Source organism: Coffea arabica, chromosome 3e, assembly GCF_036785885.1.
Source record: "Coffea arabica cultivar ET-39 chromosome 3e, Coffea Arabica ET-39 HiFi, whole genome shotgun sequence".
Lineage (NCBI taxonomy): Eukaryota > Viridiplantae > Streptophyta > Magnoliopsida > Gentianales > Rubiaceae > Coffea > Coffea arabica.
In genome coordinates this window covers 43,553,610-43,625,698 of record NC_092315.1, presented here as the reverse complement: position 1 = coordinate 43,625,698, position 72,089 = coordinate 43,553,610, and the positions used below count along the sequence as shown (strand labels likewise).

The 72,089-nt window shown below is 37.5% G+C and overlaps 4 protein-coding genes and 1 non-coding gene across 5 annotated transcripts; 3 read left to right on the top strand and 2 right to left on the bottom strand.

The window, feature by feature from the left end:
- The first annotated feature begins 3,280 nt into the window (after positions 1-3,280).
- On the top strand, positions 3,281-3,387 carry LOC140004631 (small nucleolar RNA R71). Its single transcript, XR_011812689.1, has one exon. It is a non-coding gene; the product is annotated as a small nucleolar RNA R71 (small nucleolar RNA).
- A 25,058-nt stretch (positions 3,388-28,445) lies between these two features.
- LOC140038547 (uncharacterized) lies at positions 28,446-29,155 on the bottom strand. The gene is made up of 2 exons (XM_072083929.1): positions 28,986-29,155; positions 28,446-28,890 (listed from the first exon to the last, which is right to left on the bottom strand). Exons 1-2 carry the CDS (start codon positions 29,153-29,155, stop codon positions 28,446-28,448), a joined length of 615 nt encoding a protein of 204 aa, XP_071940030.1.
- Positions 29,156-36,763: 7,608 nt separating this feature from the next.
- LOC140038546 (zinc finger BED domain-containing protein RICESLEEPER 2-like) lies at positions 36,764-39,251 on the top strand. Its single transcript, XM_072083928.1, has 4 exons — positions 36,764-38,014; positions 38,133-38,483; positions 38,602-38,920; positions 39,100-39,251. The coding sequence occupies exons 1-4, from the start codon at positions 36,764-36,766 to the stop codon at positions 39,249-39,251; spliced, it is 2,073 nt and encodes a 690-aa protein (XP_071940029.1).
- A 5,120-nt stretch (positions 39,252-44,371) lies between these two features.
- Positions 44,372-46,765, bottom strand: LOC140038545 (disease resistance protein At4g27190-like). The gene has a single exon (XM_072083927.1). The coding sequence runs from the start codon at positions 46,763-46,765 to the stop codon at positions 44,372-44,374; it is 2,394 nt and encodes a 797-aa protein (XP_071940028.1).
- Positions 46,766-52,355: 5,590 nt separating this feature from the next.
- On the top strand, positions 52,356-54,130 carry LOC140038544 (uncharacterized). Its single transcript, XM_072083926.1, has 4 exons — positions 52,356-52,625; positions 52,971-53,153; positions 53,376-53,480; positions 53,540-54,130. The coding sequence occupies exons 1-4, from the start codon at positions 52,356-52,358 to the stop codon at positions 54,128-54,130; spliced, it is 1,149 nt and encodes a 382-aa protein (XP_071940027.1).
- Positions 54,131-72,089: the final 17,959 nt, after the last annotated feature.

Genomic DNA, 72,089 nt, shown 5'->3' with positions numbered 1-72,089 from the left:
CACATCAAATTCCTGCAATAAAAGAATCCACCGAATTAGTCTTGGTTTTGCATCTTTTTTATGTAACAAATATTTAAGAGCCGCATGGTCCGTATATATAATAACTTTAGATCCTACTAGATAAGATCTAAATTTATCCAAAGCAAATATCACTGCCAATAGCTCTTTTTCTGTGGTTGCATAATTGAGTTGTGCTTCATTTAGCAACTTGCTAGCATAGTAAATGACGTGCAACCGTCCTTCTTTCTTTTGTCCCAATACTGCTCCAACCGCATAATCACTTGCATCACACATCAATTCAAATGGTAGTGACCAATCAGGCGAAGTTATAATTGGGGCAGAAATCAATTCCTTCTTCAACCTTTCAAATGCAACCAAACAATTGTCATCAAATTGAAAAGGAGAATCTTTACATAATAAATCACATAATGGCTTTACTATTTTAGAAAAATCTTTAATAAAACGTCTATAAAAGCCAGCATGTCCTAAAAAACTCCTTATCCCTTTGACATTGCTTGGGGGTGGCAATTTTTCGATGACTTCTATTTTGGCTTGATCCACCTCAATTCCCTTGGAGGAAATCTTGTGTCCTAAGACAATTCCTTCTTTTACCATAAAATGACATTTCTCCCAATTCAGTACAAGATTTGTTTCCTCGCATCTCTGCAAAATCAATTCCAAATTATGAAGACACTGATCAAAAGATGAACCATACACAGAAAAATCATCCATAAATATCTCCATAATTTTCTCAATATAATCAGAAAAAATCGCCATCATGCATCGTTGAAAAGTTGCGGGAGCATTGCATAACCCAAATGGCATTCTTCTAAAGGCAAAAGTGCCATAAGGACATGTAAATGTGGTCTTCTCTTGATCCTCTGGAGCTATAGCTATTTGATTATATCCTGAAAAACCATCAAGAAAACAGTAAAATTCATATCCAGCTATTCGCTCCAATAATTGATCAAGAAATGGTAAGGGAAAATGATCTTTTCTTGTTACCGTATTTAACTTACGATAATCAATACACACTCTCCACCCTACCACAAGTCTAGATGGAATTAATTCATCATTTTTACCCACGATTGTAGTCATTCCACCTTTCTTTGGTACCACATGAATTGGACTAATCCAAACACTATCTGAGATAGGAAAAACTATACCTGCGTCAAGCCACTTAAGAATTTCATTTCTTACCACCTCTTTCATATTTGGATTGAGTCTTCTTTGTGTTTCCACCACTGGTTTGCAATCATTCTCCAATAAAATTCGATGCATGCATATAGAAGGACTTATACCTTTAATGTCTGAAATTGTCCATCCAATTGCCTTCTTATGCCTTCTTAGAACTCTTAACAACTTTGCACATTGTTCATCATCAAGGTCAGCACTAACAATTACAGGTAAAGTTTTATTTTCTCCAAGAAATTTATACCTTAGATGAGTCGGAAGTGGCTTGAGCTCTAACTTTGGAGGTTCAATTTCTGAAGATTGTGAAAACCCTTTTCCTTTGCCAAGACTTTCATACAAATTACCCCTTTTATAAGGTGCTTGAAAATCCAAGTACTTGGCCAATTCTTCAATTTCTTCACAAACATTTTCTTGCTTACCTAAACTCATTAAACAATACTCAAGAGGATCTAAGTCAAAGTTGGCTTGACTCATCTCTTGGGTTAGTTTATCAATTGTGCCAATAGAATAAGCATGATCGGTAAAAGACGGGTATTTTTCCATTTCATTCAAATTAAATTCTACCTCTTCTTCACCTACTTGAAACTTAAGCTTGCCATTTTTGACATCAATAATAGTACCTGCAGTAGCTAGAAATGGTCTACCTAGAATAATTGGCATAGATATATCTTCTTCCATATCTAATACCACAAAATCTACTGGAATGATAAATTTTTGAACTTTTATCAATACATTCTCCAACACTCCCAATGGATATCTAATAGACCGATCCGCTAGTTGCAAAGTAATATTAGTGCGTTTAAGCTCATGCAAACCCAATTGTCTAGCCACCGTTAAAGGTATTAATGATACACTAGCACCAAAATCACACAATGCCTTAGAAAAATCAACGTTACCTATGGTGCAAGGTATAGAAAAACTCCCCGGATCCTTCAACTTCGGTGGTAGCTTATTTTGAATAATTGCACTACATTCCTCCGTTAATGCTATTGTTTCGCAGTCTTCCAACTTTCTTTTTCTAGTCATGATTTCCTTGAGAAATTTAGCATAAGATGGAATCTGCAAAATAGCATCGGCAAAAGGAATGTTAATGTGCAATTGTTTGAAAAGTTTAACAAATTTTTCAAAATCTTTATCAAACTTATTTTGCTTTAATCTTTGTGGAAATGGAACCGCAGGGGGTATTGGAATGGTAGTGGAAGATGATGGTTGCTTTTCTCTTGGATTCTCCCGACTATTTTCCTCCACAATCGCCTCTTGGTTCCTCTGCTTTTCTTCTTGTTTTTCATTCACATCTTTCTCAACTTCCTTCACTGGAGGATCTTCTAATTGTCTACCACTACAAAGAGTAATGGCTTTCACATGCTCCTTAGGATTGACCTCTGTTTTGCTAGGTAATTCTCCTTGATTTCGATTATTCAAAGAACTAGCAATTTGACCAATTTGGACCTCTACATTCCTGTACATTGTAGTGAGTTGGTCCAACCTTCCTTCTACTCGCTCAAATCTGTCCGAGGTAACTTTTGCAAGCTTTTCCACTGCCATCTCCCAACCAGGTTTAGTTTCAACTTGTTGTTGCCTTGATTGAAATTCCGGTGGATTGATTGGCCTTGGTTGATTTCCTTGATCCTTCCATCCGAAGTTTGGATGATTTCTCCACCCCGGATTGTAAGTATTCGAGTAGGGGTTATTTTGAGCATTACGATTGTAATTATTGACGAATTGTACCTGTTCAGAATCAACACACTCATTACTATCATGTTCACCTCCACATATAGAACAACACGCTACATGTGCATTAGATGAACTTGGACCAACTCCACCTTGTCTATTTAGCAACTTCATCACATTATTCATTTGAGCACTCAGCATATTGAGAGTGTCCATTTCTATCATACCTGCGTGACGTCTTGTATTACCTCTTTCATTGGCCCATTGGTAGTTATTTGCGGCCATTTCTTCTATCAAATTCTGAGCTTCTTGGGGTGATTTACCCATTAAAGCTCCACCTGCAGCTGCATCGATCATAGTTTTAGTAGAAAAAACTAAACCATTATAGAAGGTTTGTATGATTAACCATTCCGGCAGTCCATGATGTGGACATTTCCGAAGCAAATCTCTAAACCTTTCCCATGCTTCATATAATGATTCTCCTTCCATTTGACTAAAACCAGTGATATCCATTCTAAACTTAGCAGTCTTACCTGGTGGAAAATACTTATTTAAGAATGCTCTTGATAGTTCATCCCATCCAGTGAAAGTATTAGGAGCATGAGAGTGTAGCCAAAGTTTGGCCTTATCTCTCAATGAAAATGGGAACAACCTTAGTCTTATAGCATCATCACTAACTCCATTCATTTTAATTGTATCACAAATTTCCAAGAATGTAGCTAAGTGTGTATTAGGATCTTCTACTGCATTACCTCCAAATTGAGATTGTTGAACCATTTGGATAAGTGATGGTTTAATCTCAAAATTGTTAGCATTTACCGTAGGCCTTACTATGCTTGTTTGAGATCCTTGTGTTCCCGGTAGAGTATAATCTCGTAGAACTCGCCTATTTTGGTCATTTTCCGCCATTTCTTCTTCAAATGGTAGTTCTATCAAAATGTCCTCTATCGGTTGCCAAATCTCTTGTTCCTCTTGCTGTTGTGTGTGCCTCCTTTGTCTACGTAGTGTCCTCTCAATTTCTGGATCGAAAGGTGTAACTTCCCGGGACGCCCGGTGCACACACTACAAACAGAAATAAGAGATATTATGCAATTTCAATTGTCAAAAACTGATTACAATATAAGATTAAATATAATCAGCTCAACTAATAAAAATAAATCTGTCTAAATTAATAGAGTTGATTAGGCTCTAATATTGCCGCTCCCCGGCAACGGCGCCAAAAACTTGACGGGAATTTTTTTATCAATGCAAGTTTAATTCCGATTTTACACCCGTTGGACTGCAAGTATACAGGTCGCAATTGTAGTACAAGATGTGTATCGGGTCGATCCCACGAGGAGCAATTAAAACAATTATTAGATACTAATTTACTCTATTATTTAGACTTACAATTAATTTGAGCAGAAACTTCAGATTTTAATTCAACTACAAAAATTCTTAAATAGATAAATGCAATTTCACAATAGGAGTAGAATTCACTAAATATTAAGATCTAGGGATGTAGATTCCACTTATGACTCAAAAGATCTAAAATGAATTAATTCAACACTTGTTACTGCTCTTGTTTAACCAAGGATTCATTTCCAGAAATACCAAATTCACATTCTCATGATAATAATGGGTTAAAACAGATTAGTTTTTCCTAATCTCTTGGTAAATACTAAATCTGTTCTTATTTACACATGAAATGCAGATTTCATCCACTTGAATGTATTTCTATTCTCATGAATATACAACTCAAGTTCTACTTGTGTCATTCCATTATTTTTACCATTTCTCAATGAGTAAAAACAACTATAAACCTGCTATTGGTGATCAAGCAACAACAAGTAATCCAACATACACAAGTAGATAAGTTAATACAAGACATAACAAGCATAAATCACAATCACTTCATATCATTTGGCCATAAGCTTCATCTACTCCCTAGATAAAGGAAATTAGCTACTCATGAATGATGAAACACTCATAACTTCATTAATGTAAATCATCATGAATTACAAATACAAGAGGAATAAAGAAAGTCTTAGCCAAGATATGGTAAAGCCTTCCAAAAATCTCCTTTGTCTTGAACTTGGATGATTACAAGATGAAACCTCAATTGTCCCTTGCAAGTACCTAGCTAGAGAGAATATGTTTTTCTGTAAGAAGCTAAGCTACGAATGGTTGTCCAGACCTCTCCCTCTATCTCTGCATAAAAACTACTCAAAAGCTCCATTTTTCCAAGTCAAATTCTATCCTTTGATTCCCAAATCTCCACTTTGTTAGCATAGTCAAAAACCAATATTTTTGACTTGAAAATAAGCCACTTTTCTTGCCCTTTTGTCTTCTGAAGCATGTGCACCGAATTCCCTTGCATCTTATAGCTGGAAAGTGGTATGAACACAAGAGAATTGGCTGAGTCAAATTGCAGAATTTCGGCTATAAAACGCGCCTACACAAAACGCGGTTACAAGTCACGTTTTGTGTACTCGCGTATTCACTTTGGCCTTACTTCATCTGCGATTTTCTCTATCATAAAGGCCGAACTAGCTTTTGTGCAAAACACAAAAGTTGTAGCCCTTTGAGTTAGCTTTCCAATGCTTCAAGAATCATCCAAATCGGAGCTTTGTAGCCTGAGATATGATCGAAATACTGTCACCTGTTCAAACCTCTGTTTTAACTTCCGACCACGGGGTGCAGCTTCTGTATTCCAACGTTTTGCCCATGAAGATGGCAGAAATGGATTTCGATGTCTTCATACGAATTGTAGGTCTCTTTCTTAGCTTTAAAATGGTATAAAAATCACCTCAATCCGATAAGTGTAGCTCCAGATATGGTCAAAATACTGAAAAGTGTCAAAACTGACTTGTATTGCATTTCCTCACTTGAACGTTTTTCACTTCATTCTTCTTGTTGCCACTTAAATTCATCACCAAATCTCTATTTTTCACCTCAATTGACCTCCTTTGGTGATTGATTCATTATTCCTGCATAAAAATGAAGTTTTTACTATTAAAATCAATAGAAATGCAATATTATCCACTTTTACCAAAAATATATAATTTTACCAAAAACCTCTTTATTTTAATTATAAAACTAAATAATCAACTCAAAATTAACTAATAAAATGCACTTAAAAATACGTAAAATAAACTCTTATCAAATACAACTATGAATCTCATGGAGAGTTTGATCCTGGCTGAGGATGAAACATTGGCGGCATGTTTAACACATGCAAGTCGAACGGGAAGTGGTGTTTTCAGTGGCCGTCAGGTGAGTAACGCGTAAGAACCTGCTCTTAGGAGGGGAACAATAGCAGGAAGTGGCTATATATATATATATATATATATATATATATATATATATATATATATATATATATATATAAATACACACACACACACACATACACATATATATATAACGACAAGATATCAAATCGAATGCATAATGTTTGTAAGCATTTCATTTTAAAATCAAATAAAGCATGTGATTACATTCATTTCTATCCATATATCATTCATTTTCTAATATAAATTTTTATTATTATTTCAAGATCCATCTTCAGCAAAAATGCAATTCTTGAATGATGTACACATTTTATCATACTTTGAACCATTGGTAGACAAATCTTATATTTTAATTATGTTCGTACATGTTTTTTTACTTTTTTTTTATTTCAACTTCTCTTTTAATTTCTTTCAATAATGTCAACACCGCGCGTAGCATAGGTATTCACACTAGTTGAGAGTGTAAAATTAAGATTTACTAAATAAGTTTAAAAATAGAATATGAAAAAATACATATTACTCAATAAAAAATCATACTGGTAGTGGATAATTATCAAAGATAGATAGATTTTCATTTATGCCAAAAGTTCTCTCATCATGGGTAGTTTAGGAAGTATATAAAGTGAAAGATTTTTTTTACCCCCAACCCACTCCTCTCCCTTTATATATAGTATAAATAATTATAATTTATAGATATTATTATATATATTATACATATATAATTATACTTATATATAGGCCGGGTTTTAATCGGACTTAAGCCTATTATGACCCAAACTCGGCTCACATTTAATTCAGTTCTAATATTTAGGCCCAAACTCTATTCGATCCAATTAAAATTTAGGCTCAGTGACCTTTTTCAGGTCGAACGGGCCAAGCATTATAACCATTGTTTAACCATTTAACTTATCGCAGCTAAATCAATTTTAACCATTTTACTCCTTGATTAATAAAGATTGATTTGCCAAAATTGAGGAATAATGTGATTAGTTCCATTTTTTAATCATTTACATAGTAACATTTTTAGCCCTTTCCTTCCGGTATATACATAGATTTGTCAAACATTCAGATGACACATCAAATTATAACCATTTTTTAACCATTTTACCTATTGCAACTAAATCAATTTGTTTTAGCCTTAAACTTATCCTATTAAACGATTAATTCAACTAGTGAAATAAACATGACATACAACGTCATCTAGATAACTTTTTACATGCGTAAAACTTCATTTGGATAATTTGGATAATTTTTCATATAACACGTATATCAAAAAATTCACATAAAACAATATTTTTATATGAATTTTAAATTAATAAAAGGGGCATTTATATGGTTTTTTTGAAGTTTTTATCAAAAAATTTAAAACAAATATTAGTTTAAACAATTATCTTGGGTAGTCATCATAAAAAAATAGTAGTATTTCACCAAAATTCTACCCAATTAGTTTCCTTGATGACAATAAGTCTAACTTTTTATTTGAAAAAAAAACACATGAAAAGTGAGGTAACGAATCCTAAATAATAAAAGGGAATAGAAAGATAGGAATATAGAGTTGGAAAGGGTAAAAGTGAGGTAACGAATCCTAAATAGTAAAAGGAATATAAAGATAGAAATATAGGGTAGGGGAGGGTAAAGTCAAGAGAGTTGTAGTTGTGGGTAAAGTCATTGAATACTAGTGTCTGCCCTCTCCCCCAAGTTTTGAAAATTTTAATTCGTAGTGTGTAAATATATGTGTAAAACAAAGTTGGCCCCCCAAATTTTTATAATTTTAGTTTATATTATGAGAGTTTATATATATATATATATATATATATATATATATATATATATATATATATGAATTAACCACCTTTGAATTGATTTTTTTCTTCAAAAAAGTTATTTATTTTTTACATACCTTTATAATTAAATTTAATATTTGATGTTTTTAGATGTCATATATTTAAATAGATGAAAATTATTTTGAACATAACATATTAAAATAATTTTATTAGGAAAAATTTTGGCCCTCCCTCCCAGAAAAAAATCCTAGTTCCGTCACTTATTTGAAATGTTTGTGGGTGGGATTCATCCATGGTGAAAGTATGATAGATAGTCTTTTTTTTTCTCACTATATTTGATTTGTGTGGATAACAAATGAAAATGGATTAGTGATCATTAGTTTTGTGAATAATTATGAGAATAAAATACATTATGACAATAAGATATGTAAAATTGTGGGAATTGTAATTAAAACGGGTTTTAAATTTTTGATATGTGATTTTCATAATGGTGAGTTTCTTAAATTATCAATTAGTTATTACTATCAGTCGTTTGGTAAGTGTCAGTAGTAAATGTCAAACATGATTTGGGATTTACAGATGTGATTTTGTACGGGTGGTTATTATCCATTAGTTAAAATTTTAGAGTTTTGATTTTGTGGGTTAGCGAACCAAGTAAGTTGAAAAGTGGGAAGGGATAAGGAGAAGCGATAAGAATTATTGAATTAAAATAAATCTAAAATTATAATAAAAAGGGATTCAGATTTCTGACACTTGTGGAGGCTCCTTATCAAAAATCTGTCCTTTAATACATATAGATATAGATTTTTTTTTTTTTTTTTTTGCCATACCTTGGTTCATGTAAGAGCATCTCATTGTGAAAGTAAAGAAAATCACACCTGACATATTTTGAGTTTATCTTAAATGAAAGAGATCCCTAGCCATTGATTATTCATCCATCCTTCCCAGCTCTTTTCCTTTTTTTTTTTTCTTTTTTGCTTTTGTTTCTATTTATCTTCATCGTTGATCTTTCTTCTTCCTCCTTTTTTTGAATTTCTGACATAGTCATCACCTCAATGCAACATGTTAATAGCTTCACAAATACAATTTTAAATTCAAAATTAAATAGCTTAAATGAGCTCGTGGTAGTAACTTATGAAAAACATAAATTAGTTATTTCACTGTGTTCCTTAAATCTCAGAAAATTGAAGAATATATAAACTGGGAACATAATGTTGCTTTGTCTTTTAACAATATTGACAGCAGTGTTGTCCTCAATTGTCAATCCAAAGTATTCAGTGCCACATAATTTATTTTAGAAACTGAGCGCTTTTTTTTTCCGGTAGAAAAGGACAAATTACAAGAAAATTTACAAGTTATCTAAAGCCATTACAATTTGCCCACAAATTCAAAACATAAAATCAAAGATGCTTTTTTAAGATAACTTGACAAAAAAAGAAATCTTCTGAGCTTTCATGCATATTTTTCTTCAGTAGAAGGAGGAGATTTTCTACACATCCTGCCCACATCCGTCCTCGCCTTAGGCACGCTCCAATCATCTTTAGGCTAAAATAATTACTTGCATTTGTTTCAAGTTATTGTTGATTAGCATGTAATTGTTGATTGTAAGCAAAAAACAAAGCTAATTCCTTGCATAAGTCCATTATGCAGTGGCAGACCCAAGATTATAATTTTTTTCTAAATGAGCCCATAAGTGATATATACTTCACCATAACATGTAGTAGTATTATTTTCAATAACTGGTGTACAAAAAACAAACCTTCAGAAATTGACCTTTTTCTGTATATGCGGTGAAAGGATCATTTTTAGATTTTACATTGACATTGCAAAAGATTTTAAGAAGGATACAAGTTAGTGATTGTCATAATTAATATTTAAATCTTTTTGTTATTCCCCTTGATATACACTATATATATACATATATATATATATATTAAAATCATAAATTTTTGGAAAAAGGGATATTAAGAATGAAATATCTTACAAAATTTGTCCTGTCACTCCCTTCTTTTTAAAAGAAAAAGATATTGGAGAAAAGAGTTTTATGTTTCCAAGTGGTAAAATCATTCTTTTAGTGGGTAAAGAAAAAGGTAGTAGTGATTAAGTTATTGATCAGTCAAGGACTAACCTAAATGACGAATTTATGAAACCAATACAGTTCACCTTTATTTTAATGTGTATTTATTTAGTCTATAGTGAAATAAATTAAATTGTTCTTCATCAAATGAAACAAAATGATGATGGGTACACCAGTATGTGGGTTTTCAAGTTGGACCCACACTACATGGGTCTTGAACAAATATAAAGGTCCAACGTCTATTTACGTCTTTAGGTTGATAAAACAATTCATAACACGCCTTTTTGGGAAGCCCATTTACTAGAGTGGCTTTTTGGGTACCAAGCAACCCAAGTTCCATGGATACTTGCAAGGTTTTGTTTAAGCCCATAGAATCGAAACCCTTCGTGCGGGATTGCCCATGGTTTGTGTGTAATTAGTGTTTTTTTTTTCTCCCTGCATTTGCTTTAGGCTAATAAGTGTGAAGTGCAGAAATGAGTTAAATAATATTAAAGCTTACCAAAATCAATCAGCAACAAAATAAAATGAGCGAGTCTATGAAAAGTTTAAGTGCTAATGAAAGTTTATGTTTAAAAAAATAGAAACACCACCATCATCAATAAATGCACGCAAGGAAAAAAATATGAAAAATACAAATATCAAATATTTCGACACCCTATTTTTATATAAAGTTAGATAGGTATATATGGATACAAAGCATCTATTTCATGGATGGGCTTAATCATAGGATCAAATTCAAACTCAAATCTTAGCCTAAACTAAAGCCGACCTGTTTCTACAAAAGTAAACAGATAAATAAGATAATAAATAAATAGAAAAGTAAATGAATTAAATGATATGGGACTGCTATATCATTTCCTTGGCATGGAGATTTATCAATATGATGATGGAGTCTTTATTTGTCAAAAAAAATGCTAAAAAATTCTTGTGAAGTTTCGCATGGTTGATTGTAAATATTTGGTTACACTACTTGTTGCGAGTGAAAAACTTATCAAAGAAGATGGTGAAAAGAAAGTTGATTCTACTTTGTACAGAAGTTTGGTGGGAAATTTGCTTTATCTCACAGCTACAAGGCCGGGTATCATGTTTGCTTCAAGCTTATAGTCAAGATTTATGCCAACCCAGTCAATTACATCTTGAAGCAGTTAAGAGAGTATTAAGATACATCAAAAGGACACCCAACTACAGAATCAAATTCAGCAAAGGCGCTACTTTAAATTTGCATGGTTATTGTAATAGTGATTGGTGCAGATGCCTTGATGATATAAAGAATGCCTCAGGCTATTAGTTTTTGCTTGGTTCTAGAGTATTTTCTTGAATATCAAAGAAGCAACAAAGCATGGTACAATCATTCACTAAAACTGAATATATGTATGCAAATTTGGCAACATCACAAGTAATTTAGCTTAGGAGAATTTTTGAAGATATTGGTGAGAAGCAAAAAGAAGCAACGGTAATGTTCTGTGACAGCAAATCAGCAATTGACATTGCCAAAAATCCATTTTATCATAGCAAAACTCGCCATATTGCTATCAAGCACCATTTATTCGAGATGTAATTGAAGATGGTGAAATTGAGCTGAAATTTTGCAAGCGTGAAGACCAAATTGCAGACATCTTTAACAAGACACTTTCAAAAGACAAGTTCAACTATTTTCAAGAGATGCTTGGAGTTCAAAAACAGCACATTAAGGGAGGAATATGTTGAATAATGTGCTGAATCAATTAGTTAGTTGGGAACTTTGATTAATTATTGTGTTAGCAATTCAAATTAAGGAGATAGTTTGCAAGAGAAATTAAGAATGTTGTTGGTAAATGTGGCTGGAAATTTTCTCTATACATCTAGAATGATCATTTACAACTATAAATTGACCTTGTAAGCTCCAAAACAATATACAAGTGAAAGAAACAATTGAAACTAGCCTTGTCTCCAAATATTCTTCTCAATTCTTGGCCTAATACCCAATACTACCGAACACTGAAATAGATAATATCATATTAACTTAATCTTAGATGCAATTGCAAATGTTCCTTACTCGAAATCACGCAGTTGTGTACGGCAAGAATGCATTTCCACCAATGTAATTGGACATCAGGGCCTTTCCTGACAAGTTGTCGATACCTGTGCAATAATAAAATTAAACCTAATTGTCAGTTAAAGTAACCAAAATCCGATTCCAAGTACTGGAGCAGGGACTCTAAGTATGCAATGGTCCCGAAGAGTTTGCTTGATCTGATATACCCGAATGGGATAGCTTTTTTCACAAATAATTATGAATTTGTAGACAGGGCAAGTAGGGTCGTATCCTCAGGGATTGAGGATATTTGTTTCTTTAGAAATCCAAAGTAACATAGGGGGTGTTTTTGTATAAAAGGTGACAAGTAAAATAATTCAACTAAGAATAAAATAGCCAACTAAAAATTAAATGATAATTCACTAAAATCAAGGTAATAATAATTAAAGGCCCAACCAAGAAATAACTTCAGCAATGGTTCACTTAATTGATCATCGATGCACAAGCAATTTTAATTATTTATTAATAAATAGGTTATAACTACCAAACAAGCGATGACAGTCAACCCCTCCTTACTGTGTCGGTGATTAAAGTACGCCCGTTAATCACTGCTCTAATTGAGAAATAATTCTAGGTACGCCCATAAGATTTAATTTTTCAATTGCCTTACGTATTAGAGGAGCCCTATTCTAACCAAATAACGCATTATCAGGGTTATTTCAGATTAGCCCGCGTATCCCCCTGATACAAAGTTAATCGTGCCAGTTGTCACTATTTCAAGGCAATTAAATAATTACAGATTCAAATGCCCTAATTGACAATAGATTACCAAATTAACTAATTATCCGGATCCAAGACAATCAATTAATTAAATAATCATAAGTACTGCAATCAAGGAATGCGCGAATACCAATAAATAAAGGAAAAGATTAAATTAAATCGATCTCACAATTTTTAGGTGAACCAAAGCCTCTGTTGTTCCTTGACTAGACAAAGGGATTTAGGTCATTGTTAATGAGGAAAACCCATGCAAAATTGAAGCGATAGTTGCGGCCATTATCTGCGTTTGGGAAATTTCAATTTGCTTCAAACGATCCAAGGAAACGAAAACTGCATAGAATGTTTAAATCTCTCAATTGTTCCAAGCATACGTGGCAGGAGGAATCCACTACAGACCACAGGGAAAAATCCAACGAAAAGCTACAGGGAAATGATTCAATTCTTCAATTGCTCCTGACATCCGAGAAGACAAAAACTACCAAAAAGCCAAGGAAGGAAAAGTCAAAAGCTACTCTAAAGTAGTGCTCATCCTCTGCTATATCCAATTCCTCACTAAGTCCTACTCTAATGCGTTCCTAAGTCTCCAACTGTGCGGCGACTTTTTGCCCTCCAAGGAATAATGAAGACTCTGCCGTCTGTTGTCTTTGCAGCAATTACCAAAATGGGCATAAGTTTTGCTTTTCCAAAAAATGCCCCTGGGATAATCTCTGTTACTTGGGCTCCTTTCCTGTCAAATTAGCACTTGTTATCATATTTCCGTTCTACTCCCTGAAATAAATGTAAAATACCAAAAGTGAGTAGAATTTAACAATTAATCCACATCGGGTCAGGTAATAGGGGAAATTAATAATAAAATAAATGATAAAATTGCAACCTATCAATTCCCCTTACACCTAAACCAAGCTTGTTCTCAAGCATAAGAACAGTAAACAAACACCAATGTTTGACAATGGCTATTGCTCTATCTACCATATTACCAAGATACCAAGAAAAATCATATATCAAGCATTAGTGATCAAAATCTGAGAAACATCACCCCAGTTAGCTTCTAAACCACAAACTCCTTCAATTCCAAATTAACTAATCTAAAAAAAAGGAATGGCGCCCAACATTCATCAGCAAATGGTCCAAATATTAACCAAAATCTCCACATTGAATCCATAAATCGGCAATCTGACTTCTATCACACATTAACACAACCTACATTTTTTTTTCACTTTTTCTATTATTTATTTTTTTTCCTTTTGTTTTTCTTTTTTTTTGTTTTATTTACTTTTTTTTTTGAAGATAGCACAAAAGACTTAGTCTCTAGCCATTGGAATTTTTTGACGCGAACTCCGACATTTTCCAGATGAAGGAGTCCGGTTACTCAGCTCCTATCGCTATATGACTACGTACTCATAGAAATTATTACTTTTTGATGCGAGAATCGACACTTTTGGTGAACATCCCCGGTTACTCAGTAGTAACAAATAGCGGAGTACAGTCCACCTTATTCACAGTCAAATAGCACAATAAAGCAAAATAACACTGCTAAAAACAAAAGTAGGAGCAGCTAGCCTCATTATTGCCAAACATGGAGAACTAGAGTCAATATTGGACCGATTCACATTGAAATGCCAACAATCATTCCCTATACTTAGAAAAGTTAACAACGAAATCAAAAGAATCAAGCAATCACCGATATTCACCAAAGAGATGTTTTGGACTCAACCACATTAACTCGATACACTTTTATTATTAGAACTTGGCAAGAGTAGATTTAGAGTCAACAATCCAACATCAAATTTTGGCATTCACATGAGAGCTAATCACTAAAAAGAAAGAAAGAGATTGAATGAAAATAAACAAATAACAAACTAAAAATAAAGGAAAAACATCTAAAAACTAAAAACTAGAAAAACTGGCACCCCAACTGATCCCCCCCACACCTAAACGCAATGATGGAGCCAAGGGGGGGCAGAGGGGGGCCATGAGTTTTGAAAATTTTAATTCATAATATGTAAATATATGTATAAGACAAAGTTGGCCCCCCCTAATTTTTTACAATTTTAGTTTATATTATGAGAGTTTATATATATAGATATATATATATCTCTCTGTGTGTGTGTATATGAATTAGCCAACTTTGATTTAATTTTTTCTTCAAAAAAAAGTTATTTATTTTTTTATTGTGCTAATTATTTAACATTCAAAAAATTAAACATATAATTTGATAATCCATAGTAAATTGACCCAATTTTATATATTATAATAAAGGACTCAATTCATAATTATCAATGGGCTAAAACAAAAATAATTACTTTATTGGTCCATATACAAATATACAACTTAACCTAATTGATAAAAAATTTAAAATTAGTGATCTATACTCTTGTTGACTCATATACAAATGTACAAATAATTACTTGAAGGCTTTGTGAAAACAAGAAATTGAGTGTCTATTCTGTTGTTGACAGATTGATTACATTTGTTCTCACTCTTCCTATATCAACTGCAACTATAGAACGGACATTTTCAATTATGAATATAATCAAAACAAATATCCAAAACAAGATAAAAAATAATTTCTTGAATGATTATCTAACAATGTACATAAAAAAGGGAAGTTGTTCAAAAATTTAGTATTGATTCAATTATAGATGAATTTAGTTCTATGAAAGAACGTAAAGCTCAGTTTACTTTTAAAAAAAAAAGGCTGAAATTCAAGGTATGCTAACATAACTTTTATCTTTTATTAATTGAAGATAGTTATATTTTTGTTTTTGCACAAGTGACATATTGGAGCATTTTCTCATAATGTACAATTTGGGTAATTTGTGATCTTATAAGATATTTAATTAAAGGTTATTCTTATCCTAATTTTTGTTATGACTATGCTGCATATTTATGAAATAGACATACCTTTATAATTAAAATTAAAATTTGATATTTTAAGATGTCATATATTTAAATAGATGAAAATTATTTTGAATATAACATATTAAGATGATTTTGTTCAGAAAAATTCCCCCCCCCCCCAAAGGAAAAAATCCTGGCTCCATTCTATAGTCTATAGAATGGACATTTTCAATTATGAAGATAATCAAAACAAAACTCCAAAACAAGATAATGGATAATTTCTTGAATGATTGCCTAACAATGTACATAAAAAAGGAAGTTGTTCGAAAATTTAGCATTGATTCAATTATACATGAATTTAATTCTATAAAAGAACGTAAATCTCAATTTATTTTTAATAAAAGAGGATGAAATTTCAAGGTATGCTAACATAACTTTTATCTTTTTTTAATTGAAAATAGTAATATATTTGTTTTTGTACAAGTGACATATTGGAGCATCTTCTCATAATGTGCAACTTAGGTGGTTTGTGATATTATAAGATATTTAATCAAATGTTATTTCTTGTCTTAATTTTAGTTATGACTATGTTATATATTTATGAAATAGACATACCTTTATAATTAAAGTTAATATTTAATATTTTAAGATGTCATATATTTAAATAAATGAAAATTATTTTAAACATAACATATTAAGGTAATTTTGTTCAAAAAAATTTTGGCCCCCCCAAGGAAAAAATCCTGGCTCCGTCACTGCCTAAACGGTACATTGCCCTCAATGTAGCAAGTAAACATCAAAAGTAGGAGAGAGGGAAACAACACTTCCCTGAAGTCAGGTCAAAGTGGAGGGTGATAACCAAATTGAGGCGTAAGACCTGCAAGATGCATGAGAGCTGCCAAATTCTGCGCCATACTATGCACGTTAGCATCGATATTGGTCATCCGAGCCTCCAGATTTTGAACTTGAGTCCGAAGTTGATTCCAATCTGCAGCCCCTGGGGTGGAGGAGACGGGGTGGAGGTAGACGGGTCAAGATCAGCACCAGCAGTGGAAGAACGGGCAAAAAAGGATCGCGGGGGAACGCAAGGCGGTCCCGGGTTAATGAATCGGTAGATACCATCGACGTACTCGAGAACTCCCATCCTCTCCAAGTAGTCCACATCCAAAAATTCCATTTGAAATGCCAAATGAAGGTCATGATCCTGGAGATTAAGAACCCCCAGCTGTACGGCCAAGTGCGTGATGTAGGATCTGAGGATCAGGGGCTTGTTCTTCTTGGCTAAGACGGTCTTGAATTGTGCCGCTAACCAACACCCCAGATTCACCTTGACGTTGTTCTTCATACACCAGAGGAAGAAAAACTCAAGTCGGGAGAGTATACTAGAGCTGTCTTTTCGACCCGAGTAGTTGTAGGTCAGAAATCGCTGATCATAACGGGCACTAGGGTCCTTAAGAAAGGAGCTTCTAGATCGAGAAGGGTCATAGCGTTGCCTGTCGACAGACATATCCCCCCACACATCATGGTAGGAGGAGAGAAACGGCTCCACGTAATCACAGGTACTCTCAGCGTACTCCCTAGTCTCGACATACTCCGGAGTAATGAACCCAAATGCTAAATTAAACTGCGTAATGGAGAAGTTGAACTCTTGACCCATGAGACGGAAATGAATGACATTCGGGGTCTCCACGATATACCTCATAGGCAACTCAAATTCAAAAGTGGAGTATAACTCCCTAATCAGCTCGACAAAGGCGAGATAGCAGATATCACGATAAGGGCGCCTCCCGATGTTAGTAAACATTTGATCGACTTCCTCCCGCATGCCTAGGCCAATCATAGCAAGTTTCTCACAACACTTGCAGGATATGATACGCCTCTCACAGACCTTAGCGTATCTCTGCTGATCAACGGGTCTAGTAAAGTTCAAATCGCCCCCAAAGTGAGCGAGGGCATTCACATGAGCACCCCTACCCCTACCCAAGCGGGTTCGAACACTAGAAGAGGAGAGTTGATTGGTAGGTGTACTCACTGGAATGGAGGGTTGGGGTGATGGCTGAGATTGGGAGGCTCTAGACCTAGAGGATGATTTCGGTCTCACCATGGTCAATAACAGTTAACCCAATCAACAAGAAGTACACCAGCTAACAACTATATGAACAAGTAGATGCAGGTAGCAAATACTGAATAATAGCAAATCAATAGCCTCCAAATATTAACCCAATCACCCGAATAATTCCAAAGCTCCACAGAGAGGTGACAGAGGACTAAGAGTGCAACGAATAATGCAAACAGATGATTCTCAGCAAGTGTCCCAGTCCAATGAAGTTAATAAGCAACCCAATATAGTGTGGCAACTAATTGCATAAAGGAATCGATCAAAATCTCAGCTAGTGTCCAACTAAGGAAGCAACTGAAACCATAGCCAGAATGTCCACACCCATTCAAATGCACTCTACCAATTGCTATCAAGCAAATCAAGGAAAATCTTTCCAGCCGCTAGATTCGAACATTCCCAGAGAGCACAGCCATTCACAGTAGCAAGCATATGACATCCAAAACTAGAATAATCCAGCAAAGTAGTGCACAAATTTGACAACAGAAACTCAATTAGAAACTCTTAGCTATCAGGCAGGCAACCAACCAAATAAAAGTAACAAATCCAGGTCCACATACTCCAACCAATACCACTGGTGGACTCCTCAAGAAAAGAAAAACAACGCAACGTCCTACCCAAACAAATGAAGACCCCAAACACCACCATATACTGCAAAGGAGTTGGGAAACGAGTTTCACATATCTCCATAGTTCGATAGTTGATAAAGGAGGGACTGGCAGTGGCTAACAGAGGGGGGCAGATGCGCGGCGAGACAGAGGCGATGTTTGCGGCTGTTTGGACGGCGGGCTTGGGCTGGAGTTGCGCGCACAAGCTCAAAGTGAGAGAGACAGAGGGCGAGCTGTTGCTGGGGTAGCGTTTGACGAAACGGCGGCTGGCAGCGAGCGACGTGCGCATGGGGTTGGATGGTGGCGTGCGTGCGAGGTGAAAAAGGAAGATGAGAGGAGAGAGGGAGATGGGGGCTGGCGGAGCTAGGGAAATGGCTGCGAGGCGCGCGGTCTTGGAGGTGCGAGGACATGGCAGAACGCGTTCGAGTGGTGCGCGGTGTAGGCTGCGCTGGCACTGCGACGAGTTGGGCCGCCGCGATTGCGAGAAAAACGCGAGGATGGTGGTGGTCGTTGGACGCCCGGAGCAGCGGACGGCATGCGAGGAGGTGGGGGTGAGCATGCGGCGGATCGATGGGAGAGAGAGACGCGCGAGGTTGGGGTTGCTGGAGCTGTGAGGGAGAGAGGAGGCGGAGCTGGCGGCGTCGGCTGTGGGCGGCGGCGGACAAGAGAAGAAACAGGGGAGAAGAAAGAAAGAAGAAGAAATAAATAAATAAATAAAGAAAAGAAGAAAAGAAAAGAAAGAAAAATAAAAATAAAATAGTTTTTATTTTTTTTCTTTACCATTTTTTTCTTTGTTTTTTTAGAGTTTTTTTATTAATTAATTTTTATTAAATTAATTTTTATTAAATTAATTAACTTTTTAAAAATTTTATTATTATTATTATTTATTTTTTTTTGAATATTATTAATATGAATAAAACTTATTTTCGAAATTCAAAATTAGAGATTAACAGGAAAGCGAAAACCGTTCTGGAGTTTTTAAATACTTGCCTTTTTCGCAAACGTGACCTGGGCACGTCAAGAGGGCAGGAACCCTTCTGCTCATGAGCTCTCTATACTACTTGACGCGGGCGCAACAAGAAGGCAACAACCCTTCAGACCATAAGCTCTCCATACGACTTGACGCGGGCGTGTCATGTCACAGAGACACCTACGAATCGTCAAAAATGAAAATTGAAATCCGAAATCAGTCGAATTCAAGGAAAACATGTTTAACCTATCAAACAAGACTGAACAAATAACTAAAAGAAATTGGGTTGCCTCCCAATGAGTGTCTTTCTTTAATGTCTTTGGCTAGACATGGCAAAGTGTCATTAATTGGGACACGGCGGTACATTTAGACTTATCGTCTCCACTTCTCCACTTGGAAGCCTTCGTAATAATGTTTGAAACGGTATCCATTCACTACAAACTTATTGTCTGTCTTAGTACTCTGGATTTCAACTGCACCATAAGAAAAGACGTGAGTGACAATAAAAGATCCAATCCAACGGGAACGTAGCTTACCTGGGAAGAGATTAAGTCTGCATTGGTACAGGAGAACTTTCTGACCAACGTCAAAGGTTTTTCTAGAGATTTGTTGATTATGAAATGCCCGACTTCTCTCCTTGTAAATTAATGCATTCTCGTACGCTTCGTTCCGAATCTCCTCCAATTTTTGCAAATCCAACTTCCGTTGAGCACTGGCCTCTTCTAACTTCAAGTTACATTGTTTAATCGCCCAAAAAGCTTTGTACTCAAACTCCACTGGAAGGTGACATGGCTTCCCAAATACCAATCTGTACGGTGACATCCCTATGGGGGTCTTGTATGCCGTTCGATTGGCCCAAAGCGCATCTTCCAACCTTTGACTCCAGTCTTTCCTATCGGGGCACATCAATTTCTCCAAAATGAACTTAATTTCTTGATTCGATACTTCCGCTTGACCATTGGTCTGCGGGTGGTATGACGTTGAGACCCTGTGGAGTACACCGTATCGTCGAAAGAATGCAGCTATGGTCTTATTGCAGAAATACGTCCCCCTGTCACTAACAATGGCCCTTGGCATCCCAAAACGCACAAAAATATTAGAGCTGATAAAATCTACAACCACTTTCGAATCATTAGTCCGGGTGGTCTTAGCCTCCACCCATTTAGACACATAATCGACTGCCAACAAAATATATATATAATCAAATGAAGTAGAAAAAGGCCCCATAAAATCTATACCCCAGACATCAAAAATTTCGACAAAAATCAACGGGACTTGGGGCATATGATCTCTACGGGCTATATTACCTACCATTTGACAACGATCATAAGATTTACAAAACACATACGCATCTTTAAACAAAAAAAGCCAATAAAACCCACTTTCTAATACCTTATGAGCAGTTCTCTTGGGTCCAAAATGAACTCCACAGGTAAAAGTATGACAAAAACTCAAAATTGACTGAAATTCAGTTTCACTTACACATCGTCTCATCACCTGGTCAGCACATCTTCCACAAGTACTGGTCATCCCAGATGAAATACTTGGCTTCGCTCTTCAATTTGTCCCTCTTCGATTTTGGCCAACTTGCAGGAAAATTATCAGTTACCAAGTGGTTAACTAGATCAGCATACCAAGGTAATTTAGAATTTAGAGAAAATAAATGCTCTTCAGGGAATGCATCCTTTAATGGCTCGTTCTCCTCACCAACTGGTATGCGACTCAAATGGTCGGCTACTAGATTCTCTGAGCCTCTTTTATCCCTTATCTCCAGGTCAAATTCCTGTAGGAGCAATATCTACCTTATGAGCCTCATTTTTGCATCTTTCTTGATCATTAGATACCTTAATGCTGCATGATCAGAAAATACAATAACTTTAGCACCTAACAAATATGACCTGAATTTTTCTAAAGCAAAAATAACTGCAAGAAGCTCCTTCTCAGTAGTGGAGTAGTTTAATTGAGCTCCGTTTAATGCTCGGGATGCATAGTAAATGACGTGAGCTGCCTTTCCCACTCTTTGTCCCAATACAGCCCCTACAGCATGATCACTGGCATCGCACATGATTTCAAATGGCAAACTCCAGTCAGGGGGGTTGGATGATCGGGGGTGAGGTTAATAGCTTCTTTAACGTGTCGAAGGCTCTCTCACACTTGTTATCGAACTCGAAAGTCACATCTTTTTGTAAGAGTTGGAACAACGGGGCTCCAATCTTCGAGAAGTCCTTGATGAACCTTCGGTAAAATCCTGCATGTCCAAGAAAAGAGCGCATTTTTCGCACACTCGCGGGGTAAGGTAAAGCAAATATAATATCTATTTTCGCCCTGTCAACTTCAATACCTTTAGAAGACACAACATGACCTAAGACTATCCCATGGTCAACCATCAAATGGCATTTTTCCCAGTTAAGCACAAGATTAGTCTCTATACACCTCAACAGAATCAGTTTCAGGTTATCTAGACAGGTATCGAAACTATCACCGTATACACTGAAATCGTCCATGAAAGCCTCAATGATTTTCTCAACATATTCAGAAAAAATACTTAGCATACATTTCTGGAACGTTGCAGGTGCATTGCACAATCCGAAGGGCATCCGTCTATATGCAAAGGTCCCGAACGGGCACGTGAAGGTCGTCTTCTCTTGATCCTCTGGTGCAATTGCTATATGAAAATATCCTGAAAATCCATCCAAAAAGCAATAGTAAGCCCGACAAGCTAAACCTTCAACCATTTGGTCAATGAAAGGGAGAGGAAAATTATCCTTTTTTGTGATGGCGTTTAGCCTACGGTAGTCAATACACTGCCTCCATCTGGTAGGTTTGCGCACTGGCACGAGCTCACCCGTTTGGTTGGCCTCCACTGTCACTCCTGCCTTCTTTGGGACTACCTAGATCGGACTCACCCAAGGGCTATCTAATATTGCAAAGATGATCCCCACATCTAGCAACTTCAAAATTTCTTTCTTCACCACTTCCATTATGAGGGGATTTAGCCTCCTTTGAACTTGCCGTACAGGTTTGGTGTCCTCTTCCAACCTTATTCGATGCATGCAGACGAAAGGGCTGATCCTCTTGATGTCGGCGATGGTCCACCCTATCGCCTCTTTATACTCTCTAAGGACCCGGATTAGCTTCTTTTCCTGAGTTTCCGAGAGTGCAGCTAAGATAATTACAGGGAGTGTTTTGTTGTCGCCCAAATACGCATATTTTAAGTGCTTTAGCAGGGGTTTCAACTCTAACACAAGTGCCTGCACCACAGATGGCAGTACCCTCTGGTGAGGTTCAGGAATGAAAATTGGTGAGACTTCATACCTTTTTGTTGTGGTTGGCAATGAGTATAATGCCCCTATTGTGCATTTCAAATTTTCACTCCACTCCACCTCAGGAGTTGTCTCTAACTCGAGGTGCTTGGTTAAAGCAACCTCCAACTCATCCCTGCCAACAGTTTCAAACACTTCCTTCACCGCAGGGTCAATAGCACTCATAGAAAAAACAGAGTTAAAGTTAGAGTTTGAGGGATATTTCATAGTATCAAATATATTAAAATGAACGATTTTTTCATCAAACTCCATGGACAAGGTACCCTTATTAACATCAATTTTTGTCTGTACTATGCTAAAAAAAGGTCTACCTAATAGCAAAGTTGACCTTGTAAGCTCCAAAACAATATACAAGTGAAAGAAACAATTGAAACTAGCCTTGTCTCCAAATATTCTTCTCAATTCTTGGCCTAATACCCACTACTACCGAACACTGAAATAGATAATATCATATTAACTTAATCTTAGATGCAATTGCAAATGTTCCTTACTCGAAATCACGCAATTGTGTACGACAAGAATGTACTTCCACCAATTTAATTGGACATCAGGGCCTTTCCGCAAAGGTTGATTAAGAAAATGTCAAATCAGTACAATTCACAATTGGGGCATTGCAGAAACTGAGGGAGAGAAGAATAAGTAAATAAATATCGACGTCGCATTAGAGAAGATTATTGATTCCTTTTCTTGAGGAAGAGAAGAATTGATTCAACGAGAGAGACAATAGTACATCCCCTTACGTCAAATAGGCCAAATTATAGTTTCATTGGGAATGAGGGGATAGAGGGAGAGGGTTAAAAAAGGAAGAGGAGGAGGGAGGGAATGTGGGAAAGGGGAGATAAGAGAAGGGGGTGGCAGGCAGTGGTGATTGGTGTGAAGGGGGAGAATAGGGTAGGAAAGAGGAAGGAAGATGGTGAACATGTTTTAAAAATTTAAAAAGTGTCTGAAATTTTTTAAAATTTATAAAACCATTCATGATAGTTAAGTGAAAAGAATTTCAACACCAAAAATAAAATAAAAAATAAAAAATAAAAAATAAAAAAAATATATAACTTGTAAGTCATGTACAGGTTACAAGTGAAATTTCATGCTACCTAGTTTAAAGTATGTGTGGGTTATATGGATATTTTGAAATCATAGGACGGCTTTTTGATTTTTGGTAAAATTATAAAGAATTTTTGTATTTCACCCTTATATTTAAAACTTGATAATAATTAAAGTTCAAATTCTCCAAGCACCAATCATCCATTTGAAGTCTAGTGAGTAGCGGTGAATGTTATTGCTAGAGGGTGGCATACGATAATACCTTTTAAGGAAGCGGAGACAATGTAAGAAGTGGGATATATGAAAACCAACCCCTCTCACCCCACTCCATGTAGTAGCAGTTAATTCCTTTTATCTATAAGACCATGCCCCAACATACGAAACAATTAGGTCGAGAAATAAAGTAAATAACGGAAGGTAAAGCAACAAGGGAGCAAAGGGAGAAAGAGTAGTCTGCCATGGGAAATAAATTTCTAGAAGGAGAGAAATAGAGCACAGGGGAAGACAAGAACAAAATACTATCACAACAAATTCGCCTTTCCAATTGGTACAAATAAGAATGTAAACCTATAATCTCATAATTTCCTTGTTTCCTAATTTACTCACGTCCCCGGAATTGTGTCTGCCAACAGCTAATAGCTAAAAAGGGTACTTCAAACTAGGGGTGGCAATCGGGTCGAATTCGGGTTGACGGGTCGGGTTGAGACCCAAGTATAACAGAAAATCCGCTGACCCGAACCTGACCCGCCAACCCGAAACGGGTCAAGATACCTGACACGAACCCGAAATGACTCAAAAATTAATTTTAATTTATTAATTTATCACTGCAATTTCTAATAAAATCAATTTCTCACAAAACTAATTACATAATCAAGTAATAAAAATTTAAATAAATAATTTCAAACCAAATCTAAAATAAATTAAACACCATAAAAGTGTTTTATCCCAAACCAAATATAAAATAAATTAAAACAGTATAAAAGTAAAAAATAATATAATATATTATTTATCCAAATATAATAATTTCAACTTCACACAAGTTAAATAAATTCATTTAGGATTAAGTAATTAATGCCTTTGAAAAAAAAGAATAACTTAGCTTAGTTAGATAAAATAATTTTTATATTTATTAAATTATTTTTAATTCATAAACGGGTCATATCGAGTCACCCACGTGTTGACCCAAATCGACCTGTTTTCTTTTCGGGTTCATCGGATTCGACTCGATTCTGATCCGAATCCCCGAAACCTCAACCAAAACTCATTAATTTCGTGTTAGGTTCGTGTCGTATTTTCAGATCGTGTCGGAAATTGCCACCCCTACTTCAAACGCTGAAATAGTAACTCAAGAAGCAAAGTATTCTGAGTTGGACGCAGACGGACCATTATAGCCAGGTATGGTGTTAATAGAAATTTGACTAGATACTTGTCCAAGTTGGCTAGCCTGTCCGGTATTTCCTCCGGCAGCTGGAACTTGACTAAAATGTGCATCTCCAAACCTTGTTTCTCTTCTAATAACCTATAGAATTGAAAAATTATGAAGTTAAAGCATGAAATAATTATACATTTTGTGAGAGCCTTTATATCTTGAAATTGAAGTGATAACTTGAGTACTTGCACCAGATTCTAAACTTTGAGTTGAATGAGGATTCATTGATTGATTAGTTGGGGGTGCCAAAGTTGGGTAGCATGAGGATACATTGGAGAAGTAGGAGGACAAGTATATTGGTGTGCAACCGCTTGATTAGTATTCTGATTTCGTCTCTATGCAGCAGGTTGAGTAAACGCAGCACTTCTATGAGTAGGCTGATGTGGAGCTCCCTTTCTATTTGCAAGTTTCAAATACCTCCAACTTGTCCCATAAGACCTCCCTCTTCCTCTAGTTACTGGTGTTTCACCAGTGAATAATAAATCATCAAGCCCAAGAGGTTTTCCCCTCCACTAATTCCTCTTCTTCCTCTTACAACTCTTTCCCTTCTACCTCTCCCACTAGCTCTGCCCCTACCTCTATTATCAACAGGACTCGTTCCTGAGCTTGAGCTTAAGCCCTTTCTTTTACCTAAACCAGAACTTACACCATAACTTGAACAAAAAGTTGAACCAATGGCTGAAGTAATTTCAGCGGTGCATTTTTCTTTTTTGTGCCGTTGGTAGTATGCTATCATAGCAAACAAGAAAAAAAATAGTTATAGACTACCATAAATCCATTTCCAATAGATGCAATACATCACTCATGTTTGCTGCATGCAAAAATCCATAGAAGATAATAAAGTGCAGCAATGTCAAAATTTTCAGTAACTATCCAGATAATAAATTATTATAGTTATCCATGGTCTCAAAACTTGATCCTGTGAAACTTAACTAATATATTAGTATATACGGTCCAAAAACTTGATTCCGTGAAACTCAATTGCTACTCCATAATGAACATGTTATTGTATTGCATGCGGGTCCACATGCAATAAAATTGAAACATTCTTACACTATCATGGGGAAAAATGCACTTTCATTCTCAAAGTTTGGGTGGTTGAGCAATTTCATCCTCATTGTTTCACCTCAAACACATTTCATCCTCAAAGTTCCGTAATTTTGGCCAATTAAGGACAATTGACGGGAAATGGTGGATTGATCGTTAGAACCAACGGTTTTATCCAACAAAAAATGGGTAAAATCAAATGGAGCCATTTTTAACGGAATAATTGCAACGGACGAAAAAAAAGCTCCATTCTTCTCCTTCTTCCCTCTGCGTTTCTGCAACCCAAAATTTTTTTGCCAATCTCTGGAGCTTTTAAACATTTCATCCTCAGCACATCTGGCAGTTGTTCTGAAGTCTCATTTTTGCCTAATGAGGAGCAGAAGTTCTGAAGTCTCCAGTGGTTCATCAACTCCATTCTGCAACTGTGGGTTGAGAACAAAAATGAGCACCTGTTGGCGCGGCGAGAATCCGAGAAGAAGATTCCTTGGTTGCTCTCTGTGGCCGGTAAGAAATATTTGTCTAAAAATGTTGGTCCTTCAATGTGTTAATCTAGCTAACTAATTTCTGAAAAATGTCATTATTGTTATGGTAGAGACCTGAAAGATGCAGGTACTTTGAATGGGTTGATGAGCCAATTTGTCCAAGAGGGAGAGTTCTCATTCCTGATTTGCTGAAAAAGATTAACAAACTGGAAGAACAAGTTGAAAGAATGCGTAAGAGGGAGAAATTTTTTATTACGATAATTGTGCTTTTGGTGGTTTTGCTAGTACTGAGTTGGAGCAGTAAAGGTGAGGGAAAAGCAAAGGGAGGCAAGTTGCTGCTAAGACTGGAGTGATTTTGCTAAAATTGCAGAAGAACATTTTGAAGCTGGCCTTGTTTGTTGTTGGAATGAGAGTTGCATTTTTCCCTATGAAGTAATATCCAATTGCAGGGTATAGAAAGGGACTTATTTTGTTTGTACAAAGGTTCCAAATGAACTCTGCAATTTATGTAAAAGGTGGGATTTATGAAGGTAAATGTATTTGGCAACCATGCAATTTATGAACTCTGCCATTTATTTTGTTTGTAAAGCTATGCGTTGAGTGTAAGAAAATGGTCCTTGTCAAAGTGTTGCTCCTAACATATATATAAAATGGCCATGAACTGATAAAACTACATGTACTGATAATTAGATGCAAATAAACCAAGCTGGAAAACGAATGCAAATAAAACAAGCTAGAAACTACATGATTGTGCATTTTAACTTCAATACAATTACATGACTTCACTGCAACTTCTCCAAATGAAAGTGCATTCCAATAACTTCAATGAACGAAATAAAGTGCATTCCACTCCAGTTTGTTGTGCACTTCAATAACTCCAATAACTTCAATACAATTAAAGTGCATTCCAAATGAAATAAAGCAAACTATATGACTGTTGTTGAACATGGGTCCATAAACGAAATAAAGTAAGCTATCACATTACAGCCTGCACTTCCATAATTACTAGAGAAGGTAAAAGTTGAAACAACAAAAGTCATGTTAATTACAAAAGCAACAACTTGGCTTGAACAAAAGCAGCAACTATTCAGCATGTTGTTTCTCCATCACAGTAGTTTCTCCTTTCCCTTTGATCTAGATGAACTAGGAACACTTAAATCTGTCTTGGCAGCAGCAGCAACATGCATATGAACATCTCTAATCCTGAAGGGCATCTCTATTTGTTCTTCAGTTTGTGTTTTGGCTTGTTTGGTACTATATTTGACTTGAGACGTTGACAGCCCAAACACTTTGTACATATCCTGGTCCACTTGATCTGGGGCAGAGGATGTTATGTCAATCTCAACCAGTGGCTCACTATCCTGTTGATGTTTAGTGTTTGAATCATCATTACAAACTGTAGCTGCAACTCTTCTTGTACATTGCTGTCTCTTCTGCACAAAACAGTGAGGTAGCAAAAGTCAAATTGCATAAAGACAAAAATCAAAAGATGTAGCAGGTTTTTCTACCCTTTTATTTGAAAACTCAGCAGCAGGCTTCTTGGTTTTCCTTGTTCCCTACAGTTTAAAAGGAAAACATGTCATTTATCTACCAAATAGCAAAAATAGATGTAACAAGTCATCAAGACAACTTACAGCTTTTTTTCCATCTTGGCTTGCTAGATTATTGGTAGAAGCAGCAACTTGGCTTGAACTAATATCAGTTTCTGTAACTTCTCCATCTTGAGCAGCTTTGAGAAGCTTGCAGGATCTCATATTATGTCCCCTTTGATGACAGTATCTACACTTGTTAATCTATCCCACTCTTGTCACCTTTTTCTTAGTTTTTTCCGTAGCTTGTTGAACCTCCTCTGAACTTCTCCTTCTCAGCTTCTTAGGCCTTCCAGCTGCTCTCCCATATAAGGATGGCAAAGGGCCTTCACCAACATCAGTAAGCCCCCATTCACTTTCTCCATTCATGGGACACACTGATCCTTCATAGCACTTCATATATGTCTCCACTATATACCATTTTGAAACATATCGCAGAGGATTCTTTTTAGCCATCCACAATACAGCAATGGCATGGGGACGGGGAATACCTGTTAGTTCCCATTTTCTACAAGAGCATGTTTGCTCCTTGATGTTCACTGCATATTGGTCACCATATGGGCAGCTGACTTCATAAAGATCATCATTTGACTTGAATGAAAAACATTCAGGTGCTTTATCTATATTTTTCTGCTTAATATGAAGAATTCTGGGACAGTAAGGATAAATTTGCTACTTCTCTTTGGCCAGATCCCTATTTTTTTTTGCATTCTCTGCATCATGTACAGCCGTATTGTTTCAAACATTTCAATTATTGGCTTCTCCCTAGCATCAAGAATTTTGTTGTTGAAGCATTCACAGATATTATTCAATAACATAGCACATTTAGGATGAGTGCTAAAGTAAGCTCTGCTCCATTGACTTGGTGGTTTGTCATCAAACCACTTGGCTGCCTCTACATCAATTTCAGTCATTTCTTCTATTCTGCAAATGAATTGGGCTGGTGTTGTTGCTTTGGCAATAGTTCATAATGCTCTCCTCAAACCTTCTCCTTTGAAACTAGCAGTTGAAAAATTATTGTGCAAGTGTTTCACACAAAATCTGTGGGCTGCATTTGGGAAAATCATATCACATGCTTCAATTAGATGTTTTTGTTTGTCACTTATTATTATCCACTCATAATCCTTTTCAATCTTCAAATCTTCTTTTAATAGTTTGAAGAACCAGCACCATGAGTCCTTATTTTCACCCTCTGCTGCAGCATATGCAATTGGAAAAATGCCATTATTGGCATCAACTCCAACAGCTACTAGCAAAAATCCTCCTCCCGATCCTTTCAAAAAAGTGCCATCTACTCCAATAAATTGCCTACATCCAGCTAGGAAACTATGCTTCACTCCAGGAAAATAGAGTACAACCTCTCAAATCTGTCTTTCCCTATTTTTGAGTCTTTAAAACCATTAACAGTTTTCATTATAATAGTGCTACTAGGGTTGGATCTTAGAATTTCACGCATATAAACTCTTAATTTGCTGTACTGGTCTTTTTCATTGCCCTGAACAATTTTCATTGCTTTTGTCCTTGTCCTATATGTTTGATTTTTTGTAAAGGAGCACCTATTTTCTTTCATTACTATCTTCCTAAAATGCTCCAAATCTAATTTAGAATTACACATAAACTCTTCACAGTACTTTCTAGCTACCCATCCAAAATGCACAAGAGGGTTATCATATGCAAAACCCCATGTGTGATTATTTTCAAATGTTCTTATTTGAATAGTTCCATCCCCACTTAACTTTCTAGCATATATAACCCAATTACATTCACTATTTCTGCATCTAGCCCTCACCCTCACTATATCTTGTTTCACAAACTTACAAGGCCTGCCTTGTTTCACAATATAATTATGCACAGCAGTCTTGAAAAGTTTCAGACTTGTAAAGGACATGTACAACTCTAATTTTGAATTGTCAATATGCTTAGGATCAAAAGTACGAGACCTCAATTTAGACTCTTCATCATCAGACTCATGGATGCTGCAAAATCAGATTCAGAATCAGGGACCTGCTCTGTTTCATTAGAATCAGGAACCTTCTCTGTTTCATTCAAAGGATCAGGAACCACATTTTCTTTCCTATGATTATCTACCCCCAACCATTCAGTATTTTTGTCAACATTATCATGAAATATACCATCATCAGCATCATCACCTATTTCATAATTTGAATCAATAGCTGAAAAAAAAGTCTCATCACTTGCATTGGAATCATTATCACAATTATTAGCAGCACACCCTCCTTGACCTTCATCCCTAATATTATTGTTACCATCACCATTTTGGGGTTCATTTTCGGTCTCATCTACCTCATACGGATCATAACCAAGTTGTTGCACTAGAATTTCATGAAACGATATTTCAAGGTATAAGTTAACTTCCTTAGTTGGTCCAACCTCACCCTTAACATAACCATTCAACTCCCTACTGCTGTCTATCCTTCTAAAGGTGTTATTTTTTCAACCATAGTACACCTTATGACCATATACACCAGTACTCTCAGTTAATCTATTCACTTCGAAAACATTTAGACCTATACTCTCGACATAGTAAAAAACACACAAATCTCCACCTTTATAATGGGGATCAGGAGTATATGAAATGAGGCCTCCATGGTGACATCTTAATATAATAAATGTGCTGTCCATTTCTGGTTAAAGAAAACAATATATATCAGATTTTTCAGGAAAAAAAAGCTTCATCATTTCAGCACAACAAACTGTTGACCCACACAAAAACTACTTAATAAGGACCACTTTAACACTTTTACCATACACATGGCCGGCAAAATAAACCAAGCATTATTGTTTATTAATCATGCTCACCACAAAATTATAGTCAAGCAGCAACTATCATCAGACATAAGGGACCACATTCACACTACTATAATCAAACCAAGACAAATTGTTTAATTTATTTATACCTCATGCAAATGGCCAGATCTGGAAAAAAAATAGTCATAAATTATAGTGGGGAAAAAAAGTACAAATACAAGGGACCACATATCAGGTTTCCTTCTCCAAAAAAACACATATCTTTATGCAATATAGTTGTTGATTTTGGGTATAAAGACCGTAATTTGGGGGTGGACAAATATGGAGCTCTTTCTTCCACAATGCCATTTTTTTCTTCACCTAAAATGCTCCACGGATGCCGTCTATGCCATCCTTCTTGCTAGCAGATGCACGAAAAGTGCATGAAACGATTGGCCAAACAAAACTTTTAGGGCTGAAGAATGGAGAACACTGGAGCTTTTTTCCTTTTGCTATTTTCCAAATTTTCGTCCGTTAGAAAAAATGGCTCCAGTTGGATCTGACTCGGTTATGTTGGGTATGAAGTTGGATCTGACGGATCGTGCTTCTCAAGTGCAAAGTTCCATCCCAATATTTAATTTTTCCTCTATTTCCCGTCAATTGTCCTTAATTGGCCAAAATTACGGAACTTTGAAGATGAAATGTGTTTGAGGTGAAATAGTGAGGATAAAATTGGTCAGCTACCCAAACTTTGAGGATGAAAAGTGCATTTTTCCCCACTATCATGTAAGCAATAAACATCTTTTGGGATCACTTGCAACTGTTATGTATCCATGAAAGCAACAGATCATATCGTACAAATTTTACTTATTTATACATCTAATGCCATGTCTATAACTATCAATCATAACAACTTTATATAAATCTTATACCCTTTTAATATTTTTGTCAAAAGATCACATCTGTAAACCCAAAATCTGAAACTTTCTTTGCAATTTCTACTTTGCCAAGCTTCCGGGTCTTCCCTTTTCTTCAATCAGATTGAAAAAATTGAAGAAATTTCTAATGCTCCTTCAACAATTTCATCTTTCTTTTTTTCTTTCACTAAGACTAAAGTTGCGGTTCACTTTTGTGAGACAAAATTGGGAAAGCTGATGAAATTACAGAGAAAAATAGTCCATAGAAGTGGTCTAGTGAAGCGATGAAGAGTGTTGACCAATGCTTTGCTTCGTCCCACATCGAAGCCAACAGCGGAAAGCTTCCTTTGGTGAGCCTATAAATAGAAGAGATTATTGAAGGTTTTATGTGCACCACTCAAGAGAATATTATATAGGCTATTAGTTTCTTGGATCATCTAACCCATTTGTAGTCAAATATTTTAGACTCTCTTATTTTGACTTTAGGAATATTTCCTAAACCTTTTGTAAGTGCCTTTTTGGCTTAGGAACCACTTTCCTGCGATTTTTGTATTTCCTTCTTCATAGTAAAAATTTTACTCCTCTCTCGCCCGTGGATGTAGGTTAAATTGACCGAACCACGTAAATTTTTGGTGTCTCTATTTCTTTATTATGTCTTCGTTATTTGTCTATTTTCTGGGCCAGTCCTAACAAACTGATATCAGAGCCTGAGATTATTCTGAGATGCTCTGTGGTTGCATTATAATCTGATCTTCCACATCAGAAAAAATTTTCTCGGGCTTGTTAATCTAGTGGGATCCGTTGTGGGACCGTGTAGGGTCCGCTTGTGGGATCCGTCCGTGGGACCGAGTGGTGTCCATTTGTGGGACCGAGTAGGGTCCACCTGTGGGGCCCATTCTGTGGGGTCAGTAGGATCCACCTGTGGGGCCTGTTCTGTGAAGTCCGTAGACCTAGTGATATAATTACAGATTTTGTGGCAACAATGACAATAACAAAGACAGTTGTCCAGAAATTCGACAGGAATGTCAATTTCGGCATGTGGTAGCTCCATATGGAGGCCATTTTGATACACGACGGAGTTGATTTGGCAATTCATGGAATTGAGAACAAGCCAAAAGATGTAAAGGATGCGAATTTCGCCGAAATGGATAAGAAGACTAGATCTAGTATAATCTTAAATCTCTCCGATGAGGTATTGCGTGAGTTAGCAATGAAGACTACAACCAAGGTTATGTGGGACAATTTAAAAGCCTTGTATATGAAGAAGACAGTTGAAAATCAGCTATATTTGGAGCAGAGCCTGTATATGTTTCAGATGTCTGAAAGTACTTCTATACTCTCCCATCTTGATAATTTCATTCCATTATTATGAATTTGGAGAATATAGATTCGAAAATTGATGATGAAGATCAGACCCTATTACTTTTGTGTTTCCTTTCCCAGTCTTTTAAACATTTTCGCAATACTATGATTTATGAAAAAGAAACAATTTCGTTTCAAAAAATTAAATCTGTATTAAAATCTAAAGAGCAGATAGATATGGATATTACTAGGGAAACTAATAGGAGTCAAGCCGATGACTTGTTTGTTCGGGGCAGATTTGAAAAGAGAAATATAGAAAATAGAAGTAGATCCAAATCCAAGCATAAAAATGTGGTGTACAACTATTGTAAAAGGAATGGTCATATTATCTCTGATTGCTATAAATTGAAAAATAAAGAAAAGCAAAAGGAGAAAAAGAGTGACACCACCGAGGCTAGTATTGCAGTTGATGAGGATGATAGAACTATTTTTTGTGCAACGAAAAATAATTTTAGATCTAACAATGAGTGGATTTTAGATTCGAGTTGTTTCATATCATATGTGTCCCAATAGGGACTGGTTTTCAACATATGAATCAACTGAAGGTGGAGTTGTCTTAATGGGTAACAACGCTGTTTGTAAAATTGTTGGCAAAGACACAATTCGGATTAAAATATACGATGGTATTGTGAGGACGCTCACAAATGTTAAACATGTTCCAGATTTAAAGAAAGATCTCATCTCTTTGGGCACTCTTGAGTCTATTGTGTGCAGGTTCAGCTGGAGGTGGAATTCGCAAAATCACTCGAGATGCTCTTGTTGTTATGAAGGCACACAGATCTAGTACTTTGTATATTTTGCAGGGATCTACTGTTACAGGTGCTGCTACTGTTTCAACATCAACTTTGTCCGATTCTGATTTCACCAAATTGTGGCACATGAGATTGGGGCACATGAGCGAGAAAGGCTTATCTATTTTATGTAAACGAGGTCTTCTTGGTAATCAAAGTATTGGAAAGATGGGATTTTGTGAACATTGCATTTTTAAAAAGCAGAAGAGAGTTAGCTTCCAGTTGCCGGCAGTTCACAGGACAAAAGGAACTTTGGACTATATTCATTCATACCTCTGGGGGCCTTCTCGTGCTCCTTCTAAAGAAGGTGCCAGGTACATGTTGACTTTCATTGATGATTATTCAAGGAAAGTTTGGGTATATTTTCTTAAGCATAAAAATGATGTTTTCTTAACTTTCAAACAATGGAAAGTTTTGATTGAGAAATAAACAGGAAAACAAATTAAGCGGCTTAGAATAGATAATGGCATAAAATTTTGTAAAAGTAAATTTAATGAATTTTGTAAGAATGAAGGAATTGTTAGACACCACACCGTCAGGATGACGCCTCAACAAAATGGTGCGGCTGAGCGTATGAATAGAACACTTTTGGAGAGAGCACGGTGTATAATCACCAATGCAGGGTTGATAAAAGATTTTTGGACAGAGGCAATTAATATGGCTTGTTATATTGTCAACCGCGCTCCTTCTGCACCTCTAAATTTTAAAACTTCTGAGGAAGTTTGGTCAGGTACTCCTGCTGATTACTCTGATTTAAAAATTTTTGGGTGTCCAACATACATGCGTGTGAATGACGAAAAATTAAAGCCTAGAGCTAAAAAGTGTATTTTTCTTGGGTATGCTTCTGGGGTGAAAGGATACAGATTGTGGTATCCTGATCCCAAATCTCCATAATTTGTGATCAGTAGAGATGTTACTTTTGATGAATTATCTATGTTATCTTCCAAAAGGGAGTTTTCTAGTTCTTGTGGTACAAATGATAGTACACAAAAGCAGGTGGAGCTTGAAATCGGTAGCTGTGGTCCTTCTAACTCTTCTATTCAGCAAATGCCAATAGATGTACCTGAATCTACTGATGAAAATAATCTAGAAGAGGAGAGATATTCCATAGCCAGTGATAGACCAAGGAGGAATATTCGACCATCACAAAGATATTCAGATTTTGTTGGATATGCTTTGTCAGTTGCAGAAGAAATTGATGCAGTAGATGAACCTTCTACTTATTCAGAAGCAATTTCTTATGATGACTCTGCAAAGTGGTTGATTGTGATGAATGAGGAAATTGAATCTTTTCATCGAAATGAAACTTGAGTTCTTGTGAAGCCGCCTTTAGATAAGAAAATTGTTGGATGCAAATGGGTCTTCAAGAAGAAGGAAGGTATTCCAGGGGTTGAAGATGCAAGGTACAAAGCACGATTGGTTGCAAAGTAGGGGTGACAATTTTTGACACCACCCGAAAACACGACCCGAACCTAACACGAAATTAATGGGTTTGGGTTTAGATTTTGAGGATTCGGGTCAGAATCGGGTCAGACCCGATAAACCCGAAAAAAAAGGTCAAAATCGGGTTGACCTGTTAACCCGTTTCTAAAATAAAAATAAACAAATAAATATTAAAAAATTAGCTAAACACTAAATAGGCTTACACAGTACACATTCACTTGAGTCTTGACTTGGCCGGCCCTAAAATAGTAAATCCTCACCCGAAAGGCCGAATCTTTCTTCCTCACCTAACCCTAAATCTTTCTTTCCCTTTTCTTCTAAACGGCAAAACCAGAAAGGCAGCCGCCTTGCCCTTCACTTCATCAGTTCACCTCACGGTCCTCATATGTCAGACGGCGGTTAGAAGCAACTAGCAAGCAACGGATTTCCTTCTCTAAGGTGCAGTTTTACAGCAAGCTTTTTTTCCCCCTAAATCAATTTCTTTCTTGTGGTGTAATATCCCCCTTTGCTTCGGCTTTCTTTTGGTATAACCATGTATGAAGGCGATACGGTAAAACAAAAATTTCTGAATTAAAAAAGGTTGGTAGAGATGTTTCTATTATAAGGTCAAATATTATACAAAAAGGTTGGTTTTCACTACTAATGTAAATTTCTGTCGGTGGTGAGGTGAAACTTTTAAGAAGGATTTGGTGGTGATGGATCGATTTCTGAATTCTTCCTCCAAATCTGGAGGTTAACAGGGGAACAAACATATTGAAGTATAAATGGTTGATGGGTGTTTTCCTTTCCATTTGAATGTCAGTTTATTCTTATCCTCTAAGCATCCCAACTGGAAGCAATGTCTTGAATTTTCATATTAGTTGTTACGGACTCTCAAGCTATATTGTCGGTTCATTTAGTTCTGTTTCTAAAGTTTCCTATCTTTAGTAAATCCTCAAGCAGTCAAGCTATCTTTAGTAAATCCTCAAGCTATCTTTAGTAAATTCTATCTTTAGTTGTTGTGGATTCTCAATCTATATTGTCGGTTCATTTAGTAAATCCTCACCAGAAGATAGCAATAACATTAGACACCACTACTTCTTGAGTTCATTCTGCACACGACGCTCACTTGCAATTGATTTAGTTTGTTATTGTTTCTCTCGTCCCCCCTCTTGTACTAAGCATTTTTAATATGAAAGCACTATTACTTGTTTAATTACTGAATATTTGTTTCAACCAAAAATCATAGCTACTGAATTGCATAATTCCTGATGATTAGCAGATGGATACAAGTATGACATATCCAAATTCAATCAGTATTGAAGAAGATGGTGATATAGGGAGTAGTGATAGCATCGAGGAAACAGGACACACCAATCATCAATCTCAATGCCCTGACACTAGTGCAATTGGGAAAAAGAAGTTACCTCCAAAAGCTACAATCAATATGCCTGGCAAGAAGAGGAGATTAAGTTCAGAAGTTTGGGATTACTTCGACATTATTCCCAAAAAGGATCCAAATGAAGAGTTGATGTGCAGATGCAAGAAATGTGGGAATGAATATTCTGTTGAGAGTAAAAGTGGGACAGGTAATTTGCATCGACATTTAAAGAGGTGTTTAAAAATGACAACAAAGGACATTGGACAGTATCTAATCACTTCTGACAAAGGTGCTCTTGCCACACGAAATGCACAATTCAGTCAAGATAAATTTAGAGAATTACTTGTGCATGCCATAGTAAGACATGAGCTGCCATTTTCATTTGTGGAGCATGAGGGAATTAAAAATGTCCTTACATATTTGGAGCCTCAAATTAAACATATCACTAGGAACACAACCAAGTCGGATGTTAAAAAATTGCATGCAAAGGAAGTTAATAGACTTGGTAGTGAATTGAGGGGATGTCCTAGTCGAATATGTTTAACTTCTGATGCATGGACATCTATTGTTACTGATGGATACTTGAGTTTGACTGCACATTTCATTGATAGCAATTGGCTGCTACAGAAAAAAATTTTAAATTTTTCTTATATGCCTCCTCCCCATAATGGTGTTGCATTAGCTGAAAAAATTTACAGTTTGGCTAGTAGTTGGGGTATTGAAAGGAAGTTGTTTGCCATCACATTAGACAATGCTTCTGCAAATGATTCTTGTGTTGCAATACTTAAGAATCAGTTTAAGTTGAAAAATTCTCTAATTTGTGATGGTATGTTGTTTCATGTGAGATGTTGTGCACATATTCTCAACTTGATTGTGCAAGATGGTTTGAAGGAAATTGATAAATCTGTGGAGTTAATAAGAGAATGTGTCAAGTATGTCAAGGGTTCTCAAACAAGGAAGTTAAGGTTCACCGAATGTGTAACACAGACTTCTCTTGATTCCAAAAAAGCCTTAGTTCAAGATGTTCCTACTCGGTGGAACTCCACATATAGAATGCTTTCCATTGCACTTTATTATCGCCTTGCATTTTGTCACTTACAATTAAGTGATTCAAATTTTTGGTGCTGTCCATCTCTTGAAGAATGGGGAAGAGTTGAAAAAATTTGTAGTTTTCTTCAAGTTTTTTATGAGGCAACTAATGCTTTTTTCGGGGTCCAAGTATCCAACTAGTAACTTGTACTTTCCTCAAGTTTTTAAGATTCAATTGAAGCTGTTTGAGGAGTGCAATAGTTCAGATGATTTTATGAGGAGGATTGCTTCCCAAATATTTGTGAAGTTTAACAAATATTGGTCTGAGTTCAATCTCTTGTTGGCAATTGCTGTGGTATTTGATCCCCGGTATAAATTTCAGTTTATTGAATTTAGTTATAATAAGCTATATAGTCTGGGGTCTAATGAATTAGTTAAGGTCAGGAGTGCACTTTTTGATGTCTATAATGAGTATGTGAAGACTTCCAACATACCCGGTGCATCATCTTCATGCTCTCGAGGCAGCAATGAAGTTTATTCTCCGCATGGAGCCAAGGAACAAGAAGACAGCCAATCATTTGATATTTTAGAGGTATGAAAATTAAACTTTTGTGACTTTATTGCGTTCTAAAATTATGATTATTATGATGATTTTTAACTATTTTATTTTATTATCATATCTAATATATCTCTGTTTGTAACTTATGTAGGAATTTGATCAATTTGACACCTTTGAATTTGCTTGTAGTGCACAAAAAAGTCAATTGGAATTGTATTTAGATGAGCCAAGAGCTAAACGATCCTCACATATTATTGTTCTTGATTATTGGAAAGCACAACAATTTCGATTTCCAGATTTGAGTAAATTGGCAAGGGACATTCTATGTGTTCCAGTATCAACCGTTGCTTCTGAATCTGCATTTAGTCTTGCTGGTAGAATTTTGGATCAATTTCATAGTTCACTTTCACGCCAAATTGTTAAGGCTTTAGTTTGCACTAAGGACTGGTTATTTGGAGATAAAAGTGAAGGTAAATATAGTTTTTTTATACATATTTTAGTTTTCTTATAATGTAGGATCTCTAAATATGAATTTGGAGGATTTAACTCAAAATATCATGTCTCTAAATATCAACAAGGATGAGGTTGATGCAACAATAATTGAGGATTCAAATTCCAATGTTGTTAATCTCTAATCCATGATACTTAGTTGCTATGAATGTGCTTGTCGTGATCAAAGCAGTCCGGTTGCAGTTTGAGGTTGCTTGGAGGATGCACAAGTTTGGCATCATTATGAATGCTGATGTTGTTAATGATGAGGGCCGAAGCATTGGTTGGCCTTGGAGCACCACTTTGTTGTGATTTAATATCATGTGAATCGTAATGTATTGACTCTAAACTGATATTTGGTTGGCAGTATTTTGTTTAATTTGTGTGAAGTTGGAGTTATTAGATTTGGATGGATGATGTATTACATTATTTCTACTCTTATGGTGTCTTATTTTAGTTTGGAATTGATTCTGTTAAAAATCAGTGTCACCGGAGGAGGACACACATGTTTATATGTGCAAGTATTGCCAGTTTGACGAAGGAATCCATAATCCTAAAATGGTGGTTGACCAATTTCTGATTGACATGAGCTGTCCGTTTATTTAATCTGTAACCTTACAGGTCCAGTTGGTCATATGGGCTCTTGGTACAGATATTGATGTCTCTCATTCATTTAGGATGAATTTTGAATCTAGTATGCACCAGCCACCCAGAATTTGCAGAAATAGTTTGATAACAAGCACTAGAAATAAATGGCTTTGATATCAAGCAGTTAAAACTCTCCTATGTAGTTGTTTTTCGACAGTCTCTCTTAAATGGCTTGCATGATACTTCTGTTAGAGTGTCTTCTATTTGATGAGTTATTGCAGCGTGTGTGAACTGGCTTGGAGCTGCTTAGATTTCAATTGTGCATTTCTTGGTGGTAATTAAATTCGTGTACTATGCATTTTATTTCTCAAGAATGATAATCATATTTTTAATAGGATTAAATTAAGAAATTAAAATTGAATTTCGGGTCATTTCGGGTTGACTAGCCTACCCGTCAACCTGAAATTTTTGGGTTCGAGTCAGCGGGTTTTCTGTTATACCCGGGTCTCAACCCGACCCACGCAACCCGATTTGGACCCGATTGCCACCCTCATTGCAAAGGGCTATAGTCAGGTACAAGATGTTGATTTTAATGATGTGTTTTCACCTATTGTTAATTATAGCTCTATTCGTGTTTTGCTTGCTTTAGTTGCCGTGTATGATTTGGAATTGGAACAGCTCGATGTTAAGACAGCTTTCTTACATGGTGAACTTGAAGAACAAATTTTTATGAAGCAACCCTAGGGATTTGAAGTTAAAGGTAAGGAAGATCATGCATGTTTGTTGAAGAAATCCTTATATGGATTGAAGCAGTCTCCAAGACAGTGGTATAAGAGGTTTGATTCCTTTATGTTGGGTCATGATTATTTGAGTAGCATGTATGATAGTTATGTTTAATTTCGAAAGTTAGATGATGATTCTTTTATCTATTTGTTGCTGTATGTTGATGATATGCTCATTGCTGCCAAGAATTTATCAAAAATTCACAATTTGAAATTACAACTAAGAAGTGAATTTGATATGAAAGATTTGGGAGCAGCTAAGAAAATTCTTGGCATAGATATTAAGCAAGATCGAGGAGCAGGGAAGTTCTTGACCTAAGAAAATTACTTGAAGAAAGTCTTGGAGCGTTTTGGCCTGAAAGATGCAAAACTTGTAAGCACTCCTCTTGCTAACCATTTTCGGTTATCTGCTGCTCAGTCACCATAGTCAGATGAAGAAGAAGAATATATGGTACGAGTTCCTTACTCCAATGCAGTCGGCAGTATTATGTATGCAATAGTTTGTAGTCGTCCGGATATTTCACAAGCAATCAGTGTTGTTAGTAGATATATGTCTTATCCAGGTAAAGAACATTGGCAGGCTGTGAAGTGGATTTTCAGATACTTGCAAGGGACTTCAAACGCCTGTTTGGAGTTTGAAAAAAATAACACCACTCTGGTTGGTTTTGTAGATTCAGATTATGCCGGGGATCTTGACAGAAGAAGATCACTTTCAGGCTACGTATTCTGCATTAGGGGTTGTGCAGTCAGTTGGAAAGCTACTTTACAACACGTTGTGGCTCTATCTACTACGGAGGCAGAATACATGGCAGTGACTGAGGCAATCAAAGAAGCCTTGTGGTTGAAGGGATTATTTGGCGAGTTTAATCTACATCAGGGTGTTACGGTTATTTACTATGATAGTCAAAGTGCTATACATTTGACTAAAGACCAGATGTATCATGAGAGAACAAAGCACATTAAGATAAAATATCACTTTATCCGGGATATCATTGGTGAAGGAAAAGTTCTTGTTCGAAAGATCAATACCAAGGAGAATCCTACTGACATGTTTACGAAGTCTCTTCCAATTTACAAGTTCAAGCAGTGCTTAGACTTGGTTGGTGTTCGTTGTTCGTGATATGGCCCGTTAGGGCTTATATGAAGAAGGCAGAGCAAGTTTATAATCTCTCGATGTTGGGGACTCATTAAGGTGGAGATTTGTTAACCAATACTTTGCTTCGTCCCACATCGAAGCCAACAGTGGAAAGCTTCCTTTGGTGAGCCTATAAATAGAAGAGATTATTGAAGGTTTTATGTGCACCACTCAAGAGAGTATTATATAGGATATTAGTTTCTTGAGTCATCTAACCCATTTGTAGTCATATATTTTAGACTCTCTTATTTTGAGTTTAGGAATATTTCCTAAACCTTTTTAAGTGCCTTTTTGGCGTAGGAACCACTTTCCTACGGCTTTTGTATTTCCTTTTTCATAGTAGAAATTTTGCTCCTCCCTCGCACATGGACGTAAGTTAAATTGACCGAACCACGTAAATTTTTGGTGTCTCTATTTCTTTATTATGTCTTCGTTATTTGTCTATTTTCTGGGCCAGTCCTAACAAAGAGGCCATGATGATTTCTCATGAACATGAAAGGAAATCAAAAGGTAATAGGGTTTTTAAGAAGCCTCCAAGCTATTCCAAGGTATTCATGAAGGCATTTTAGGGACAAAATTACCATGGGTTGAAAGTGTGCTTTCATAAATATTGGCCAGCTGCAATTAGTTTCACTCTACGGGAATTGTTTCAATTGTAATGATGTGCTAGAAATTGCAAGTTCAAGGTAGTTAGGTGTAAAATTCAGAGTTTAGGGAGCAAAGTTCAATTGGATGACAGTTTGGGGGGTAAAAACTGAAATTGACCCTTTTAAAAATGTTCTGCGTATCAAATAGAGAACGTTACCTCGTTCCTGGATCTAGGGGACTGGATTCCTGTTGTCGAATCATGAAGTGTGGTTGGATTCATAAGGTTTATTCCCTCTCTGCTACGTTGAATGAGACTTCCATGGTCCAGCGATTGGGACAGAATGAGATTTCCTTGGTCCAGCGGTTGGGATGGCCTCTAACTCTGTGAACATTGATTTAGAAAAGAATTTATTTAACTTCTGCATTAGGAATTTAACATATTGTTCCAAGATGGATCGGAATATTAAGTTAAACGTCTTATTCTAAAGGAACGAATTATTTAAAGAAATATTTGAGGCAGCATTTAACTATAAATGACAAATGTTAAAAAATAAAAGAACTAATTGCACTTTGCACACCAAAATTTGTGTCCGACTCTCAATTTGCACCACAAACTTAAATTTGGATGAGTTGCATTCTAAACTCTCAGATTTTTCTCATTTGATTTCGACAGAAGTGAGAAGTGTGCACACAACGCGCAAATGTAGCAACCGCACATAAGTGATAAGCGACTAATTTCACTGTCCACCCTTTAATTTGTGTTTGATTCTCACTCTACACCTTAAAATTTAATTTTAAACCCATTGCATTCTAAATTCTCGTATTTGTCCTATTTAAGTCAATACCATAAGCAAAATAGCATAAGTAAAGAGATCTCAGTATTCCTTTTTTTAAGAAATCTTCCTGTTCTCCATTCTTCACTTTTGTTAAAATAATCAACAAAATATGAATACAAGGGGAACATTAACAACAATAGTAAACATATTATAGTTCTTCAACCAGGAATTCTTGTTTTTCAATTGTAATTTAGTTATTTCATCTTTCTTGCCCATGGAGTTCAACAACCCTGGGACTAGCTAGCTCCTTATATTTAGGTAACACAAGGTCAATCTATTGGAAAATTTTGAAATTTCCATGTTGCAACAAAAATAAATCATCTATGGCATATATAATGGGAGAGCATTGAAATTGGTGTAAACTTTATTTTGTCACTGTTTAGACTTTCAACTTTACCCTCACAATCACTTAATTAATTTCTGATATATGGTCACATGTTGCCTATATTCTCATCCAAGATAACCATAACTAACTTTCATCCATAACCACCCACAAACATTGTAACCACCAAATTCATTAGAAAAACTTTTAAAAGATAAAAATTTATTATTCATTTATGAAAAATTTTTATTGATTTCTTTCATATAAAAGGTGATTTTTCTTAAATTGCACAACACATCGGAGTGTGCCCTTTTCACTAGTGTCTTATAATGAGCATTAGATAATGAGCATTAGTGCAGTAGAAATTAGTTGTGCCAATCCTTCCAATAAAAAGTACTAGTTCATTTCACCAATCTAGTGTTAGGTACAAGTCAAAGATCCAGCCTTAAGTATGGATATGTTTTTCCTTGAAATGTTATTAGTTGAAACCTTGGATTTTCCATTTTTTTTTGTCCTTGAATCTCTTTTACTTTATTGGGCATTTGGGTTCTTCTTTTTGACCCTAGGACACTGTAAATTGATTAATTTGTTGATAATTATAGGGAAATTTTCCTTCTCTAATTTTTTTTTTTCATTTATTGCTATGCTATTGCTACGCTTATGCATTGTGTGCATTATCCTTACTTTAGTTAGTTATGATGCTAACAACTAGACTCCCATGGAATGAATTTTAAAGCTAGATACAATCTCTCAAATTAAAGTTTGGAATATAAAGTACAAAACAAATACAAGTTAAAGGGTGTAAAGTGAAATTCATTTTTCTACTTTTATGTAATCCTTACATTAGTGTATTCTACTTACGCTTCTTACTTCCCCACGTACGCTTCTGTTTACAATATCAGCAATACGAGTCAAATGGGCGGATCTAAGGACTTGGGGCATAATGTGCCAAAATATTAGGGTGAAAAGTGAGAATTGACAACAAATTAGGGAATACAAGGCGGTATTAGTCCAATATATATAAAAGCAAATAAAATAAATTGACAAAATGTCACAGTAAGTAATTTTGCCCCTTTGGTTCTTTGGAAAATGCACCATAGAGTATAGATCAGATAGGGAACCTTACCGCTTTGCCGGATCTCAGCGACTGGACTCCTATTGTTGGATCTTGAACGGGGTTTTCAGGAACACTTGGATTCTGAAGCATTGTTCCCTCTCCGTTCTGTTGAACGAGATTTCCTTGGTCCTGTAACTGGAGTCTGGGACGAAGATTGTCGAATTAAAATTAACTCAGTATTTACATTCTTGAATTCACCGACCTCTGTTCTTATTTGATCTTCAATTTCTTCACAGCTTCCATCAGTGATGACTATGGTCATCTCCTCGAGCTTACTAAGCTGATCAGCAGCTCCAGGGGGAAATATTACCCTTCTCCCTGTTGTGGGATAATTTGGGCGCCGAACAATACGTTCCCACAATCTTGGTTCCGGATTAGGATTGCACGTTCCCGAGGCAAATGAAAACCTTAAGCACCTTAGGCCAACCAAGCTGCAGACTTCTTTCGGTAAACAATAGATTGAGGTGTCTCGAATATCAAGAACTTCGAGCTCCTTGAGGTCGACTATTTTACGTGGGAGCTCAGTTAAGTCACAGCAATTGTTGAGGTATAAACTCCGGAGCGATGTCAAGTTGGAGATAGAATGTGGCAACAATTTTATTCCTGTGCTGTGCAGGTCTAAAACTCGAAGTTTCTTCATACTTGTGAAGAACGGTTCCTCAATGATTCTCAAGTCTGGGTTAAGTTGCAGAAATAGTGTTGATATGCCCCCACATTTCAAGCTCACAGGTAATTCCTCTAATTGGCTTCGCATCAAAGACACCCTTCTGGCCATCTCCCATTCTTCGTCTTTTAGGTGTCCGTCTATCTCTGGACCTGACCTGACAAAAGATGTTGCAATTTTCTCCCCAGGGAAAGGTGTTTCAAGTGCAACTCTCCTATAGTTTATTGGCATCTTGACATGGTGTTCAGAACACCTCTCTAAGAGATAAAGCTCTGTCAGCTGGTTGAGTACACACGCTCCTTCTCTTCTTGCGTAAGAGAATGTAGGAATAGGACACCTTAGGAATTCTTCAGCTTTCCAACATTCGACCAAAATATCTATGGGAATTGTGAACTCTTTTGGAAACAATGCTGCATAAAGTATGCACTTTCGATCATTCTCTTTCAGTTTACTATAAGCTGTATCAAAAGCCGATTTTACTCCTGCCAAGCCCACAAGATTATTGTCCCAAATATCAGCTTTCAATCTTTGCTTCACACCGTCCCAGTATTGTACTCGTTTATTACTTTTCAGCTGTCCTGCTGTAGATGCGATCACACCTGGAAGCCCACCAAGCTCCTTAAGAATCAAGTCACCTAGATCTCTGTTTTCTTTACAAAATGTTTCGTCAGCAATGATCTTATCAAACAATTTCCTCGAGTCTTCAGGTGGTAGCTTCTCTAAATGGATTTCTTTATGAAATTTAAAATTCCTCAGGAGATGTGGATCCTTAGCTTCAATGATGACTTTCCCGTGCTCATGCTCTTCAGAGATTCCAATGTCCTCAAGTTCAATTAATGAAGAGAACCCGTCAAAAAGCAGCAAATATGATTTCTCACGTAGTGCTCTAGATATTACTTCTTTTTTCCCACTTACACTATTCTGCCCAGATAAGTTCAGACGCTCAAGAATTTTCTCTTGTACGTTATTGACGATGTCATCTGGCTTTGGCAGATCAGTCGGAAAGGTCACCCAAATGACATAGTAGAATTCCAGGCCGCGAGGGCATCGAACCAACAAGTTATTCAAGTTTTTCAAAATATTTGTTTTCCCAACTTGTGGTGCTCCATAGATGGCAATCCTCCTACAGCCTGCCACATATAAACAGAGCTGCAGTTCAACAAGGAGCCCATGATGCGAAGGCACATCAGTCAGTTCTTTAGCCCCCTGTCTTACAACGATTTGCGGATTTATCGGACTGGTTACGTGCTCAAGTGTTATCTTATTTTCGAGATTAGAGACTTCAGTCGTAAACTTGACAACGTCTTTATCCAGCCTTGCAAGCTTGTAGAATGTTGGGGTACAAAATTTGTTCTTCCAACCTTTGGAAGCAGCTAACAATTCATGGGCCAGGATTTGGTTTCCTGCTGCTCCCATTGCATATGATTCAAGTCCAACTATCTTTTTGTATTTCTTGATGAAGTTCTCTTGGTAATCAATCCATATCTGACACAAGTCATCATAACGAGCTGTATAATTATCGTTTATCCATATGGTCGCTGATTGACGATTTATATCGTCATTTACGACATTCCAATGCGTAAGGAGACTGTTCACTTGACGTTTTAGACTTTCAAAATTTCGGGGTAAATCTATGACATGCCTTCTCCTGTGCTTTATGTACAGAAAGCAGCCTTTAGCATCCTCGTGTGCAGCTGTAACGGCTTGCCCAACTGGTAGCGGAACTGGCATCCTGCAAACTGCCAATTTTTCTTGATAAATCCAACGCTGAAACTCCGCGACTGGCTTGCACATTTTCTTCATATAAATCTATTCAATGATTACAAACATCGCGCTACGCGCGGGTATACATGTTGCTCTCATGTATGTAGAACATATTCTGGTGTTGCATATTGTTTGAATTTTTGTTTTGCTAGGTACTTATTTAAGTAGTTATTCCTAAATCCTAATGTTACATTTCTTATCTAATTTTATTGGACAATACAGCATTAAATTATTAACTAATCTAATGTTGTGTGGAAATTTGAAAGTTTACCTATACCTAAACAACTTGGGGGGGGGGGAGGATTTTTTTTTCCTTTAAATCATTGTCTTATTCTTTTAAATTAAATTATGTTTCACAGGATAGGATTTTTTTTTCTTTAAATAACTTTAGGGTAGGATGTTTTTCATCAATGAATTTTGAAAATCTAGCAACTCAAATGTGGATTTTAGATTCTAGCGTTTCGGGAAAAAAAATGTGGATTTTAGACAAGTTAGAATGTATTGAATTATCGAACTTAATAGTCAAGTGACAATTTAACCCATTAATTCTTTTCAATTAAGTTACATGTCCTTACCTAGAAAACCTACTTCCACATATAGAGAATTTACACACATACATATAAGGTTACACATTGATTTTGCTAACAAATATATTTTTATGAACATAAACACGTACCCTGACTTTTGCCCTGGCATTCATGTTGCTTTTCCACATTTTTTTTTTTGTTTAGAAGAGAAATATTTGTTGTCATTCTTTTATGGATAAACTACATTTTATCCCCCTTATAATTTGGTATTTTACCATATAACCCTCCAATTGTTTAAAATCTTATAGATAACATCCTCATGATTTGATTTAAAGTGTCACCGTTAATTTTTTTTGTTAAAATTAATGGTCAATTGTAAACAGTTAAAGTTAAACTAATATATTGACAAATCTACCATTTCATTACTTTTAAACCATAGGGGTTTATGTGATAAAGTACCAAACCACAGGGAGTAATTTACCCTTCTTTTATCTTATGCTTTTGAATTAATTACCTGTACATTGCCTCCTTGAGTCCATTTTAGTTGCACTTAGCGTCTAACCAATTTAATAGGCATTTTAACAGGTTAAAAAGTTTCTGTGAATACATACATAAAGAACGAAAATAACAGACACTTCCTAGACATTGCATTTGTGAAATAAAATCGTTTTCGTATTTCATTTCTAATGTCTTTATATAACTCTCTAATTTTTTTTGTGAAATAAAATTATTCTCGTATTTCATTTCTAATGTCTTTACAAAATCCTCTGAATTTTTTTAGCTCAAATCCATTAGAACATTGCAAAGATCATCCTATTTTCTTTAATCAAACTATACATCAACAATGTTGATTTCTAGATTGAAGTACAAACAAAAGGAAAGAAATGCCCCCAAAACACAACTTAATTGATAGGAATATTAGATAAGTGGTCATGAAATTCCTAATTCGATTCTCAACTCCACTTCTTTTCCTTTTCCATTTTGTAGACCCTTTAATTATGAAAAATTAAAGAAAAAGAAAAAAAATGGGACAGTCTCCAGTAGCTGTGCTGTCAAGTCGAGTCGAGCTCGAAGGTTATGAGCACTACTCGAGCTCGAACAAGCTTCAAACTTCAGACTCGAACTCGACTCGATGTAGTTAAAAAAAAACTCGAGCTCGAACTCGTATAAGATTCGAGCTCGAGTAGCTCGTAAAATGAGCTCGAAAACCTGTGCAAAAAAATCTGTGCTTTCCTTCATTGTCCACACAAATAATGATTTATGATTTATGAAATCCCTACTTTGTCCACACAAATAAATAAAGGTGGTAGAATGGTTCATTGTAAATTTCATAAGTTGTTTACCTATATTAGTAATTATATATATAATTTTTTTAAAAATTTTTTGTATGATACTCGATAGAACTCGTCGAGCTCTCGAGTATCATATATCTAAGATCGAGCTCGACTCGATAGCTCTAACGAGCAACTCGAGCTCGAGATCGAGCTTGGTCAACCGAACTCGATCTCGAGCTGCTGACCAAGTAGCTCGCGAGCTCGAGCCGAGCTACTTGGTTCAGCTCCACCCCTAGTGCACGCGGACTGGAGAGTCTCCAGTCCTCCAGTCCGCGTGCACCCGTGCTCCCTTTCCTATCCCCACCCATTCCAGCTCTCAATGATTGATTAGTGGCTCTTCGCTCCCCTATTCGACTTATCTTAAGGTCTAAAATACTTGCTAAACTTTCGCTTTGACTATCGGTAAATCTGTCTCTAGATTTCAGAGTAGGTGTAACTAAACAAAGGAACAAAAGAATTGAAGAACCGTTAGAAGCCATCATCATCAAGTCTCGACTTATTCTTCGTCGGGATTCTTGCAATAGTTGATTTCTGAGAATCAAAAAGAAGTCAATCTCACAACAAAAGAAAGGCAACCTCTATTCACGTGCACAACTTATATTTTGGGGTTATTATCACTTTATCTACTTAACGTTTGGTGCCACTATCAATTTTCTCCTTAACGTTATCTTTTAGTCACTTTACCCCCAAGACTAACGGTCAAATTTAACGGAGTTTGTTAATTAAAGTAAAAAGACATGTTTAACCCTTAAAATTATTATCACTTTAACCCCATAAAATATAGTCTCATTATCAATTTACCCCCTAGAGTTATTTTTTTAGGCAATTTATCCTACTATTAAACCAACTTAGCAAGTCAGAAAACTTTAGAAGAAAATACCCTCCTCTTTGCATAATAAAAATAATAAAAAATTTAAAGTGACTCTTCTCCTTTTTACTATTAAGAAAAAAGTCAAAGTATTAATTTCTTTCTTCTTGGCAATCTTATTAATATTAAAAAAATAGAAAGATGGAAAGGGGGAGGTGGAGGGGAAGAGGGAGAGAGAGAGCTCAATTCTTTTTTTTTAAAAAAAATTACAAACAAAAAAGAATTAAATACTTTTATTATTTTAAAATTAGTTCACTTTTTTGTTTACCACCAAATTCCAATCCCAATCTCGACAACCTTAAAATAATACCATAATGTTAGACTTTTCTTTATTTTCTTTTTTTGCAAAATCTAATTTTTTGTCTCCTTCTTTCCTAGCTCTTTTTCTTTTCCTAGTATTAATAAATATGAAAAAAAGAAATTTGAGAAAATCCTTTTATTTTTATGTTTTTCGATCTCTTAAATTGAAAAAAAAAAAAGAAGAATAACCATTTCAACTTTTTTATTTTTAATTATATATAAAAAAGGGTAAATATATTTAAAATTTTTTGACCATACTAGTTAGATTAACGATGAGGTAAAATGCCTAGAAAATAATGTTAGGAACTAAAGTGATTGTATCGCTATAATCTAAACGAATAAAGTGATAATAACAATGTAGTAATGCTATAAAATAAAAGGGTATTTTTGTCCAAAATTTCCTAACATGTTGAGTTGAATTACTTATGAGGATAAAGTGACTAAAAGATAACGTTAGGGGGTAAACTAATAGTAATGATATAGTTTAAGGAGATAAAGTGATAATAACCCTATATTTTGATCTTTCCTCTCTATTTCCACTTTACACCCTATAATCTCTTATGTACTAGTTTGGCTAGTCTTTCAACACCTTTGCTTTAATGAGCAACCAAATTTTTGACTGAAAAACAATTGATTAGATGGAGAAGCTTTTGTTCACCATTGGGAAAGAGATTGCAATGTAGTGGTCTGTAAATTCTGGATGGAAGGAGTTAGGGCAAATTAAGGTCTCATCCTTACAAAAAAGGATGTATGTTTACAGATTTACTGATGCAGAGTCAAAAGTAAAAGTGCTGGATCAGTCTTCATGGCCCATGGCTAGCAAAATGTTGCTCCCAATGCCATGGAGTCCTGATCTTGATTTTCACAAAGAAGAGTTGGATGCTACTCTAGTTTGGGTGCAATTCCCAAGAATGAAGCTCCAATACTATACTGAAGCTGGCCTGAGTGAACTTGCAAGTTACATTGGTGTACCTTCTCGGATGAATTGCGTGCAGGGATGTGACAGTAATTTCATTTAAAAATTGTACAAATTTAGAGTAATCAATGCTATATACATGACTACTCCTACTTTTCCTGAAATTTCCAAACTCCCTTGGTGGATTTAAGGAGTAAAACATATTTATCAAAATAATCCTACATATGATTCCAGAGATATTTTAATGCTTAAGATTATTTCAGCTGGACTAGACTTTAAAGATTCAAATAGATATGATGCCTTTCATCATACATTGATAAGCAAACTGCTGCCCAGGATCATGTTGCTTATGCTAGAATTTGTGTTGAGTTAAGGATTGACGCCCCTAGGCCTTCAAAAAATTCTTATTACAAGGATTAAATTACTTATTAACCCCTGCAATTTTACATAATGCCAAATAACCCCCATAAAATTTTAAAATAACCACATAACCCCCCTGTGATTTTGTGTAAAGTAGAAAATGAACGGAATGCACAATCAATTATAGTGTTTATATCAATTTCAAAGTCAGCGTGATATATTCTTAATATTCATATGACTCCCTTATAGTTTGTATAATATCCACTTTACCCTCTGTGATTTTTGCATTTATTTATAATCTCCCTATATCTTTATAAAGATGGTTAAGCCATTGATTGATTTAGCATTTAAGTAAAAGAACTATTGGTATTTCAACTAATGTCAATAAACAGGCTATTTTCCATCAAATTTCCACTTTTCAAAAAATTATAGGGGGTGAAATGGATATTTTGAGATGTTAGGGGATCACATGGCAATAGATTAAAACCAGGGCTATACATAATTTAACCTTATTATTTTGAATTTGGGGAATTAGCCAATAGGGTATGAATGGATTCCAGTCACTGCCAGAAATTTGGACATAATGTGAAAATGTGCCCATTGGTGGCTAAAACTACCAAAAGGCTATCGAAGGAATCAAAAGGTGATATTTCCAAATCAGTTGGGAAAGTGCATGAAGAAAAAGCAGAGAAATTGGTTGTCTTGGAAGAGGATAATGTAGTGGCTCCTAGATATACTAAGGTGGATGATTGCTCAAATAAGGCTACAGGTCGAGTGACTCAACTGGGGTCTAACTCTCCTCAAACAGGTACAATCTCAGTTTCTCCAGAAGCTGGACCTATTTTAGTTGGGAATGGCAGCTCAGGTGGTGTGAGGCTGAATCTTGAATTGGGAAAAAACCTGTAGAGGTCAGAATTCTCACAAGAAGTACATCAGAAAGGTGAAAAATTGGGCACAGGTGCAAGGAAACGCACGAGTAATAATCTCTATCCCTCAATTACATAACGAACTTAGTATGCTGGAAGATTAGGGGGTTGGATGACCCTGTTAAACAATCAGAAATTCAAAAGATTGTGAATCGTACTACAGCTAGTATGCTTGGTATTACTGAAAATAAGCTCCGTATTGAAAATGTGGATAGAGTTATGAAGAAATGTTTGCCAAATTGGCATTATGTGCATAATGGTAGTATTTGTAGTGTATGTAGAGTTATTTACTGCTGGAAAAATGATATGACCTGCTCTGTACTTAAAATTCATAAGTAGTGTATTCATGTTTCCTGGAATTTCCTGGTTTTGATATGTTTATAGTAACTATGGTCTACGCGATAAATAAAGTTGAAGAGAAGAGACCATTATGGGATCACATTCATAGTCTTAAACCTCTTGCTGATGGGATTCCCTGGATTATAATGGGATATTTTAATATCATCAGGAACTATTCTGAAAAGTTGGGAAGTTTAGAATATGACCTTGGTGCTATTTCTGCATTCAATGATATAATAATTGATACTCTAGACATTGGTGAATTTCCTGCTAAGGGCTGTTTCTACACTGTGTGTAATAAGAGAGAAGATGGTGGGCGTGTATATGGTAAAATTAAAAAGAGTTTTTTGTAAATAAAGAATGGTATTCTGGTTTCCCTATTACTGAAGCAGAGTTCCTTCCTCCTGGTATTTCTAATCACTCTGCTATGCAAATATCCATTAATTCTGAGTTAAAATTTGGCCCAAAGCCTTACAAGTTCCATGTTTTTTGGATGAGTCATCAAAAGTCTGGAGAGATCTTCATCAGATATGGTTAGACCAGGATGATTCTCAAGCCAGCCCAGTCAGGAGCATTTGTCAAAAGCGCGAGTCCTTAAAGCTAAAGAGTTCAATAAGGAATTTTTTTATAACACTTCGCTTAGAGTGCTTCAAAAATGGGAGCAGTTATGTCTGATTCAGAAATCACTCACTGGACAACCTTCTGATGAAAATGTTATTCAACTGGAAAAGATTGTAAAAATGGAGTATATTGATCTCCTTAAGGCCGAAGAGGCTTTCTATAGAGACGAAGGCAGGGTGGAGTGGCTTAGAGCAGGTGATAAAAACACAAAATATTTTCATAGACAGGTAGCTAACCATACAGCAAAAAATAGAATTGTGGCATTGTAAGCTGGTGATGGTGAAACTGTCAAGGACTATGAGAAAGTTAAGGAGATGGCTGTGGACTTCTACAAGCAATTATTTAGCAGTTAGAATCTCAATCCTGACAACTCCAGACTACACCAAGCCCTATCCAATAAGCTTTCAGATGAATAGAGGCTTAATCTCCAAGCTGAGATAACTGAGCAGGGATTAAAGAATGCAGTATTCCAGATAAAAGGTGGAAAAGCTCCAGGCCAGGATGGCTTCTACGCTGAATTCTTCAAAACAAATTCGCAACTGGTTGGTAAAGAGGTTATTGATGCTTTGCAATTTTGTTTTTCTCACAACTACATTTATATGCCTCTAAACAGCACTATTATCACACTATTGCCATGGCAGCTTTTACTGCTCTGTTTGAATGGAGCATTGCTCATAAAAGTGGTTTTGTCTTCCATCTGAAATGTGGAAAGGCTGGACTATCCCACTTGGCCTTTGCTGATGATCTCTTCCTCTTAACTGGTGCTTCTCCTGAATCGTTTCAGTTAATTAATCACAATATACATGAGTTTGGAGAGTTATTTGGTCTTAAGACAAATTTCCAAAAATGTCAAGTTTTCCTAGCCGGAACTGTTGATAGTTTAGATAATGAGCTATGCAACATTGTTCATATGCCTAGAGCGGAATTGCTAGTAAAGTATCTTGGGCTGCCACTTATTACCTATAGACTATCTATGAAGGATTGTCAATCAATATTTAGCAAGATTCAAAATTGGGAAAACAAAAAGCTCAGTTATGGTGGAAGACTCCAGTTGATCCAAGGTGTGCTCAATCGTATTCATCTTTATTGGGGGAGTGCTTTTATCTTGCCAAAGTCAGTTGTGAGAAAGATTGATTATAGCATGTTATCATCCTTCTTAAGGGCAGGAGAAGTTAAGCAGCATTATAACCCCAAAGTCTTCTAGAATGATGTGTGTACTCCTAAGAAAGAGGGTGGACTGGGCTTTGTTAGGAGAATATTAGTATTCTTATAGATAATAAATTAGTAAGGGTATTTTTGTAAATAGTCGGTTAGGTTTGTACTTCTATAAATACTAGTTGGTCACTCATAATACGGTGACTAGATGTTTTCCTCTCAAGATACCTGTTAACATGGTATCAGAGCAAAAGTCCTAGGGTTAGGGTTAAACATCTAGCAAAAGTTTTGGTCATCGCGACTGTTCACGCGATACTGTTCACGCGGGCACTATTCATCGGATACTGTTCACGCGACACTGTTCATGGCATTGTTCACGCGGCGCTGTTCACTATTCATGGCACTGTTCACGCGCTGTTCATCTCGAGTTTTAATCCTTCGTTTGGTTTGGAGTGTTATTCACTATGGCTGAAAGTCTATCAAAAGGTATTGTGACGTCTACTAATATTATGCCAATGGTGATGCCTCAAATCACAAATTGGAAGTTGAATGACACTAATTATCAACAGTGGTCAAAAGCCGTTAAGATTTATCTGACAGGCTTGGGAAAGTAACGATATCTCACAAATGACTCTCCTACGGAGGACAACAAGAAACTAATGTGGATTCAAGAGGATGCCCAAATTCTTGGAGCAATATGGAATTCTATGGAGCCACGAATTGCTTACATGTGTTCTCATTGTGAGAGAACAAAAGAAGTTTGGGATTATGTCCGGTTATTATACTGTAGTAATCTTTCACGGATGTATGATATTTCTTTGGAGTATTTTCAGTTGCAACAAGATAACAAGACAGTAACTGAATACTTTGCTGATCTTAAGCGAGTTTCAGAAGAATTAAATGCCGTAATGCCTCTCTCAAGTGATATTACAGTTATGCAGAGGCAAAGAGAACAAATGCTTATGCTCAAATTCTTGGCCGGTCTCAAACCAGAATTTGAACCAATCAAATCTCAAATTTTAGCAGGTGAACAATTACCATCCTTTGCATACGCGTATGCTCGGGTCTTACGTTCTGTATCTAAGCTGAACTCACACACCTGAAAACTTTGAAGCAGATTTCTCCAGAAAAGCCGGATTATTGTGCTGAACCAATATTGCGCAGCAGATTGCCCACAGAGGTACTCAAGGATTTCATTCCAAAATCCTTTGCAGAAAACTGCTAAGAGGCTGGAACTTGGAGAAATGGTTGCTGCATCTCAGAGTCAAGTACTGGTAAGGTCCATCATCAACTTTGATTTTAAAAAAGTACTGGTAAGGTCAAAAGGTCCCACACGGAGGGTGACGGAGAGACAGTATCTGATCTATCACAAGTTGACTCGATCCATCCTTCGACGGCTGATTAGGTATCTAGAATCCTGAACTAGGACGGACTGGAAGGAACCACGGGCCACCAACCCCCGCGTTCGTCAATGTTTTGTCTGCTCAAGAGTATGAAAGTTTATGAAAGTATTGTCTTCATATTCATACTTTTGCCCCCGATAAAAATGGTGAGGAAAAATTTAACTTATACGCGTTATTCACAAAAAAAAAAAAAAAAAGAGATAAGAGATGAGAGAATAAAAATTTCAATAATCAATAAAAAGCATTGCACTTTCAATTGAGCAAAGAGACGTTGTATCAACTTCGTCTTGATTTAATGGATCCTAAATTAGCACTTGGAAAAGTTTCTAATCATTTTTTTCATCTTATATATATCACATTACACGTAACGTTATAGTATTATTTTTTTAAAAAAAAGTAATATACAGAAAACTTTCTTATAGTTTCACTGAAAATCAATAAGTCATCTTGTGATTTTAAAATATTTACATAACTGCCTTGTACATTAAATTAATATGGAATTTCGCATGTAACCTGTAAGTGATATATTATTATTATTACTTTAATATTTTTTCTTTTGTTTTCATTTTTTCATTTTTCTTTTTGGTGCTCAAATTCTTTTCACTTAACTTTCATAGGTGATTTTACAAATTTTAAAACTTTTGAGATACTTTTAAAATTTTTAAAATTTATACATCATCCTCCTTCCTCTTTCCTCCCCTCCACCTACTACCACCCAGCATCACCAGCTGCCACCACCTTCTTCTCTTCTCTTCCCTTTTTCACTTCCCCCTCCCCCTCTTCCCACTTCTCCTCTTCCCCCCTTTCCCAACCCATCCCTCTCTATCCCCCTCCCCTCTCCTTGGTGACCAAATCTGGCCGCAACCATAGGGCAGCTTGCCGACAGATCATAGGGTCGTTCGTTGACTTTCGACAGAGCCACAAAGAGGTTTTCTATATTTTATCGAAGAAAAAACTCCTTCAGGTAATCTTTAGTCTGAACATACATACATTTCTTGCCACTCTATTGTCATTTTGTTGATTGCATTAATGATTTTTTCAGTCGGTTCATGTTTGATGTCCTTGTTGGAGTTCTATAGTACATGATTTGCTTTACATGCATTTGTCTTGTGAATTCCTTGTTACCCTCTAAAGTGCTCTTTTGTGTTTGTTTTCTGGAATAGCGGTTTTAACTTGGGTTTTTATTTTTATTTTTTTTGAGGGAAGACAATAAACCTTACAAAAAAGAATAGAGAAAAAAGAGGATTTAAAAATTGAACTGGAAACGTCACGGATTTTTAGCTAATGTTTTTGCCAATTAAACTGCATCATGGGACAAGGTTTTCATCCTTTGAATGTGCCTTTGAAGTCCGATTAGTTCAGGTCATTTAATTACCAAGTTGCGACATTGTTATACAACAATTGTATTAAGGTACCTTTTGTCTCAGGTGCTGGTACTATCTTCTGGTCAATTGCACTTTAACCCCTTAATATTTGAGGATTGTAATACTTGCCCTTGAACCTTAAACATATAACTGTAGACTTTTTAAAAAAGTAAAAATGAAAAAACTTTAGTCCCATACTCCTCTGCCTAATATTTATTGTTTACAAGGTCAATAAAAGCTTGAGCATTTTAGTAACCAAATACCTTTTTTTTTTTGTGTAACTCGGAGCATGCCCCGACTCGAACCTTTAGAACTCGAGCTGGCACATCAAATCGGAGGAGTGCGCCACGACCCCACGCAGCGACTCCGGGCGAGTCACAGGGGTAAGAGCCCGCTTACCGCTGGACCACCCCTGTGAGGGCCAAATACCAAGTTTCACTTGTGCTTTAGATGGCAAACCACACGTTATCATTCTGGAAGAATTAATTATGCATAGTTTCATGCCTTACAAGCCGTTTATGAAGCTAATTGATGCCTCCATTTAACCCCACTTGTTTCATTTGGCTTAATGATGGTATGCCCAACTATAATTAAAAGGCTGTTACCAATGCACAAACCACGTTTATTTTATCTACAATTATCTCTGGGCAGACTAATGCCTTCTTCCCCAATTTGAATTGTATATTTCGAGGACAAATTTTTCCTTGAAATGTTTGGCAACTGACAGGTGCCGAACCTGTGCAATAATAATAAATAAATCCTAACTACCACCTGCAACAGCTAGTAATCAATTCGAGTACTGGAGCAGGGACTCTAGGTGTGCAATGGGTTACTTGATTCACCCTGTTCCCGAAGAGTTTGCTTAATCCGATATACCTGAATCAATTATTTAACTGAGTTCTCTAACTAGTAGATAGTGGTAAGCAGGGTCGTCTCCTCAGGGACTGGAGAGATATTTGTTTCTTTTCAAATCAAGATTAATGGGGGGTTTTGGTATCAAATGCCAACTAAACAAATTAACTGCAGAAAATAATTAATTAAAAGAAATAAATGAGAGAAACTCTAGCCAAGGGTATACTTCAGAAATGGTTCATGCACTGATCATTGATTCAAAGGTAATTCCAACATTTACTAATAGATTGGTTCTAGTTGTCTCGCACGCGCTAAACAACCAACCCTTCCTTAATTTATCGATAGCCAAGGTACGACCGTTAGCTATTTCTCTAACCCAAAAACAACCCTAGGTACGACCGTAGGATTCAATTTCCAGATTGCATTAATAATTAGAAAGGCCCAATCCTAACCAATAAACACGCTACGAGGGTTTATTTAAGCTAGATCATATATTCCCCTGACATAAACCCAATTATACCAGTTGCTACTGGGATAGAGGTAACGAACAATTACGGATTCAATTACCTCTATTTAGCAAAATAGCCTATATGAATAATTAATTATTGCGCACTAATCAATCATACACAAGAGCTATAACAGTTAAAAGCAAAGAACATATTAATACCAATAAATGGAGGAAATAATTAAAAGCGGTTTAGATCTCACAGCATTAATTGAACCAATTCATCAGCTGTCCCTTGACTAGAATTAGAGAATTAGCCCTCCATTAATGGAGGACAAACCGCGCGTGGAAAACTGAGAAAGGTTTGCACTTCGATTATCCCGCTTCGGTCCACCACAGGAGGAGAAAGCTCAAATTTGTATTGCTCTCGATTGTTAAGTGGAAACATACGAGAGATTGCTTTTGTTCTCCAATTCGATTCGCACAAGGTAGGACAGCCCAAGAGCAAAGTCAACAATGACGGCTCCTTTAAGCTTTCTTCCTTTTTCCAATTGAAGTCAAGATACACGAGAGTGAAAGTTTCTCAATTGCTTGATTTCTCAAGTTGTCCAGTCAAAACATGAAGAATTCGTTTCTCACAAGTCAACAATGATGGCTTCTGTCCGTTGCCTTTTTCCACTCCAGGCTGCGGCTCTCTCCTCTCATTCAAAAACCAAAAACGAAGACTCCCCTCTAACCTAAGCCGCGCCAGAGATAAATTACAAATTGTTACTTCTCAAAATTGCAGCAAGACTCCCTAGAAATATATTAAAATAAAATCTATTACAATTAGGTTTTTTCAGCTTCTCAAACGGGCCCCACGTCCGACGAATCTCCTAAAAGTTAAATTTAAGCACTTTTCGGCACCCATTCCTGCAATTAGCACCCAAAACAGAATATTAGTAAAATCCACCCAATTAACGAAAATATTCAGTCAATTAATTATGCAATAACGCCCAAAATACCCACTAAAATGCAACCTATCAATCTCCCCCACACCTGAACTATGCTTGCCCTCAAGCATACTTAACTCAGAAGTAAAATCAAGATGCTAAGCAAATCACAGCAGTTTACACCAAGAATGGCATTCCAAGTTCCCCAATAACCTTATCGAAATCAGAATATACTAAATCAGCAACGCTCGCAGTTCAACGTGCACTCATTCACTCCAAAGTGTATATGAAATGTTTATAAGATGGCTCTCAAATCAACACAATAGAATGACACTACCATAAGCTTGCTCTTATATCATATCTCTACCACTTACTTATGAATTTAAATGCAGCAATCAAGGGACTTCAAAAGGTTGTAATGGGGCTAGGGTGAGAAGGTAGGATAAAAAGGAGTAGAAAGGGTGCAAAAGTATAAAGAAAGTGCTCAGAAATTCATTACACAGATTCTTGTACATTTGAAGCTTCAAGGCATCTCAACCATCTTATAAGTGGAGTACATTGGCATTTGCCACGGCTTTCGACTTTTCTCCTTTTTCATTCATCTACTTCCCCTCTCGTTTTCTTTTCCCTTTTTTTTTTTTTTTTTTTTTTTTTTTTTTTTTTTTGTCCAATACTCCCAACCAGCACCCTAAAGGTCAACTTGACTTGCTGGTTTCCTGCACTTTGTCTTCTTTTCACATCCCTTCTTTTTTCTTTTGTTTTTTTTTTTGTTTTTTTTTTCGGTGCATAAATGGGTGTAATGCCCTTCGAATAATACTCCAAAAGTCTGTATAATGAAATCAAAGCACTTCTTCACACGAGGTACAAAAAGAAAGTCTAAAGAGATGTTTTACGGCTAGGAACTAGGGTCTCAAGCGAAGAGTAGGAGTTAAGGCTCAACTTGGCTCCCTAATGGTAGTAAATAATCCAAGGGTCGGTTTTAAGAAAGTCCAAAATGGCTCATTCCTAGGTGCCCTATCATTTTAATGCATTAAACTCATGTAAATGTGGTCTTGACATGCATAACCGAGCAAGTTCTAGAATGACAAACCATGTGCACTAACCACTCAATCAAACGAAAAATTAGGCCCAAAAATCGCACAAGTGGTCAAATTTATGTCAAGTTCAGCATATTAATCAATCAATTCAGTATCAAGGAAAGTGGAACACCCCATGGCATGAACTTACTATGTACGCTTATATCCCAATTCGCATTCATCATCGTTCAAAGAAAAGACAACTACTAAGGCAAGGAAAAACTCAATCAGACAACGAAAAGCACAACCAAAGCATAGTTAACCCTCCCCCACACCTAAACCTTTCATTGTCCCCAATGGAAGCGGATAAAGAGGAAAATAAAGCGATAAAGGCACGACACTTCCCTTAATATGGCGGGGCAGAGGTGAACTAAGGTCGTGGAGGGCACGGTGGCCGGAAACCCACGTGGTGGAGGTACTGCGCTAAATTCTGGGCCATGCCGGCCATTTGGCCCTCCATTCGATCCATACGATTGTCCATGTGTTGCATCTGGAACCGAAGAGCTGCAAGCTGGCTATCGACGGAGGAAGATGGTGGGGGTGCCGAAGAGGAAGGTCCAGGTGTATCCGTAGAAGGACCACCAGCCTCCGGGGCAGTGGATTTGGAAGCGCTGCGCTTCGGAGGAACAGAGATTGGCCCCGGGGGAGCAAACTGGAAAACGCCATTAACCTGTCGCACAAGACCCATTCTCTCCAAACAAACCAAATCGAGAGGTTCCATAGTACAAGCACGATGCAAATTATGGTTATTTAAGTCCAAAACCCCAAGATTCACTGCCAACTGAGTGATAAATGAGCCTAAGATTAATGGCTTATTTTTCTTAGTTAGCACAGTTCGGAGCTGGAGGGCAAACCAGCCACCCACATTGACCTTAGTCCGAGTGACCATGCACCAAACGAAAAAGAACTCGGGCTTAGTCAGAGTACCCGAGCTATCCTTCCTACCTGAGAAACTATAGGCCATGAATCGATGTAAATAGCGGTAGGCGGCGCTCTTAAGATAAGAGGCCTTAGACTGACTGGGGTCATAGCATTGTCGGTCAACTGACAAACCACTCCAATAATCAAGGTAATGAGAGAAAAATGGCTCCGAGTACTCGCACACACTGTGCATGTACTCCTCACTCTGGGAGTAGGGAATATCAATAAACCCAAAAGCCAAATTAAACTCAGTTATAGATTGGATGAACTCTCTACCCATTAATCGAAACCTCACTACCCCAGGAGTGGTAACGGAAAATTCATCAGGAATATTAAGTTCAAAGGTAGCATAGAATTCCCACGTCAGTTCAGTGAAAGCAGGTAAAATGATAGAAGCATAGCGGGTCCAACCTACGTTAGTCAAGTGCTGCGTGACTTCATCCCTCAGGTTTAAAATATCAAGTGTAGGGCCATGGATGTATTTACAAGGAATAATCTTCCTTGTGCAAGCCGATGCATACCGCTCCTTGTCGGCAGCCCGGGTGAAGGTCAAGTGACCGCCAAAATGGGCCGGAGAGGAGATATGAACCTCCCTATTCCGCCCAAGGCGAGTACGGGGTCCTCCAGGCCCAGTCGATGGGGAAGGTCGCTCTAAGGGGACCGTAGGCTGAGGGGTGGAAGTGGAGGGCGTGTTTTTGCCTTTGTTCTTGGGTTTAGTCATTTGAAATCAGAGGGAAGGTCCAAGGCAGGGGAATGGTAACCCAACGAGATCAACAAATAGCCAACAAATAGCCAATCAAAACAAATGATCCTCAGCCACAGCTCCCAATCCCAAACAAGTGCACAAATCAACAATAAAATTACCCCAAGAGTCAATTAAACCTGCGAGCACCAAAATTTTCCCCAAATACAACCAAATAAACCCAAAAATCAATTAAGTAGGTAAGCACAACAATTTTTCCCAAGACTAATTAAACAGGCAACCAGGGTAAAAATTCCCCTCCAACTATCACTGATTAAGCACAAAATTCGACAATTAGCCAGCAATCACCCACGGATATAACACAGCACCCAAAATCAAGCACAAGATTTCTGTCCTGAGCTAGCAAATAAACATTCTATCATCAGCTACAAAATTAAATTCTGGCAGCGGAACCATCAGCTACTTAGTGACAGAAATTGAAAAAGAAATCACCGGAGTCGCGCAGAGGCTGCTTGGAGGGCGCGCGCTTCTGGGCTGGAGCTGCGCGGAAGAAACGCGCGGGGGCTGGAGCTGGTGCGCGAGGGTTGCGCAAAGCCTGCGCCTGGAGAGGGGCTGGGCTGGCGCGCGGCAGGCTGTTGATGGGCGCGCGATGCGGCGCACTGGAGTGGCGCGCGGGTTGCTGCTGGAGCTCTGCTGGTGGTGAGGGGCGCCTGGACAGAGCTCGCGTGCGTTTGGGCTGCCTGCGAGAGGGGCTCGCGCGAGGAGGCTGCTAACGACCCGAGCGCGCGAGCGAGGCTGCTGCTGGGTGGATGCTGTGCTGGAGTGGCGCGCTCTGTACGCGCGGAGGAAGCGCGCGGCCTGGGCGCGGCTGCTCGAGCTGATGGCGGCGCACGGACTGCGCTGGAGTCGCGTGCACTGGAGGGGGCCGAAGGCTTCTGGTCTGCGCGCGCGGGCTGTGGTCCAGACTGCGGCTGCTGCTGGGTGGATCTGGACCAGCGCAGGAGGACGCGCGCGGTCTGATTCTGGCTGCGCGCTAGCGCGCGGCAGGCGAGGCTGGGCGAGGCAGGCGGCGGCGCGATGGGCTGGCGGCAGGCGCGCGCGGTCTCGCGCTGCTGGGAGACGCGGCTGTGCAGCGACCGCGATGGACGGCGTGTGGTGCGGCGGCGGACCAAGCAAAAGAAGGAAAAGAAGAAAAGAAAGAAAAGGGAGAAGAAAGAAGAAAGAAAGAAAAAGGAAGAAAAGAAGAAGTAGGGCTACGGAAGTTTTTTTTTTTTTTTTTTTTTTTTTTTTTTTTTTAACGTGGCCACCTAGCGTGGGCACGCCTAACTGCCATGTAGCCCGCAGATTCTGAACGAAAATTTCCTCCGTCAGGCGTGACCATCTGGCGTGGGCACGTCTAACTGCTATGCAGCCCGCAGATTCTGAACGAAAATTTCCTCCGTCAGGCGTGACCATCTGGCGTGGGCACGTCCAACTACTATGGAGTTCGCAGAACCTGAGCGAAAATTCCTTTTTCCTCAGGCGTGATCACCCGGCGTGGGCACGCCTAACCACTAATCTCCTGCCACAAAACATTAAACCATCGATTGACACTAATACATAACTAAAACTTCAAAAATGCATGAAAACTGCCACAAATATTCTTGGGTTGCCTCCCAAGTAGCGCCTTTCTTTATGTCTTTGGCTAGACATGGCCAAAACCCTCAAGCATGAGAAAGTGGATCGTGGAGGTGTTCAACCTCTACTTCTTCAACATAGAAACCCTCATAATAAGGTTTGAGACGATGGCCATTCACCACGAACTTTTTCTCCGTGTTTAAACTCTGGATCTCCACTGCACCATAATGGAACACATTAGAAACGACAAATGGACCAATCCAACGAGAACGCAACTTACCGGGAAAAAGTTTAAGCCTTGAGTGATACAAGAGGACTTTTTGCCCCACTACAAAAGTTTTCCTAGAAACCTGTTGATCATGAAAGATTTTACTCTTTTTCTTATAGATCGTGGCATTCTCATAAGCTTCATTTCTTATCTCCTCTAACTCCTGTAGTTGCAATTTCCTTTGGACCCCTGCTTCGTCAAATCCCATGTTACATTGCTTCACTGCCCAAAACGCCTTGTGTTCGAACTCCACGGGGAGATGGCAAGCCTTACCGAAAACAAGTCTATAGGGAGACATCCCAATTGGCGTCTTATACGCGGTTCTGTACGCCCATAGTGCGTCCTCTAACTTTAAACTCCAATCCTTCCTGTCCGGGCGCACCATCTTCTCCAAGATCGACTTGACTTCCCTGTTCGACACTTCGGCTTGACCGTTCGCCTGCGGGTGATACGGTGTGGATACCTTGTGCAGTACACCGTATTTTCGAAACAAGGCCGTGATAGTCTTGTTGCAGAAATGTGTGCCTCTATCACTAACCACAGCTCTTGGCATCCCAAAACGGACAAAGATATTAGACTTTAAGAACTCTGCAACCACTCTAGAATCATTAGTACGGGTGGCTTTGGCTTCCACCCATTTAGAAACATAATCCACAGCAAGTAAAATGTATAGGAAACCAAAAGATGAGGGAAAAGGACCCATAAAATCTATCCCCCAAACATCAAAAATTTCAACAAACAACATGGGGGTTTGAAGCATTTGGTCCCTGCGAAAAATATTCCCCACCCTTTGACACCTATCACAGGATTTACAGAATAAATAAGCATCTTTGAACAGGGTGGCCCAGTAAAAACCACTCTCTAACACCTTTCGAGCTGTTCGTTTGGGCCCAAAGTGCCCTCCACATGCAAACGAATGACAGAAATTTAAAATGGAGTGAAATTCACCTGCACTTACACACCTCCTGAGCACTTGATCCGAACATTGTCTCCAAAGGTACGGGTCGTCCCAAATGTAATATTTGGCATCACTTTTCAACTTGTCTCTCTTAGTCTTGGGCCACCCTGCAGGCAATTGATTAGTCACCAAGAAATTTACTATATCAGCATACCAGGGTGTAGACGAGTTAATGGCAAGTAGTTGCTCCTCTGGAAATGCCTCCCTCAATGGTAGCTCTTCCTTATGAGCAAGCAAGCGGCTCAAATGATCAGCGACTAGGTTTTCTGCCCCACTCTTATCTTTAATCTCCAAATTGAACTCTTGGAGGAGCAGGATCCATCTGATAAGCCTTGGTTTAGCATCTTTCTTCGTCATCAGATATCTCAAGGCTGCATGGTCAGAAAAAACTATTACTTTTGCACCTAGCAAGTATGGTCTAAATTTTTCTAGTGCAAAAATCACAGCAAGTAATTCTTTCTCTGTTGTAGAATAATTGAGTTGAGCTCCATTCAACGCCTTTGATGCATAATAGATTGCATGAGCCGCCCTACCAATCCGTTGCCCCAACACTGCTCCCACTGCATAATCACTCGCGTCACACATTATCTCAAATGGGAGGCTCCAGTCTGGAGGTTGGATAACAGGTGGTGATGTCAATGACTCCCTCAATCTGTCAAATGCCACCTTGCACTCCTCGGTGAAGTCATATGCTACATCTTTTTGCAACAGCTTGAACAGGGGCGCTCCAATTTTCGAGAAGTCTTTTATGAATCTCCTGTAGAACCCTGCATGACCCAAAAAGGAGCGCACCTCCCGCACACTTGCGGGGTAAGGTAAAACGGAAATAATATCGACTTTTGCCTTGTCTACCTCTATACCTCTGGACGACACTACATGCCCTAAAACAATACCATGATCCACCATGAAATGACATTTTTCCCAATTTAGAACCAAATTTGTCTCAATGCATCTTTTCAAAATTAAAGCTAAATTATCAAGGCATTCATCAAAACTATCTCCATACACAGTAAAATCATCCATAAACACCTCAATAATTTTTTCTACATATTCCGAAAATATACTTACCATACACCGCTGAAAAGTTGCTGGGGCGTTGCAGAGGCCGAAAGGCATCCTCCGGTAGGCAAATGTACCAAAGGGACAGGTGAAGGTAGTCTTCTCCTGATCCTCTGGTGCTATTACGATCTGAAAATAACCAGAGAAACCATCAAGAAAACAGTAATAGACACGGCCCGCTAACCTTTCTATCATCTGATCAATAAAAGGCAGAGGGAAGTGGTCCTTCTTCGTCACAGCATTCAGACGCCGATAGTCAATGCACTGGCGCCATCCTGTGGGTTTCCTCACCGGGACCATCTCACCCTCTTGGTTCTCCTCAACTGTTACTCCCGCCTTTTTCGGGACTACTTGCACGGGACTCACCCAGGGACTATCTGAGATGGCGAAAATTATTCCAACTTCTAGGAGTTTAAGTATCTCCTTCTTAACCACTTCCATCATTAGTGGGTTCAATCTCCGTTGCCCTTGTCTAACTGGCTTTGCATCATCCTCAAGCCGGATTCGATGCATGCATAAGGAGGGGCTAATTCCTTTGATATCTGCTACACTCCACCCAATCGCCTCCTTATGATCTCGGAGAAGACGAATTAGTCTATCTTCTTGCCTTGGTGACAGGTGTGCCGATATGATGACTGGCAGTGTCTCATTGTCCCCGAGAAAAGCATACTTCAAATGCTTTGGGAGAGGTTTGAGCTCCAACTCAGGCGCCTGCACAATAGAAGGCAACAATTTTGCCTGAGTTTCTGGTACAAAAACAGAAGTAAGCTCATACCTTGGGGAAATTGGTGGGAGCGAATGCAGTGCTCCAACAGCGTGGTATAGCTCATCATTTATTTCTACATCAAGAGTTGCTCCCAACTCAAGATGTTTGGTCAATGCCACTGCCAGTGCATCAACCCCATCCAATTCAAATATTTCCTGTACAAGGGGCTCAACAACACTTAAAGCATAAACAGAGTTAGTCTCATCTGGGTACTTCATCGCCTCAAAAATATTAAAATTTACAATTTTCCCATCAAACTCCATCGACAAGGTACCCTCATTTACATCTATTTTAGTCCTAGCAGTGCTTAAAAATGGCCTACCTAACAGAATAGGAGACGGATTTAGTGCCCTTTCATCCCCCATGTCTAGGACATAGAAATCTGCAGGAAAAACTAACTCATTGACCTGTACCAAAACATCTTCAACTAACCCTTCCGGGTAAGCATTGGTACGGTCTGCAAGTTGGATTATAATGCCTGTGCCTTTTAACGGGCCAAGATTTAGAGATGCATAGATTGTCTTGGGCATAACATTAATTGACGCCCCCAAATCCAACATTGCTTTCCTAATTGGAGTACCTCCTATCTTGCAGGGAATGGTGAACATACCTGGGTCTCCACATTTTGGTGGGAGCTTCCTCTGGAGTATAGCTGACACGTTTTCTCCCACCGCCACTCGTTCATCTCCCCTTAGCTTCCTCTTGTGGGTGCACAGGTCCTTCAGAAATTTGGCATATTTCGGTATTTACTTGATTGCATCCAGTAGGGGGATGTTAATCTCTACTTTTCTGAATACATCCAAAAGTTCCTTTTCCCTCTCTACTTTCCTTGTCTTTTCCAACCTGCAAGGAAAAGGGGGTAAGTTAGAGCTGATAGTGAGTGGAGAGGTGGAGGATACCTTAGGATCTTCACGAACACGTCCTTCCTCCTCAATTTCCTTTTCTATCTCCTCCTCGCTTTTGCTTTTTGAATTTTTCACTTTAGGTTCTTCCAGCTCCTTGCCACTCCTCAGCGTCATGGCACTTACATTCCTGGGATTTACCTCGGGTTGCGATGGCAGTTTCCCATAAACGTGAGATTCCAAGCGGTTGATGGCAGTTGCCAGTTGACTTATTCGAACATCTTGGTCTTTCTTGTCAGCTTTGGTGTCCTGCTGGAGCTGCTCGGTTTTCGCGGCCAAGGATCTGATCTCCTGTTGAAGTTGTGTAGTAGTCGTGGCCAGGTTGGTAGTAGTCGTGGCCAGGTTCTTGACTAGGTCCTCCAAAGAGCTTCCTGTATTGGAGGATGAGGGTTGAGATTTTGGTTGCCAAGGCTGGTGGAATCCTGGTGGACGATTCGGGAATGAACCTTGTTGCCTGTTCCCGTAACTGAGATTGGGGTGGTCTCTCCAACCGGGGTTGTATGTGTTGGAATACGGGTCATATTGCCTGCGGGGCGCGGGCACGCCTCCGGCCATGTTTACCTGTTCCGCCCCGTCCTCTTGCAGAATGGGGCACGAATCCGTGCAGTGGTCCATGCTAGTACAGATTCCACACACCTTTGCTCGCGGTGTGTCTCTCATGGCCAACTGCCTGACTGCAGACGTCAACTCTGACAGTTGCTGCTGGATGGATGACGTCTCTGCCTCATTTACCCTACGGGTAGGATTGCTCTCACGGAAGCCGAACTGCTGAGAGTTTTCTGCCATGGCTTCAATAAGGTCCCATGCTTCCCTCGGTGTTTTGTTCGCCAGGGCTCCTCCACTCGCAGCGTCAATAATACCCCTGTCAGTTGACTGGAGCCCTTCATAGAAGTACTGGATCAACAGTTGTTCGCTAATCTGATGCTGTGGGCATCCCTTGCACAACTTGTTGAACCTTTCCCAATAATCGTACAATGATTCCCCGGAGTACTGCTTGATACTGCATATTTCCTTTCTCAGACTCGCAACTCGGGATGCGGGAAAAAATTTTTCCAGAAATTTCTTTTTCAACTGTGCCCACGTGGTGATACTACCTGCAGGTAGGTAGTATAGCCAATCCTTCGCTGCATCCTTGAGAGAGAAAGGGAAAGCCCTGAGTCGTATTTGCTCTTCGGTGACCGCAGGGGGTTTCATGCTAGAGCAAACCACTTCGAATTCCTTGATATGTTTGTGGGGTTCCTCACCAGAAAGGCCATGGAACGAAGGTAGGAGTTGAATCAACCCCGATTTCAACTCGAATGAGGTATTCTCAGCCAGAGTTGGGAACGTGATGCACAAGGGCTGATGAGTCAGTTCTGGGGTAGCCAGCTCCCGTAATGTCTGGGTGTTGGCCATGCTCAATTCGTCTTCTATTGACTCGTTTTCAGAAAATGAGTACCCTTCTTTTTGTCTCTTGGTCTCTTGCCTTCGCCTACGTGCTGCCTTCTCAACCTCAGGATCGTATACCAAGTCACCTGTGCGAGAAGAACGGGGCATAAACTAGCAAAAGTACCAAGAAAAAGAAAAATAAAATAAAACAAAATAAAAACTGAATTCAAAAAGAAACAACTAATTCAGACGCCAGTCCCCGGCAACGGCGCCAAAAATTGACAGGTGCCGAACCTGTGCAATAATAATAAATAAATCCTAACTACCACCTGCAACAGCTAGTAATCAATTCGAGTACTGGAGCAGGGACTCTAGGTGTGCAATGGGTTACTTGATTCACCCTGTTCCCGAAGAGTTTGCTTAATCCGATATACCTGAATCAATTATTTAACTGAGTTCTCTAACTAGTAGATAGTGGTAAGCAGGGTCGTCTCCTCAGGGACTGGAGAGATATTTGTTTCTTTTCAAATCAAGATTAATGGGGGGTTTTGGTATCAAATGCCAACTAAACAAATTAACTGCAGAAAATAATTAATTAAAAGAAATAAATGAGAGAAACTCTAGCCAAGGGTATACTTCAGAAATGGTTCATGCACTGATCATTGATTCAAAGGTAATTCCAACATTTACTAATAGATTGGTTCTAGTTGTCTCGCACGCGCTAAACAACCAACCCTTCCTTAATTTATCGATAGCCAAGGTACGACCGTTAGCTATTTCTCTAACCCAAAAACAACCCTAGGTACGACCGTAGGATTCAATTTCCAGATTGCATTAATAATTAGAAATGCCCAATCCTAACCAATAAACACGCTACGAGGGTTTATTTAAGCTAGATCATATATTCCCCTGACATAAACCCAATTATACCAGTTGCTACTGGGATAGAGGTAACGAACAATTACGGATTCAATTACCTCTATTTAGCAAAATAGCCTATATGAATAATTAATTATTGCGCACTAATCAATCATACACAAGAGCTATAACAGTTAAAAGCAAAGAACATATTAATACCAATAAATGGAGGAAATAATTAAAAGCGGTTTAGATCTCACAGCATTAATTGAACCAATTCATCAGCTGTCCTTTGACTAGAATTAGAGAATTAGCCCTCCATTAATGGAGGACAAACCGCGCGTGGAAAACTGAGAAAGGTTTGCACTTTGATTATCCCGCTTCGGTCCACCACAGGAGGAGAAAGCTCAAATTTGTATTGCTCTCGATTGTTAAGTGGAAACATACGAGAGATTGCTTTTGTTCTCCAATTCGATTCGCACAAGGTAGGACAGCCCAAGAGCAAAGTCAACAATGACGGCTCCTTTAAGCTTTCTTCCTTTTTCCAATTGAAGTCAAGATACACGAGAGTGAAAGTTTCTCAATTGCTTGATTTCTCAAGTTGTCCAGTCAAAACATGAAGAATTCGTTTCTCACAAGTCAACAATGATGGCTTCTGTCCGTTGCCTTTTTCCACTCCAGGCTGCGGCTCTCTCCTCTCATTCAAAAACCAAAAACGAAGACTCCCCTCTAACCTAAGCCGCGCCAGAGATAAATTACAAATTGTTACTTCTCAAAATTGCAGCAAGACTCCCTAGAAATATATTAAAATAAAATCTATTACAATTAGGTTTTTTCAGCTTCTCAAACGGGCCCCACGTCCGACGAATCTCCTAAAAGTTAAATTTAAGCACTTTTCGGCACCCATTCCTGCAATTAGCACCCAAAACAGAATATTAGTAAAATCCACCCAATTAACGAAAATATTCAGTCAATTAATTATGCAATAACGCCCAAAATACCCACTAAAATGCAACCTATCAGCAACATACTGCTTGATCTTAAGCCTTGTTATCGAAGGTTTTGCTACATACAAGCAACGACTACTTCTGGCAAAGTCGAAGAACTTACCCGGCAATTTTTTTTTTTTAAACCAAAGAGTTTACTACCCAAATATGTTTACTACAAATCCAATTAGTAGCATTGTCAAATTAAAAATTGTTTCCCTGCACCCAAGAATCATGAAATATGAAAATAGAAAAGCAAACGAAATCAAGAAATGGGAAAACGATAGTAGTCATAATACCAAATATGCACGGACTATCATAAAATTGTTTAACAAGGCATTTAGATCAAATATATCATACGAATCTTTGGAAAAAGTAGTTTCTTAATTTGTAACATTACTAGAAAAAAAGGTAACATAACCTAATAGTATCAATATTTCTACTGTCGTACAAGGATTTGATTACCTGAAGACTAAAATATCTTTATTCCGTCTCATTTCTTCTCCTCAACTGAGATATTTCCTCATCGCTTCATCTCCATGAGTACGGCACCAATCAATCCTAAAACCTACTACTTTTCCTCCAATGAATTGTACATGTGGAAGAAAAGTCCAGCCTTCACGCCCTAAGGGTAAGAACTGTCCAGAGGTATAGTATCTAATGGCATGAAAGTCTTTCTGATTAGGGATGGGGGGCGGGGGGGAATTTTTTCCCCCCGTTTAGAAACGGGGCAGGGGGCGGGGGAGTATACCCCCGCCCCATCCCCCGCCCCGCCACCCGCAAAAAAAAGTTATATATATAATTATATATAATATGTAATTTAATTAGTTATAAACTTATGATAATGATATTATTAGTTAGATGTATTATATAATGTATATTAGTGTATGTAATATAATTAATATTATCAATTATACGAATAATTAGACATGTCTACTAATAGAATTTATTAATTAGTTATACTAAATTTACTAATATATTTATACTAAATTTCTAATTACACTTAATAGAATAACACTTTTTTCTAAAAAAAAAAAGCACAAACACAATAATGAATTAGTGATTGTATTTGTACCAAAAGTGAAAACTTAACTATTTAGTTGTATTTATTTCATCATGTTGAATTGTATTCAAATAACTTTTGTTTGATTGTTTTTATGAGTTTCAATTGTAAAACTAAAATGAATAATAACTTGATGATGTGTTGATATTTTAGTACTTGATTATTTATTAAAATTTAACTATAATAAAATTTTATTAACCCTGCAGGGAAAATTTTATTAATCCTGCGGGTGCCCCCGCGAGGGAAGCGGGGCGGGGCGGGGGAGGGGGGAGTTTGTAGGCAGCGGGGCGGGGGATCCCCCGCCCCAACCCCGCCCCGTTGCCATCCCTATTTCTGATATCCTCATGTTTGAAAAGTTAATATAGGTCCTTTTCTATTGGTCGTCAAGAGGTATATCGTAGGTAAGAGGAACACCATTGGCAACAGGCATAAAACATTCCACTGCATATTAGGATTCAACAATATTA

Coding starts and splice junctions, on each gene's coding strand:
- LOC140038547 (XM_072083929.1), bottom strand. CDS start 29,155: ATGACTGAAATTGATGTAGAGGCAGCCAAGTGGTTTGATGACAAACCA. Junction 28,891..28,985: donor GAGAAGCCAATAATTGAAAT/GTTTGAAACAAT, acceptor TTACTGTCCCAG/AATTCTTCATATTAAGCAGA.
- LOC140038546 (XM_072083928.1), top strand. CDS start 36,764: ATGGATACAAGTATGACATATCCAAATTCAATCAGTATTGAAGAAGAT. Junction 38,484..38,601: donor AATCATTTGATATTTTAGAG/GTATGAAAATTA, acceptor TAACTTATGTAG/GAATTTGATCAATTTGACAC. Junction 38,921..39,099: donor ATTTGGAGATAAAAGTGAAG/GTAAATATAGTT, acceptor CATGATACTTAG/TTGCTATGAATGTGCTTGTC.
- LOC140038545 (XM_072083927.1), bottom strand. CDS start 46,765: ATGTGCAAGCCAGTCGCGGAGTTTCAGCGTTGGATTTATCAAGAAAAA.
- LOC140038544 (XM_072083926.1), top strand. CDS start 52,356: ATGGTCTACGCGATAAATAAAGTTGAAGAGAAGAGACCATTATGGGAT. Junction 52,626..52,970: donor AGAGAGAAGATGGTGGGCGT/GTATATGGTAAA, acceptor AAATGGGAGCAG/TTATGTCTGATTCAGAAATC. Junction 53,481..53,539: donor CGCAACTGGTTGGTAAAGAG/GTTATTGATGCT, acceptor GCCTCTAAACAG/CACTATTATCACACTATTGC.